The sequence below is a fragment of the Durio zibethinus genome, chromosome 10 (genome assembly GCF_047325235.1).
Source record: "Durio zibethinus cultivar Kanyao isolate XHJ-2024 chromosome 10, ASM4732523v1, whole genome shotgun sequence".
Lineage (NCBI taxonomy): Eukaryota > Viridiplantae > Streptophyta > Magnoliopsida > Malvales > Malvaceae > Durio > Durio zibethinus.
Window position 1 is genome coordinate 5,746,251 of NC_143171.1, and position 72,089 is coordinate 5,818,339.

The 72,089-nt window shown below is 30.7% G+C and overlaps 5 protein-coding genes and 1 pseudogene across 6 annotated transcripts; all 6 read left to right on the forward strand.

The window, feature by feature from the left end:
• Positions 1 to 714: 714 nt before the first annotated feature.
• On the forward strand, positions 715 to 6,202 carry LOC111292546 (glutamate receptor 3.5-like). 2 transcript variants are annotated; one of them, XM_022884980.2, is made up of 6 exons: positions 715 to 1,117; positions 1,257 to 1,622; positions 2,498 to 3,123; positions 3,473 to 3,785; positions 5,199 to 5,602; positions 5,716 to 6,202. In XM_022884980.2, the coding sequence occupies exons 2-6, from the start codon at positions 1,418 to 1,420 to the stop codon at positions 6,103 to 6,105; spliced, it is 1,938 nt and encodes a 645-aa protein (XP_022740715.1). In that variant the 5' UTR covers positions 715 to 1,117; positions 1,257 to 1,417; the 3' UTR covers positions 6,106 to 6,202. The 2 variants fall into 2 exon arrangements, with proteins under 2 accessions (XP_022740715.1, XP_089622690.1); XM_089766564.1 differs by having other exon boundaries at positions 715 to 1,622.
• A 21,724-nt stretch (positions 6,203 to 27,926) lies between these two features.
• Positions 27,927 to 29,076, forward strand: LOC111292288 (uncharacterized). The gene is made up of 2 exons (XM_022884585.2): positions 27,927 to 28,483; positions 28,569 to 29,076. The coding sequence occupies exons 1-2, from the start codon at positions 28,024 to 28,026 to the stop codon at positions 28,649 to 28,651; spliced, it is 543 nt and encodes a 180-aa protein (XP_022740320.1). The 5' UTR covers positions 27,927 to 28,023; the 3' UTR covers positions 28,652 to 29,076.
• Positions 29,077 to 42,065: 12,989 nt separating this feature from the next.
• Positions 42,066 to 44,517, forward strand: LOC111292445 (heat shock factor protein HSF24-like). Its single transcript, XM_022884843.2, has 2 exons — positions 42,066 to 43,134; positions 43,569 to 44,517. The coding sequence occupies exons 1-2, from the start codon at positions 42,931 to 42,933 to the stop codon at positions 44,262 to 44,264; spliced, it is 900 nt and encodes a 299-aa protein (XP_022740578.2). The 5' UTR covers positions 42,066 to 42,930; the 3' UTR covers positions 44,265 to 44,517.
• Positions 44,518 to 45,679: 1,162 nt separating this feature from the next.
• LOC111292562 (red chlorophyll catabolite reductase, chloroplastic-like) lies at positions 45,680 to 48,765 on the forward strand. Its single transcript, XM_022885003.2, has 2 exons — positions 45,680 to 46,232; positions 48,020 to 48,765. Exons 1-2 carry the CDS (start codon positions 45,792 to 45,794, stop codon positions 48,629 to 48,631), a joined length of 1,053 nt encoding a protein of 350 aa, XP_022740738.2. The 5' UTR covers positions 45,680 to 45,791; the 3' UTR covers positions 48,632 to 48,765.
• A 14,826-nt stretch (positions 48,766 to 63,591) lies between these two features.
• Positions 63,592 to 64,300, forward strand: LOC149516377 (red chlorophyll catabolite reductase pseudogene; annotated as a pseudogene).
• A 944-nt stretch (positions 64,301 to 65,244) lies between these two features.
• Positions 65,245 to 67,286, forward strand: LOC111292003 (caltractin). The gene is made up of 7 exons (XM_022884177.2): positions 65,245 to 65,445; positions 65,857 to 65,977; positions 66,070 to 66,106; positions 66,187 to 66,214; positions 66,339 to 66,491; positions 66,582 to 66,684; positions 67,039 to 67,286. Exons 1-7 carry the CDS (start codon positions 65,443 to 65,445, stop codon positions 67,101 to 67,103), a joined length of 510 nt encoding a protein of 169 aa, XP_022739912.1. The 5' UTR covers positions 65,245 to 65,442; the 3' UTR covers positions 67,104 to 67,286.
• Positions 67,287 to 72,089: the final 4,803 nt, after the last annotated feature.

Below are 72,089 nucleotides of genomic sequence, written 5' to 3' on the forward strand. Positions count from 1 at the left end.
CGATCTTTTTAAATTTAAAAATAACCAAATAATAAATAACTATTATGAAATCTCTAAAAATAAAAATTATATTTTCAAATTTCAAATTTCAAATGATATATATTTAAATTATTAAAAATCCGTTTCATATTTAAATTTTTAGATTTAAAAAGACGTATATTTATACTATTAGAAAACCTATTTTAAAAGATAATTTATCACTATATTTAAAATTTTAAATTAAAAAAATAAATTTTTAAAAAATAATATATTTAAATTAGATTTGTTGTTGACAATTTAAAAATAATTGAATTGATCTTTTAGTTAAATTTAAAACTTTTGAACAATTAAATAATTTTTAAATATATATTATTTTATAAATAATTTAAAATTAAAAAATATTTAATATGTTATTTGTAAAAAATTTTAAAATTTTTTTACGTATCAAAAAACTATCTACCTTGTAAATCTTCACATAAGCAATTTTGTCAAAATTTTATGTATATTTTAATATGATATTATATATGATATATAATGTATTTTCTTTATATCTATTTTTTTATTAAAGGATAAAAACAAAGTTAATGGATTTCAAATTCTTTATAACTATTTTTTTATTAAACTTTCTTAACCACTAAGCAAAAAATTGAAAACTTCTTTGTGCCTATCTTAAATGGGTAACGTGTTCAAGTCAAGTGTATATTAATAAATCAGTCTTAATATGCATGCACCCATCAGCAGCTCTTCTATGTTCCAGTGTCATTCTTTGACTTTTGAGTTCATAGGAAATTTCCGAGTGCGAGGCTACGGAATTATATATTTTTCGTTTTACTAAAAATAGTTTTTTAAAAATAATTTTTAAAAATTAGTTTATTTTTTAAAAAATTTGATTTTTATTTTTGTTGTGTGAATGTTCATCTTAAAAAAAAAATGTATATTTTGAAAATTAACGACGACCCAAAATGATTTCTACAAAAACCACAGTTTTAATGCCCTCCCCTTTGAGTTTCACATTTGCCACCAATAAAAATTAGACAAAAAAGGAGAAAATAATAGTAATTTTTAGCTAGCTAGTTAAGCGTTAATGGATAGTGATAGCAATATGGATTTTGTGAAGCTCGTTGGTGGCGTTGCGCTAGTAATTTTGTTTCCATCAATAAGAGATGCAGCAGTTCGATAAATTTTGTGCTTTCTCCATTTCTACTATATTTTTGCCGAATTTTCAATTTATTGATGCTATTGATCAATCTAATTTTTAAATACGATTACTTTGATAGGCTTTCGCTGCGAAAAGGTTAAGAAATAGCAACTTGGTGAAAGTCTTAACCTTTGACCCGAAGTAAAGAACACGCCAGCAAGAGGACCACTAAAACCAACGGAGATTCAATTACAGTTTTGAAGTACACAACATTCTGTACCAAGAGGCATCCAGGGGAAAATGAGTAGCATCTTTTCCAAGTTTTTAATTACCATTTTTTTGCTGTTGTTACTGTCATCAAATTGTAGTGGGATAAGAGATGGAGAAGATCAGAAAGCTGCCAACGATACATGTGTAATGCGTTGTAGCGCCGCCAAAGATACACACCAGATCCAATTAAGATTCAACCATTCGCATGGGAAAGTTGCCCCCATAAATCTGGATGGTAAGTATAGTTTTAGTAGTATTTCATTACTAGTTTGTTTATCATTCATCTTTGGATTTTATTCTATTCTAAGTAGCGTAAATGCCTAAACCCTAAAAAAAAAAAAAGGAAAGAAAGAGTGCAGTAATTCATAGCATTTTATTTGATCATCTGCCGGTCTTATTGAATTTTAATCAAGTTAGAATTTGATTTTACAGTTTAGTTGTTGATTTGCTTTTAATAATTTTAATTTTAGTTTTTTATCATTTATTATTGCTTTGTAATAATTTTTTTTGACGAGTATTAAAAGAGAAGTCACAAAAACAACATGTAACTACATCTTGTATTCTTACATGGATCATATATCTTTTATTCAAGAAATTATTACCAAAATGGATCAAGGTTTTCAAAGTGTTATGTGATTATATTATTATTATTTGAAGGTTTTTGTTCGATTTCCAATGAAGCCGGATATACCTGTTACAAGAGTACAAGCTGGAATTAATCCAGAAACAACAGTCAACTGATTTATTTTTTTTTAATTACCCTTCCATATAGAATGAACAAAAGCACAATAGTTTTGAATGCTAAAAAGTACTGATTGCACCAGCTGCAATCTTTTAGGACCCCAAATGTTAATTTTGTCTGCTATCTTCCGTATAAGGGGGTCACAATGTTTATCAGTTAGCCTACCAGCGATTAAGGGTACACCTAGGTAACTAACTTGCAGCTGGCCAAGCTTAAAACCTGTTGTCTGTTGAAATTTGAATGTCCTGCAGCTGGCATAAAAGAGCTCGGTTTTATTGCTATTGAGTATGAGCTTAATTTTGTTGCTGAATGAATGTGTGATTAATTCAAAAGATCTCACAAAATGAAGCTGCTGAACATTATTGCAGATCATTATCAAGGTTATGTGGCCATCAGAAATCTGAGTCCAAAAAATTTACCAATTCTTTGTACGGTCACAAATTATGAAACTGCATTTACTGCGGAAATCAATGAGCTTATCAGGAGAACCAATGCGACCGTAATTTGTGCTCTGCCTGCGAAAGATAAAACAACAATGGAAAACGAATCTTCAACGAGTTACGTGTCTCGCCATATGTATGACATCACTCACCAAATTGCTAGTCTACTTGGCAATTACCAGTGGTTAAAGCCTGGAACGTTTGATGGAGACGAGTTGGACAGAGTTAGTGACTTAGACATCGTTGCTTTCAACTTGAATAGCCGTCCAACGCAAAATGCAGGTGGGATTATTCAAATGGCTGCTACTTTATCCTTTTCCACATCCCGGCCACTTAAGTATTTTACAGAGTTAAGCATCGCCGTACTAGTAAGAGCGACTCCCAGGCAGTTTGCTAACACAAGTCTTGACGAAAACCACATGGAAACACATATTACTGGGTTCTGGGTTGATATTTTTAAAGCAGCTGCTGCGATGATGGACGTCGATATCACCTATAAACTGGTTCCGTTCAACGGATCTGATGATCAATTGCTGAAAAAAGTTGCTGATTCGGTCAGTTTGTTCTTTGTAGTCTGTTCTCTTTTCCAGCTCTGCTTGTTTTCAGTCCTAACTCTGCCATGATGTAAAATTTACAAAAAATTGTAGGTAAAATAAGGAATTAATAGAGATAAAGTTTATTAATTTTAAGTCTTTTCAACAGCTTCGAATATACGAATCTTAAATGGAATTATAAGAGAATCAACCACTTGATTAATTAACTAGCTTAGACTTGGTCTAATAGTGATTGTTATGATGTTACCTCTCTTAAAAAAAAAAAAAAGATTACAAAAATTTTCTATGTATTATCAATTAGCAGTTGACTGATTGAAATTTGAATTTTTTTTTTTTATGTACATTGAAGACTTACGATGCAGCCATTGGCTTATCAGTAATTACAGAAGAACGATCCCAGCTTGTAGGATTCTCATATCCCTATTTTGGAGTAGGACCGGTGCTAGTGATGAAGAAAAATCTTGAATTGAACCAAGTTTTTTCATTCATGATCCCTTTCACCATCGAGATGTGGCTTACCATGGCATCTATGACTGTTTTCACTTGTTTTGTTATTTGGTTAGTTGAATGTAGAGGTGGTAATGAATCTGGTGATTTGCCTTTTAGACAAGTTAGAGCTATCTTCTGGTTCCCTTTTGCGATTCTCTTCTACGGAGTACATAGTAAGATATAATCTATTGTGGTTAATTTTAAATTTACATATTTTCACCTTGTTCTTGAGTATTTTATATGGATAACATCACTTACAGTTACCACACTACATTGTAGAATACAAGCACCTAGAAATTTAACCCCGACACTAATAGTAGGGTCCTTAGCTGTCTTCTGCTTCTCTTTTGCAACTGGTCTTTACTCCTTACTTCCTATTTCTTACAAAGTTACAATCTGCCACAAAATACATTAGTCTAGTATCCTCCTCTCTACCCCATATATATATATATATATATATACACATACCTCCTTCAATTTTCAATCTTCCCTACCACTATCTCATTGCATTTACTTGTTTGCAAAGCTACTTTAACCTATACTTAGAACACCCTTCATATTAAAACATGCAAGTGCATTTTTATATGCTTTCTATATACTCATGCATATGCATTTGGAAGGCTCAAAGAGTCATATAAATTTGATTCAATTTTATAGCAAGTTAAAAATTCTAATTAGAATTTGGGGGTATAAGGCTATCAGCACCGAGTATTGTCAGCCCATTTAAAAGCACTAAACCCATATTTTTAAGCCTACTACTACATAAGGGGCTTTCTAATGGGTTTTTTCTAAGAAGAATCTCAATTGAAAGACTATTGGGAGTAATTGAGGTTGTTGAATTTCTGAGATTTGAGTGCATATATCTGTTAATGAACATTGGCTAATAGGTCTCAAACACCTTATCTGAAAAAACCTTATCTAAAAGCCAATTAGACAATATCAGGTGCACTTCTTCTACACCACTTATGTTTGTAGGACTGCAACAGATTTCCGTGGAAACTGAAAGTTCTGTCCAATAAGATTGAATTACTGATGGACAAAATAAGGATGTCCATGTTTGCCGTTAAAGTAGTATTATACCACATCTAATAAACATCCAATATCCTGTAATCTTATATTTAAGTTGGATCCCTACACTTATAACAGTTTTGAGTTGGATGTTTAATATGGTATCAGACCTATAGGTCCCTCCACTTGCAATCAATTAGTTTTAAGTTGGATGCTTATCATTTGTAACTTATTGGTTATGAACTTTCAAAGGTGTGTGTAAATACTAAATAGAACGTAAATAGGAACTTTTGGCATGGCTTGAGGAGTGTTCAATAATGGATGTTATAGGGAATGGCTTCTCTGTTGTGACTCTGTTTTTGAGTTTTTCTGGAACCGGTTTTAATTTGGAATGGGAAGGCAGATATGCACTTTGCTCTGTAATCAACTTGTTATGTCTAGTTTATCATTGCAATTGTGATTGAAAATTATATTGAAAAAGTTGCAAATTACAATTTTTATATTGCAATATCAGCAAAGAGAATAGTCCAAGAATGAAGTTATGCTAATCAGTTATTCATAAAATTTTCATATTGCAGGAGAATCACCCAGGAACAGCTTAACCTATTTTGTGCTTGCCCCATGGTTATTACTGATTCTGGTTGTGGCTTCAACCTATACAACGAGTTTTACTTCCATGATAACAAGCTCAGAGACTGAGACATCTTGCTTAGATATAGAAGATCTCAAGAAAACAAATGCTATTATCGGTTGTGATGAGGATTCTTTCATCTTCCAGTTTCTAGTGGAGTACCTTGGATTTCAACCAAAGAATATCAAGAACTTTACTCAATCTTCAATCGATGATTATGCGAAGGCTCTATCAAGAGGAAATATAAAGGCTGCCTTTTTTTTAACTCCTTATGCCGATATTTTCCTTGCAAAATACTGCAAAGGTTTCCAGTCATGGAAGCCAGCCCGTAACCTACGCGCTTCTGCAGTTGTAATATGAACAATGCTCTTCAGTTCTTTTACTGGTTTTAGTTAATTAACCTTGTTAATGTATTGTTCAAGCGTCCGGCCATGTCTTTTAACCATTTTAATATTGTATTACAGGTGTTTCCACGGGGTTCTGCTTTAGTTTCAGATATGTCAGAGGGGATGCTGCGATTAATGAGCAGCGGGAAATTCAAGCAAATGAAGGAAGAGATGCTATCTTTTGCGGATTGTTCGAGTTCAACGATTGATGGCACCATAAAACGAGGAATAGGACCGGGGCCTTTCTCAGGCTTGTTTATTTTATCAGGCGGGGCATCTGCAATCGCAATGTTAATCACTGTGGTTCGTCCGATGAAAAGACGTTGGGAGAGCTTCATTCAGGGAATGTTGATGGGTAGAGGACTTTGGGTGTGGCTGACAACTCTGTTTTTTCAAAGCCAGAGGAGAAATGAGCTTCAACTATCAAGCATAAGCTCCACTTCCCAGACACAACTCAGCAGCTCTTAGCATATATATTATCCTGTAAACTAAGTACTAGTAATTAGCTATCAAACATATATATATATATAAAAAAAAAAAAAAAGAATCCAGGGGTTAGATTTCATTTCCCTTCGCTTTGATTAGCATTATTACACGAGTTGCCACTGGTCCCTGGACCCATATGATAAAGGAGATGTGAAGTATATAGCTTGCATGTTTGTCAATATTAAGTTTGTGTATCTCCAGAATGTCTCTGATCTATGGGATGAATAACATCGTGAACTATATGAAGCAAAGAATAATTCCGGGGAAGAGGATATAGTTTCAGAACGAACTGCTGGCTAAGTGCCGGCTGTACGTCTGTCAGCAACCAATAAGAATAAAGTCAAACCATATAATTTTTCTTATTAAATAAAAGATCGAAACACCGAGAAAGGTTTAATGTTGACCCAAAATTGGTTCTTCCATACCACTTGGCTTACAAATTGGTTCCATTTTATGGCTTTTGTGACAATTGGTGGAGGAAGTTACCGGCAATGTCAGTATCAATTTTCTTTCGAGCACTCTATTTTTTTTAGTCCTGCAAAGAAGATTTCATAAAGAATCTATGCTACGATGGACCCACTGAGGCCTGGAAAGATTCTTATGGGATTTGATTATGATTTCGAAAAGTTTTTTTCTCAAAAACCATTTTTACAGTAACTCCTAGTCGAGCCAAATAAGCCTGTGGCAAGTCAATTTTATCAAGAACAAGCAATCACTCTACATTCTCTGTCCTAAAACCCTTTCTTTATTTCAATTCATCAATATTCTTTTACCAACAGAAAATTTAAAATAACCAATAACATCGAGAGTAAGACTGATAAGATTTTGTAATTGTAGTGAATGATAGGTTTAGGAAAAATCAAAACTTTTAGAGATGAATTAAGAAAGATATGAACAAATCAAAATTTCTAAAGATAAATCAATAAATATATGGATACAAATAATACGAAATAATATGAGATTTAAAAAAATAGATGAAATTATTATCTTTTTATAAAAATGAGTAATATAAAAAAATAAAAAGCTACTATCTAATATGATTTTTTATTTGATATTTTAGACAGTCAATTTAAAGGTGTCAAATGAGTTGTGTTGTGTAAGCTGATACAACTCATTTAAATATTAGTCTATATTTTAATAGATCATGTTGGCTCAGCATTATTTTTTTAACATATCATGCTAATATGACACATAACAGTTAAGAGTATGGTCTTACACAGCACATAGCCCGTAATCTTGGGTCGTATCTTGCCTAGTGCAACATTATTTTTCGTATCAAGCTAGGCCAAGCACGGGCCCATTAATAATTTTTAAAATTTTAATTACTTTTTAAAAAAATTTTCATCTATTATTATGAAAAATAACATGTAAGAGATAATAAATATAGAATGAAATAAAAATAATACATAATTTACATGGTTCAACAAAATATATACATTCACAAAGATGAATAACCGAATCCACTAAATAAATATATTGAAATTACAATTCTAATTTTTTTTAAAAAATACACATCATCTATTCAATGTCCAGTAATTTACATATAACTAATATTTTATCGACAAATCCAATATTAGAAGTAAGTGAAATTCTAGAAAAAATTTATGATAAACTAAATATTAAAATTTTTTTATAAGAAAAATATTTTAAAAGTATATGATCTAACAGTATTTCTTAAAATTGTTTTATAATTAGATAGTATATCATTTTCAATTAAATTATTAAAACATTCATCATCTACAAAAAACTAATGATTACTCAAACCACATTAAAAAGTTAGCTAATTAATTACGTCAATTATTTTGTGAAAAATCAAATGTACTTAAAGACCCATTAAAATGCTGACTAAGTGTAGTTTATGTGAGATCATTGGAAGCAATAAATGCAATCTCGTGTTTTTCTTATGTTTTTTAAGATGATCAATCCCTCTTGTTTTTTAACTAAAATCTTTTTTATATATATGTTATAAGTTTTAGGTTTTGTTCATATAATTTTGAAAAAAAAGTTAATTTATTTTTATATACATAAATTTAAACAAATAAAAATAATTCGTACATCGAATGGTTCGTAAACTATTTAGAAATAATTTATTTATTAATAATTTAAATATTTAATAAGTAAATTTATTTAATATAATTTTATTATATAAATTACCAAAAAATAAATATAATTTCATTAAAATATAAAAAATAATATGAATACACTTAAACGCCAAAACCCATTTATAATAGTTATGGGCTAATATAGCACGACATATTTAGGCTTGTATATCATGTCATGCTAGCCCATATGTCACGTGCTAGTACTGGTCTTTAATAGGCCGTGCTGTGTCAACTTATGGGTTTAAAAACTTTTAATCCAACGTGGTACACATATATTTATCATATTTGGCTTAATCCAATTATTTAATAGCAGATTGTGTTAAGCATAACTTGTATCAAACCTAATTATATCGTGTCATGAGTCATTTGATCTATTTGATAGCTCTAAGTTGATTATAAAACTATAGAATATAAAGCTTAATTTTTTGTTGTTGTTGTTACTGTGAAGGCTTTTGTTTCAGTTGCTGGCAGTATAGTGGTAAATTTTGGCCCCGTGCTAAATTATGGATGGTGGTTGGTAAAGAAAAAAAAAAGACAATGGATTGAATGGAATTTTTTGGTTCACGACCCCTGTACTAGAGAGATTTGGCTTATAATGGCGGCTATGACTTGTATACACCGAATTTTGTCTAGGTCTAAATCTTATTTTCAAGTTATGTTTATTAATATTAAAATTAATAATTAATTAAACATATTGATAAAAACTAATTTTAAAAAATAATTTTTTTTAAAAAGGGGGGGACAATGGTGCCGTAAACCCATACCTTACCCTTGGTAGCAACTACCCTAAGACCCTGAATCACCTACTCCTCTACAATCCCAAGCCATACCCTAAACCTTCACTAGCCACCACCTACTCTGCCCACTATCCCAAAAATTGGCCCCTTAAAGGAACTATTCCAAACACCAATCCCTCTCACCCCCAGCATTCTACACCTTCTTACCCAGTGCCCAGGCCTTCGTTCGTGTGAGACTAGACCCCCATTCGACCCTCACCAAGCTCCAAGCTCTCCTACGCCTAGAAACCCCAAGTCTCCCACACTCAAAAAGCCCAAATCTCTTGGACGCCCAAAAACAAACCTTGTACCCAAAAACACCCAGCACTTATCAGAAAGCAAACAAAAAAAATAAAAAAATTAAACAATCACAAACAGTCCTCCCCGTATGGAGGAACCATCAACACCAAGCCCCTAAAAAAAATTGAAACTTTAAATCTCGATCTATGCCGATCGGGGCTGTTCCTGGCATAAAGAATATTAGATCTAGAAAGAGCGTGTTAAGGAGAATTTTTGCAAGGTTTTAGCACTTTCTGACCACCTGTGGCGACACTAGATGGCAACTAGTGTGGCGGCACGGGGGCTGGACGCCAGACGTTGGCAAAACCTTTGGAGCTCTCTGGAGCTCTAAAATTTTTTTTAGTAGAAAAAAAGAAATGAAGTAAAAAAAATTTTAAGTTTTATATCGGGTTAAAGAAGCCTGAAATGATGCCATTTTAAGAGGAAAGGAATCGCGTATACCCGTGCACATGACCCAACCCAAGATCTATCGATCTAACCCAACAATCTGCTTCAACCAACCCTCAGCCAGTTCAATTGAACCGTTTATGAAACCGTCATTTTTTCAGTCCAGTTGAATCGGAGTTGACAGAACCATTGATCGGTCCGGTTTAGATAAATTTTTTTTATTTTTTTTATTTATTTTTTATATATTATTTTTAGTTAAGCATGCTTAATTTTTTTAGAATAAATGTTTATTTTTTTAATATTAATAATAATAGTAAATAACAATAATAATATTAAATAAAATCTAAATTTTGGCATTTTTAGATTTCATTAAAAAAAACTTAAAATAAAACCTAATAAAATAACTAAAAATAACAATAATAAGAGTGGAAAATCATTTCAATTTTTTTTAATTATAATAAATTATAATAAAACAATAATAAAATAAATTAATAAATAAAAGAGTGTAATAACCAAATATGTTAAAAAAAAATCTTTTAAAAAAATGATAATAAGAATAAAGTGATAAAATTTTTTTTCTTATCTAGATGATGGAGGGAATAAAAATCGTCTTTTAAAAAAATATAATTTCGCCTAGATGTTAGGGAATTATTAAATAATAATAATATATAATATATAATATATAAATTAATAATATTAATAATAATAATTTTTTATAAAAAATATATATATGAAAATTTTTTAATTAATTTCCAAAAATTATAAAAATTAAACTTACTTCAAAAATTTGTCTAAATGTTGAAGATTTTTAAAGATATTCGCATTTTCTTTAAACCCTAAAACCTTCCAAACTTTAAAACTAAAATTCTAAACCTTTTAAACCCTAAAATCAAAATCATAAAACCCTCTAAATCCTAAAATCAAAACCCCAAAATCAAAACCTTCAAACACTCCAACCCCTAAAACTAAAATCCTAAACTCTTTAAACCCTAAAATCAAAATCCTAAACTCCAAACCTTAAAATCTAAACCTAAACCCTCGGAACCTTAAATTTCAAAACCATAAAGTCGAAGTCCTAAAATCTAAACCCCAAAGACTTGAAACCTCAAACTTCCAAACCCTTAAAACCTTGAAATCCAAAACTCTAAAAACTTCTAAACCCTTACAACTCTCAAATTCAAAATCCTAAATCCTAAATCCTTTAAACATTAAAATTTGAAACCCTAAACTTTAAATTTTAAAACCCTAAAACATCGAAACCCTAAACCTCGAAACCCTAACCTTAAAATTAAAACCCTAAAACCATAGACCCTTAAAACCCTAAAATTCAAAACACAAAAATCATTCAAACACTAGAATATCAAAAACTTAAAAAACCTAGACCTTAAAACCCCAAAACCTTAAAACTCATAACCCTAAAAATCCACCAAGACCCTAAATTTAACCTAAACCTTAAATTAACATGTAACCCTAAATCATCATCAAACCTTAAAGCCCTTCACCCAAACTCATGCCCAAAACCATTCTAAAATTCTAAGGATATGTATGAAAATCTCATGTGAAGTAATTTATTCCCAAATGCCACATACAAGATGGGATATTTAAAAAAAAAAATTCATTAAGTTTTTCGTACAAATCCTTAACCCACGATAATAATGAGATTAAAATAAAAAATATGTACACTGAAATCTTAAATATAAATAGTCGTACCAAACTCTACCAAATACTAGGGAGTTAGGGTAGTTTCATTATATTTACGAACCTAATTTTAAGTTGCATTTCATCACCTTGCATAACATCTATTAGCATACATACGTCATCATGTTATTGTTGGCACTCATTTTACATTTCTCTATCGTTAATTTTTATTTGCAACCTGATAACATCATCATTTACTTTCTCATATAATTTTTTTTTACAAAAAAAGAAGGAAATATGTATTTTAAAATTGTTATAAAATAACATTATGAAGGAAATAATTCTTGATACTCTGCCTAGATATTGGAGAGTCACCAATAATTATCTTCGATAAAGAGTGTTATTTTCATTTTAAGAAATATTGTATTAAATCTCAAGCGAAAAATGTTACTTTAAATTTTACCTAGATGTTGGAGAATTTTAAAATAATTCTTTAACTTAAAGATTTCCTCAATATTCCTAAATAAAGAGTTTTAGCAAAAATTTATTTTTTTAAATAAAGGAAATTAGTATTAAATTTCAAAACAAAATCATTTCATCAAATACCGGATATAGTGCATGATTAATTGATACCAATTTATAGGCGTTGTGAGGGTGCTAATCATTTTCCACGCATAATCGACTCTCAAACTCAAAATCTATTTTTGTAGACCAAAAATTGTCTTTTAATAAACTTTAAACTCATTTTTATAGTTTATTTAAAAAGATAAATTTTAGGTGGCTAATCACACCTTCAAAAAGATTGTGACGACTCCTCCATTTTATCAATTTTAAAATTTTTTACGTCTAGTGATCTCAAAACTGTTACGACATGACTATCTTCAATAATCTTATTATCCGGTTCATTGAACTGATAACCGGTAATGAATCTACCGATTCACCTTCTACACTAGTTGGAACTGTATTCTGCTTCCCTTTTCCTTTCCTCTTCAATTTAGACACAGTAGGATGGCCATACCAACTTATCTGCATATACTTCATTCTGAGTTAATCGAGCATATGATTTATTGTACAATCAAATCTAAAGCTATTAAGAAGAAAAATAGTGGATTTGTAATCTAAGTGACTCTCTTTGGCAAATTTCCTATTTTCTCTGTGATTTGCATCTGTTCCTCGTACTTTTTTGGTGTGTGTGTGTCTCTTCATTGGCTTCAGACATGTCCGAGGTGATTCTTTAAGTTAAAAGGAGGCATGTGAAATGCAACAAATGGAGGAAGAAGGTTTTCCTCTTCAAACTGTTACGACTCCAGGAATTGGAGCAGGGCCTTTTACAGGTTTGTTCATTGTGTCAGGAGATGCTTCAGCAAGTGCATTAGTAATTACAGCCATTCCAGAGGACTTTGGAAGTGGCTGAAAACTCCATCTCTCATAACCACAGGAGAAATCACCACCTCCAACTTTCAGCAATAAGTTTCACTACTCAAATACAACTTACTGATCAACAACTCCTAGTATATTTCCCTGTGTAATTAATTATAGGTCAATTCCTTATGGGCTTAAGCCTTTGCTGTTGCCCTCCATGACAAAGAGTTTTGGGCGTTCCCGTCCAATGGGAATTATTAGTATTAATCAATGTATATATATGAAGAAAATTAAAAAGAAAAAAAATCTAGTAATGTGCTAAAGCATGATATCATTGAAACAAACAAATATATACTAGATTCGTTTTTTTTTTTTTTTTTTTAATTATTATCCTATTGGGTTCCACCTACCAAATATAAGAAATGGGGTTTTGGGCATTGATGACCACGTTTTGCATGTAATAATATCAACAAGATGACCATACAATGTTAACATTAGTCCAAAATCATGATATATATATATATATATATATATATATTTGGTGGCAACCAAGGGCACCCGCCCTAAATCATGTGGTTTGGCAAAACAATCTAAAATCATGACAAACAAGAATACAAGATAAGGCTTCCGGTGAAATTATTTTTTGTTGGGGACTTCTCTGGATACCTTAAAATTTTAAAAATTTTATCACAAACCATTTGCTTGGTACTAGTTAGATACCCTATCTTTTAAGATTGGGAACAGGTAATAATAAGTCTAGTAATTTTGCTTCACATTTTCTATGACTAATCACTAAAACATACCTATTTATGATCCATATAATGAATAATCAACACATTTTTCAATCTTTAATTTAATTTTTCAAATTCACTTTCACAATTTATCATTTATTAGGGTTTTAACAAGAATTAGACTTTGAATTTTCTTTCTACAAGTCATTCTGAATGTGAATTGTTCATTCATTGAATTTCTGATAAGAGCCACTTTCTACGATTATATATTTCTCTAGTTATATATTATTTTTTGTAGATAACATTAGTGGTATTGATATTAGACGAGATTAATATTTAATAGACCTATTCATAGATTGAAAGGTGGGTTTTGACATTCAAACTTAACTCAATCTGATTTAATTCATTATTTAATGAATAAATAATATTTTATCAATTTAATTTTAAAAGTATATAAAATTTTAATACTCAATAATTTTTTTAACAATAATAAGGTCTATTCCAGCTCCACCAACAGGGCTTTAAATAAAAAAATTTTAAAAGCCAACCGGGTAACTTGATTGGAACCGATTCATGAACGGATCGAGTTTTCAACCTAATTGTCAAACTAATATTTTTTTTTTATAATTTGGAGAAGATACATACCCCCTGAATTTAGGTTGTTTTCAATAAATCACTTACTTTTTTGGCCAAATCCATTAACGTACTCTGAAAATACCTTATTTTGTTTGTTTCATCCACGATTGAATTAAATAAATTTGAGTGCCGGCAATCACGATACAAGCAATCTAAGAACTCCAATCATTTTTTCACAATAAAAAGTTAAAAGAATTCATATTGCCAAGTTGCTACTAAACTATCTATTCGCCTGACCGAAACCCGCCACCAGAAACTCTTCTACCACATTCAAACAGGGTGTTTAATGTAAAAAAGATTGCTTTTTCAGTTATTTTATATAATCTATAATTAGTATGTGATAAGCAAGAACTTGAAGATATAGTCGACAATTTTTTATATTAATGTTGATAGGCCGAATAAAGCATTGGATAGTGGCATATGCTCGGAATTATTGAGAGTAGGGTTGGGGGGGGAAGGGAGCTTAGGGTTTAAGTCATAGCATAATAAGGCTTGTTGTGACCGGCAGCCAACTAATTAAAAGAAAAGAAAATTTGGGTCCCTTTTTTTTTCTTCTTCTTCTTGAAAATCATTTAAATGATGTCAATTTGATGTGATTTGTCAAAGCCATCGTTCTTGGAAATGCTTTAACTCAATTTGGTCACTCCTTCTGTCTAATTTAATTGATTATCTTGGTTTGTTCATCCAATTTTCAATCTTAATATTCACATTGGACTGTTAAAATACATGTATCATGCATGGGCTATCTTACTAAATTACTTATGTATGTCTCATTAAATAATTTGAAAAAATTGAAATTGTATAAAAATATTTTTTTTATCCTTAAAGCTGTAAGAAATTGAATTCTAGTCACTGAAATTAAATTTTTTTGTCACCAAAGTATTTTTTCAATTGTTTTTTGTTTTGTTTTACTTTGCTTAATTACATCTTAGCGCATAAGCAAGACTTCCATTCTTCATTATCATGGTGCAATTGTTTTTCACATAAATTTTGGGGAAATCTCCTAGTCTTTGATTACTTGAGTGGATTGACCCTTGCGAGATGGGTAATATTTAAATATTCAACATATAATTAGCACCATTGCCATGTGTTTGGACTTTGGATTAGACTTGGAGAAAAATAAAGAAAGAATAATGGTGAAGTCTATGAAACTTTGGATGGATTACGAGGAACCCTTTGAACTTTGCATTTTTTGTTGCAGAAAGTTCCATTCAAATGGCTGCTTAAACAATAAACAATAAACTTAGAAATTCCAAGTCAATATGAAACCTTAAGCAAACGCCATGCATGCCAGCCCTTCTCCAGAAAGCATGAGGAATGAAAACCTTCAAAACGCTATTTATAATGATTTGATGTCCCTTTTTTTTCCTTTTTATAGCTATTTCCTATTCTATTGACGATTGATTCTCGAAAAAAAAGGGGTAAATTTTGAAGTAATTAAGTTCCCTAATTAATCTGTTTAGGGAATAAAAGCTTTTACTTTTCCATATTACGAAGTTGAAGTCTCTTCATATAAGACACCATAACTGTCACATGGACTGCAAATTGGGTTATTGAAGGGAACTTCTCAGAGAAATTCAGCGAGAAATTTCGAAGGGCTGACCATCATATCATAAACCATATTATTTAATTCTATTAATGATTCATAAAATCAATGAAAATTTATTAATGTAAAGGGGCTGAAAGAAAAGTGGTGGGACCTCTAAGCCACCAGGGCAACAGAAATCCGAATTGTTTATTTTGAAAAAAAAAAAAAGAAAAATCACCCCAAATTTCCAGAAGCTTAAGGTGAAGGAAATCTTGCAAAGTCCTGCCATTACAGAGTAACGTGCGTGGGACTTGAAGTTTTTTCAATTCATTAAATTTTATTTCTGCATCAACCATACCACAATAAATGTCATTTGGATAGGGCGTGCTACCCACTCCAATAGATATTAATTTTATCAATTGCAAATTTGCGATATTACAAAAATTAGAACGATAGAAAAAAAAATTAAATCAACTTGAAATATAATACAATAATAAAAACAAAAATAAAAAATATAGTAATAGTACCCTCTGTCGTAACGATTTTATGTTCGTCCGATGAATTTGAAAAAAAAAAAATATTGCAACCAATATTTTTTGGCTAGGTACGATTAACCACTTATTAAAATTTATTCTTTTAATAAAATTTTAAAATTAATTAAAATTTATTAAAAAGATAATTTTATGGTCTGCGAAATAATCTGAGTTCGGGAGTCAGTTATGTGTGAGAAATGATTAGCACCCCCATAATGTCCGTTTAAAACGGTACCAACTAACTATATGTTATCTATTGATTTTAATAAAAAACATCTTATTTTCGGTGTTTGAAAAATAATTTTCTTGATTTCTTTTGTTTATTGAAATTTTGATTTTTTCTTATTTAATGTTCAAATTTTATTCGAGAAAAATAAATTAGAACTTTTTTATCGAAATAACTCTTAAAATATTCTAGTACGTTGGTAACATTAGAAGAACTTTTTCTCACATAGAGATTTTTTAGGCATCGCTTCTCAGAATATCTTAGAATCTCATCATTGTATATTCAAATTTACTTTTCACAAAACTTATTATGCATGCAATGCATAATGCTAATATGTTAATGCATGTATTTTATTTTTTTTTTAGAAATTTTATTGATTTTTATTTATTACATTATTATTATTATTTTGAAGAAAAGATGAACTTTTATTATATTAAAGATTTTTTATAAATATTTCAATACGTCAGTAATATTTAAAAAATATATCTTCTCACCTAGGGATTTCTTAAAGCATCTCTACTCGAAATACTTTTAGAATCTCGTCATCAGATAAAATTTCTTTTTTTCTCATTTTTTATTACTTATTCTTAATTTATTAGTTAATTTTTATTATTTAATTTTTTACCAAGAAAAAGAGAATTTTTATTGTATTAAAATTTTTTTTATAAATACTCCAATGCATTGGTAGTATTTAAAAAAAAAGTTCTCATCTAGATATTTCATAAGTATCACTACTCGAAATACGTACGAATCTCATCGTCAAATAAAAATTTCTTTTTCTAACACTTTTTATTAATTTATATTATTAGAAAGTTTGTTTTTATTATTTTTAATATTTTTTAAGTTTATTTTAAAATTAACAAAATTATAAAAAAAATTTTAACTACATATTTTATCATTTAATCTAACAAATATAAATATTTTAATATGCATAAATATTAATAAAATAATATATAAAAAATCAAAAAAAAAATTTTAACTGAACCGGATCGGTCAATGGTCCGGTCAACACGGGTCTAGTCAATTCGACGGTTCGACAGTTTTCACAGTTCGAACCTGTTCATTAGCGGTTTGATACCGATTCAACTAAACCGATCTTAGGCTGAGGCAGAAGCTGATCAGGTTGCGCGAATCTAGGGTGAGATCCAAGTCTATGCGTGGATCCTTCCTGATCCAAAATGGTGTTGTTTTGGGCTTTGACTTTTTATATAAAGTCAACTTCTTTTCAAATTCATTTCAACTTTCTTTCAAAAAAAAAATTCTCAACTAAAAAAAAAAATACTTTCTAGCGTTGCCAGAATCTGACCCCAAACTACCCCATTGGTCACTGCCAGTGGTCGTCGGTGATCGAAAAACGTAAAAAAACCCCCCTAAAAATTCTACTCAACCTCATCGCTCTAGATCCAGTCTCTTTTTTGTGAGAAATTGCCTCGATCGACGTAAATCAGGGTTTAAAGTTCCTGTGTTCTTTCTTTTTTTGTTGTAATTTTTGAAGACCCATAATGACTTTCATTTTTTTCTTTGGTGCAAGTGGCTTTTGGGGCTGAGGCTCTTCCCTATGGAGAGGATTGTGTTTTTTTATTTTCGTTTTTTTTGGCAAAAAAATTTTTTTTTTATTTTGGAAACTTTTTTTTTTGCAGGGTCTCATCCGTTTCAATGGCGTTTTTGCAGCTCTATTTATAGAGCAAAAGGAATATCAAAATCTTAAAAAATTTGAGATTTTGATCACCTACGATTAGGGCAGCCACAGGCTATCAGAATCGCTGTCGGTGGTTGTCAGGGCTGCTGGCAGTGCAACTGTAGGCAACTGTCATAATCGCTGCCAGAAAAAAAAGCAAAAAAAATGAAAAGAGAAAAAAAAATAATAAAATAAATAATAAAATGGTACCTACGGTTGCCTCTCTTTGCCTATATCTGAGAATTAGGAATAAGGCAAAGACAAACAAACAATCATTTTATTCGAAAAAAAGAAACATTGAGCATAAAACTTTTTTTTTTAATTTAAAAAGCTCATCTAATCAAAGGCTCAACAACTTTAAAATTTATCATCTTAGGAAAGCTCTTTTAAGTAGAGGCTCAACAACTTTAAAATTCATGTTGAAAAAGCTCCTCTAAACAAAGGCTTAATAACTTTAAAATCTATCTTGAAAAAACTCCTCTAAGCAAAGGCTCAATAACTTTAAAATTTTATCTTGAAAAAACTCCTCTAAGTAGAGGCTCAATAACTTTAAAATCCTCTAAGCAGAGGCTCAATAACTTTAAAATTTTCATCTTGGAAAAGCTTCTCTAAGTAAAGGCTCAATAACTTTAAAATTTTCATCTTGAAAAAGCTCCTCTAAGCAAAGGCTCAATAACATTAAAATTCTCATCTTAGAAAAGCTCATCTAAGTAGAGGCTCAATAATTTTAAAATTAAACTATTGAAAAATAACTTCGAATATTACTATAAAAAGGTGACTTAATCTCAGATATCACCACTAAGAAGATGTTAATGACTTTGGATATCACCACCGAAGAAAATGTAAATGATTTTTTAACACTTGGATATCACTATTGAGAATATGTGAATGACTTTGGATACCGTCACCAAAAGAAACTTGGATATCATCTTTAAGAAAATATAATTCAAGCTTTAACACTCGGATATCACCACCGAGAATATGCAAATGACTTTGGATATCGTCACTAAGAAAATGTAATTCAAAATTTGACACTCAGATATCACCACTAAGAATATGCAAACGATTTCGGATATCACCATCGAGAAAATGCAATTCAAACTTTGGCACTCGCATATCACCACCGAGAATATGTAAATGACTTTAGATATTGCCATCGAAAAAATGCAATTCAAACCTTGACACTCGGATATCACCACTAAAAAAAGGCAAATGACTTCGGATATCATCAATGAGAAAACATAATTCAAACCTTAACACTCAAATATCACCACCAAGAAAACGTAATTCAAACCTTGATACTCGGATATCACCACCAAGAATAGGCAAATGACTTTGGATATCACCACCGAAAAAATGCAATTCAAACCTTGACACTCGAATATCACCACCGAAAAAAGGTAAATGATTTCGGATATAGTCATCGAGAAAATGCAATTCAAATCTTGACACTCAGATATCACCACCGAAAAAAGGCAAATGACTTCGGATATTGCTACCGAGAAAATGCAATTCAAAACTTGACACTCGGATATCACCACTGAAAAAATATAATTCAAACCTTGATACTCGGATATCACCACTGAGAATATGTAAATAATACTTTGATACTCGGATATCACCACTAAGAAAATGTAATTCAAACCTTGACACTCGGATATCACAATCGAGAAAATACAAATGCAAATTCAAACTTTAAAGTTGGATATCACCACCGAAAAGTTTTAAAAATATCTTGAATATCACCATCAAGAAAATGAAATTCATACTTTAATACTCAGATATCACCACCAAGAATAATGAAAAAAAATTATTACAATATTTTTCTTTAATGTTGCCAATTTCACTAAGTTAATAACTTTTTTACCAGTTAGATTGGTCTTAAAACTCTCATTTTATGCCATCTCATTGAAATTCTTGAAAATTTTTTATCTCTTGAATATATTTTTGCCTCTTTTTTTTTCTTTTTCTTCTTTAATGTTTCCAAAATTGGTGAACACCATTACGAGGTAAATGAAATGCAAATGTCTTTTCCAAAAATACTAATGCACACATGCTTTATCCATGAAGGACAAGCTAATGATGCAAATGCAATGTCAAAAGGTTCAAATGCTCAAAATTTTCTTTTGTTAAAAAAAACCAAGTCGAGATACACAACTGCCCAAAATTTTTTTTTTTCAATTTCTTTCAAATCTTAATCTTTCATCTTAATTCCAAATCTTTCTTTGCTGCTCACTTTTCATCAATTGTGCTTTTTTTCTTCACAATTTAGATTTCTTGACTTTTTTTTTTCATTTTTCATCTTCAAATCAAACATGCATATAACCAATTCGAACTTGATGAAAGGAAATTGAAGAAAATAAGCCATCAAACTATGGTAAAACTTAACTGATTAAACATACTTTTGTATTAAAATGTGTTTCCCATAGTGCCCCTTATTTTTCTCAAAGTTTTTTTCTTTTTTCTTAAAAATATTTTATTTTAATAATAAAATTCTCACAAGAAACTGCCTTAGTCAACCTTTATGAAACAATGTGACTCTTAAGTCTCTAAAAGATGGTGATCATTATTATGCAGATATATGAACAGAATGGTAATTTTAACTTTTCAAATGGCTTGGATAATTAATTATCAAATTGAGGTCTGCAACTTGATATGAAAAATTGAATTTTTATCCAAGCTCAACAACAAATTCTTTTTGAAGGTACTTTTATGGTTAAATCAGATTTGATACCCTTTTAGTATCACAATATGGTATTTTTAATAGATGTCCAGACTAGCTGTGATAAATTCAAGGTCATATTAGTAAAGATCAATATTTTTTATCTCAATCATTGGTTGCAATGAGCTTTCATGTTACAATCTCATTCTTGCTCTAGACTACCCCTTTTTTTTTTTGTTTTCACCCTATAGCTTTACTTTTCATTTTTCTTTTTTTTTATTTTTTCTTTTTTTTAACGATTTTATTATGCACTCAAGTACTCTTATGAAAGAAAAAAATCTTGTAAAAAAAATAAACAAAAGTGAAGTTGGTCACAAGGATTCTACAAGGAATAAATTCTTCAGTTCAAATGACCATGTTTGATCAAAATAGACTTTTCAAGGTATGTAACATAAGCCAGGGTTTGAGGTTCTGAAGGAATGGATAAATAGGCCCAAAACATGTGTGTGAAGGTGATTAGACCAAGGATCATTTCATACCATGTAAAGGGTTTTCTTTTAGATATTCTTCCTTTTCATTTCTTCAGTCATAACATTCAATCATCTCATTCTTTTTTCTCTTTTTCTTTCTTCTTTTTGTTTGTTTTTGCTTCCACTTTGGCTTTTTCTTGCATATGTTCAAAACTCAATTTGTTTGACATCTGCCTCTACAACTTAAGGTATTCTTCCTTTGTTATCAAAAAATGACTTCATCAGATGAATTCTTCTTTGTATTTTTCTCTTAATGTGAAAGGTAATCCATGATCAAGGTTTATTTAGGAAGAATTCACTAGGCTCAAAAGGGTAGCAAATGGATAATTTTTGTTTATGAAAGGATGAAGAAAAATGACCTTTTGTCATATCAAACCTGATCACTTGTACTGATGAGTGATTTTTAAAATTTATTTTTATCACCTTTCTTTTCTTTTTTTTCTCTTTTTTTGAGATCGTTTAAAAATCCAGAATGCACGATGTAACCATCAATATCTTTTATTTTCATGTTATTTTTTTTACAACTCATATGACAACTAATCTTTGTCTTATATCAAGTTGAAATGGTCTATTTAGGTCCCAATTGTGTACATCATCACCAAATTAGATAGTGGCATGAACTTGATAATTTCAGAACAATCATTCTCTTTTTGTAAACATGCCCCCTAGATAAAAAGGTGCGTTATGTATTCGTGGCTATGACTTTTTGTTTGAAGCATAGTCTTGACACCTATCAACTCACCAATCATCTAGATAAAAAAAGCATCATATTAGTTTGATTTTTAAGAAACTCAAAAAGTTTTTCCAAATTAATCGTTTTAGTATTTGTTGCCTTAACGATAAGTATCACAAAGTTCAGACTTGTGTCTTTTGGGGCAGTAAGATTTTTTTCAAGTGATTTTTGGGACATGGAAATATTTTATTCAGATAGGTTCATAATAACGACCACTAATTTTTTTGAGACTTTTTATTATGACGAGAAAAAATTTTTTTTTATTTTTTTAAAAACTTAAGCCAAAAAGAAAAAAAGGATTCTCTCAATTAACATTCAAATTCAACTTTCATACAAGTCATGAAGTTCATATGTATGTCTAATACATAAGTGAAAAAGGAAACAAAAGGGGCACACTTTTTATTTTGAATCAATCCACCTCTTTGCAACACTAAATGAAGTATCCATCATTTTCCAAAAACAACCATAGAATCATTCTCCAATTCTTTATCTGTCCATCGCATCAATGCTTTAACACCTTTGGTATACCTCTTTTCCAATATATCAAGGTAGAGAGTTTTTAGCAACACGATGATCACTGTCAGTTTTAAATTTTATTTTTTCATCTTTAATGAGATCTCTAATCTTGTATTTTAATACGAAATAGTTCTCTATTGAGTGACCCTAATTTCTATTATGGTAATCACATTTTGCATTAGGATCATACCATTTTGGGTAAGGGGGTTGAAGGGGCTCTAGATGCATAAGTTTTAAAAGTTGATTTTGGATAAGTTGGGGTAATAATTCTGTTTAAGATATGAGAATAAGATCCAAAGTGATTCTTTTTTTGATATTTTTTGGGGCTCTCGGACCACTACTTGGATTGGATTTTTGTTTTGATATGAAAGGTACAGTAAAATGGTTGTATGGATAGTTGAGAGTCTAAAAAGATGATTAAAAATAGGGTGGATAAACTGATTGTTGTAGTGGTTGATACGGTTGACAAGAATAAGGGATGGATGTAACATTGTTTATGGGAAGATAATGGGTTTGGTACATAAATGTAGGATGGAGTGAAACTTTCGAACTGTTACCCCATATAGTTCACTGCTTGAGCTTCATTCTCTTTCTTTCTGAGGGCTTCATCTTTTTTTGCTCTGTTTGTCTCTCATGCATCGAGCTTGTCATTTTTTATGGCGTTCTCAATAATCTCACTTGATATCACCATATTTGTAAAGTTTTTGATTACATTGCCTATCAATCTCTCATAGTATAGTGCTTTTAAAGTATTTAAAAAAAAAACAGTTATTTTTTTCTCAATGAGAGAAGGTTGTACTTATGCGACTATATCCATCCATCTCTATGCATATTCTTTGAAGCTCTCAGTTGCTTTTTTTTCCATACTCTGTAAAGATAAATGATCTGGAGCTAGATCCATGACATGCTGATATTATGTAAGAAATGCCATTGTGAGCTCTTGTCAGGAATGAACGAGTCTTATCTAGTTAAACATATCATCTGACTATAGATCTTGTAAGGTTATCTTGAAATACGTATCTTAACAACTTTTCATCACGAGCATATGCCGTCATTTTACGACAATACATAATGACATGAGTCATTAGGTATTTTGTGTCATCGTATTTTTCAAATTCAGAGACTTTAAATTTAGGTGGAATGACCGTGTCAGGGATCAAACAAAGCTCGATTACATCCATAGAGCCATAAAAATTCATTTTCTTCATGGTTGTAAGTCTTTTTTCTAATAATTTCATCTTTTGTTGGGCACCGATATCTTCTACTTTTTTGAGTGTCTTTATCTCTATCTTTTTTTTCTCCTTAAGATCATCCAAATCAGGAACCAAGATTAGCTCGGGTGGTTTTTTCATCATAACAGGATTGATAAAATTTTACAATTATCCTGAAACAGGTGTGTATGTCATTTCTGGATAAAGACTGAAATATCCATCGAGAGTATATATTTATACTCTAGTTCCTTGAGAATGTTGGGTTTGTCATGGCTTAAACCTTGGTGGGTAAACAGGATCCACCATGTCTGGCTATTGCTCTTGAAAGTTGAGATTTTCTTCCATTGCTTTGCCCTTGTCAAGTTTCTTAAGCATGTCCATTATCTTATCAATATCCCCTTTTAGTTTTTCTTGAGCCTTCTTTATCCTCTCAAATCGACTAACTTGTTTTTATTTCATGATTTTTCTTTGAGCTCTAGTGTTGTATGAATGACAGGTAGGTTGAGTCAAAATTTTTTATGGACGAGTTGTTTTTGAACCTTTATTATCATAAATTTTTAAAATCAAAATGCCATGCATTGAAAATTTTATTTTTTTTATTTTTGATTTTTTGAAAAAATAGTGCACATGATGCATGAATGCAAGTGAGAGATATTTGCTCTTGGATAAATTTCAATACTAGAAACTTTCATTGATTCATGAGATTTGAGCAAATCTATAGTTCTATGAGATCTATGAATAACTTCTCAAGAGAAAGATATCCTAGAACAAATACCTCGATGCAGAACTGTATGATATGATTTATGTAAAAAAGAAAAAGAAAGGAAAATAAAATTGAGTTAGTGTGAGGATGCGGTTTGAGATTGAAAAAAATTTTGAGATTTTTTTTGTTTTGTTTGTGTTTTTTCTTACACATAACTTTTATTCCTACATGTGTTAGACTTAGGTATTTTCTACAAGAGGGTGGGCAAGGCTCTACCTAAGGTTAGCTTCCTACAGTTTATTACATGCTTGGTTTAGGTTAACATGTGTCTAAAGGTTCTCAAATTGTTCTTTATTTTCATCCATGTTGGGCTAGTAAGGTACCCTAATCCTCACCCATCACAGGCTACGAATGAAAAGGGTTCAATTTGAGTGAAAGTATTTTGCTTACTATTATGGAGGTTATCACTTCACGAGAGTATAGGTACTTTACTTCCTTTTATAAGGGACGGAGCCCGGGTATAGAGCTCATGTTTCCTAATTTATTGAGAATAATACATACGAAAAAATAAAGTATATGAGGCATAGTAAAAGAAACGTGTGTGCATTTTTTTTATTTTAATTTATTTTTTTATTTTTTTTCTTATTGAAAGTGAAAAATTAAAAATTAAAAAATCGATTAGGATTGTTTAAATCAAAATTTGAGGATAACACGTAGTTAATTTTGGCAACAAATGACATCCCCAATGGAGTCGCCAAGCTGTCATAATGGTTTTGTGTCCACCTGATGAATTTGGAAAAAAAACAAAAGAAAGGAGTCGTCACCAATCTTTTTTAGCTAGGTGCGATTGGCTACCTATTAAAATCTATCCTTTTAATAAAATTTTAAAATTAATTAAAATTTATTAAAAAGATAATTTTATGATCTGCGAAATAGTCTGGGTTCGAGAGTCGATTACGCGTGGGGAAGGATTAGCACCCCCACAATGTCCGTTTAAAATTATACAAATTAACTATGTGTTATCCAGTGATTTTAATAAAAAACAGTCTTATTTTCAGTGTTTGAAAAATAATTTTCTTGATTTCTTTTGTTTATTGAAATTTGGATTTTTTTTCTTATTTAGTGTTCAAATTTTATTTGAGAAAAATAAATTAAAACCTTTTTATCAAAATAATTCTTAAAATGTTCCAGTACGTTGGTAACATTAAAAGAATATTTTCTCACCTAAAGATTTCTTAGGTATCGTTTCTCGGAACACCTTAGAATCTCATCCTCGGATATTCGAATTTACTTTTCACAAAAACTTTATTATGCATGCAATGCATAATGCTAATATGTTAATGCATGTATTTTATTTTCTTTTTCAGAAATTTTATTAATTTTTATTTATTACATTATTATTATTATTTTGAAGAAAATAGGAACCTTTATTATATTAAAGATTTTTTATAAAAATTCCAATACGCTGGTAATATTTAAAAAATATATCTTCTCACTTAGAAATTTCTTAAAGCATCTCTACTCGAAATACTTTTAGAATCCCGTCATCGGATAAAATTTCTTTTTTTCTCATTTTTTATTTATTATTCTTAATTTATTAGTTAATTTTTATTACTTACTTTTTTACCAAGAAAAAGAGAATTTTTATTGTATTGAAAATTTTTTTATAAGTACTCTAATATACTAATAGTATTTAAAAAAAATTTTTTACCTAGAGATTTTATAGATATTACTACACGAAATACTTATGACTCTCATCTTCGAATAAAAATTCCCTTTTCTAACACTTTTTATTAATTTATATTATTAGAAAGTTCATTTTTATTATTTTAAATATTTTTTAAAGTTTATTTTAAAATTAATAAAATTATAAAAAAATTAACTAAATATTTCATTATTTAATCTAACAAATATAAATATTTTAATATGTATAAATATTAATAAAATAATATATAAAAATTCAAAAAAAAAAATTTTACCTGAACCGAACCGGTCAACGCGAGTCCAGTCGGTTAGATGGTTCTAACCGATCCGAACCGGTTCACTAGCGGTTCGATACAGGTTCAACTGGACGGATCTTAGGCTGAGGCAAAAGTGAGTTGGGTTGTGTGAATCCCAAGTGGGATCCGGGTCCACGTGCGGATCCTTTTTGGTCCAAAACGGTGTCGTTTTGGGCTTTGACTTTTTATATTAAAGTCAACTTTTTTTAATTCATTTCAACCTTCTTCCCAAAAAAAATTCTCAACTAAAAAAAAAAACACTCTTTGGCTTTGCCAAAATCTAGCGCCAGACTACCCCATTGGCAACCGTCTGTGGTCACCACTAGTGGTCACTACTGATGGTCGTTAGTGACCAAAAAACATAAAAAAAACCCTAAAAATTTTACTCAACCTCTTTATTCTAGATCCGGTCTCCCTTTTGTGAGAAAGCGCCTCGATCGATGTAGATCAGGCTTTAAAATTCCTGAGTTCTCTTTCTTTTTTTGTAATTTTTGAAAACCTACAATGACTATCTTTTTTTTCTTTGGTGCAGGTGGCTTTTGGCGCTGAGGTTCCTCCCCATGAGGAGGATTATGTTTTTTATTTTGGTTTTTTTTTGTAGAAAGAAAATTTTTTTTATTCTGGAAACTGTTTTTTTTGCAGGGTCTCCTCCTTTTTGATGGTGTTTTTACAGTTCTATTTATAAAGCAAAAAGAAAATCAAAATCTCAAAAATTTTGAGATTTTGATCACCTATGATTAGGGCAATCACTGGTTGTCAGAACGATTGTCGGTAACTGTCAAGGCTACTGGCAGCGTAACTATAGGCAACTGTCAAAGTCACTGCCAGAAAAAAATAAATAAATAAAAATAAAAATAATAAAATGGTGTCTACACCCTCTTAATTCATTGGTAAAATTTAAAATTTAATAAATCATAATGAATGTCGTAAGCTAATAATATTAAAGTTTTTTATAAAAAATTATAATTTGAAAATAAATTAATAAGTTATAAGTGTTCATTTTAAAATTTAAAATTATTGAATGTCAATTTTTTTTTACAAATACTTATAAAAACTAAATGAATTAAATTTTATATTAAATTATTTTTTTAATTGTTTCTTTTTACATATTTAATGTGCATAATAATTCGAACTGAATCATATATGCACTTGAGACAGGCAGTAAAAAGAATTACTATTTGTAGGTCAAATCGTGAAATAATGCATATGCATCTTATTAATTTGGAGCTGGCTTCGATGTTATATTATATCAACAAGTAAAGAAAAATTACTATTGTTCTCACCTCTTATTCTAATGATTAAAAAAATTTTAATTCCGAATCAAAATGATGTTCCTTTCCGTTTATAAAAGGCTGTACCCTAGCTTAAAAATAAAAAAGTACAATTATAAATCTTCGAAGAAACACTTAACCTTTGTTTAAAAGCAAATAAATGAGGAAAAGACAGGTCATCCTGACTCAGACCAACCAATCCCAAGGCCCTCAGGTTCAGGCCTGACCCACACTCCCACCACCTCACCACCTTATATCTCATCTCACGTTAACCTCCCCCTCTTCACTTCTAAAATATCCCAAAAACGACACCAGCCAGAGAGCTCCCCACCCCCGCGGGCGAGGTCCCCCCGGACCTCCTCGGGGCAGCTGAATCCATGTCCTATCCTGATCAAGCGCCACCACCACCACTCCCACCTCCTCCCCTGCCACCACCCCGAGAAAAAGTACTACAAGTACTAGAATCATCACAACCGCCGCCGTTGATGATGATGCCACCTCTGCTTCCGCTTTATAAGCAGCGATCGTGGTCACCAGACATTTTCCGTGATGAGGCATGGCTTAGAAGGAAACAAAACAGCAAGAACAGGAGAAGCAAGAGCGTGACAGACGAAGACCTTGATGAACTCAAGGCTTGTATTGAGTTGGGGTTTGGGTTTGACTCCCCTGAGGTGGATCAACGTTTGTCTGATACTTTGCCTGCTCTTGGTCTTTATTATGCTGTTAACAAGAATTATAACGACACCGTTTCCAAGTCCGCGTCATCTCCTTCAGCCGCATCGGATTGTGATAGTATTCCCTCCCCTATAGGCAGCCCCCACGCGATCTTTGGCCCTGGTAAGTAATAAATTCAACTCAGATGATCCTAATTTTGTTGGAACTTCTTTTTCTTCTGATTTTGTCTTTTTGGTGATTGGTGAAGGTGATAATCCACAGACGGTGAAGACAAGGCTGAGGCAATGGGCGCAGGTGGTTGCTTGCTCCTTGAGGCAAAGCTCACGATGAGGATAATGGTCGATGGATGTGTCCTGTAACTTGATATGATTATGATCAGGGTTTTCAGGCTTAACTACTGGGAAATCATCAAAAAAAAAAAAAAAACAGAGTTGTTATCAATATAACCAAACATCAACAAACAACAACGACAACTTGTTTGATATGATCGATCCCCTCACCCACCGACTTTTGTTTGGTTAGAAATTAAAGAAAAAGCACCGTGAAAATTCCCGCGTTAAATGTAAAAAGAAAAAAACAAAACAAAAACAGTCGCTTCTAGATTGACTTTTCTTACTTCAATCAGGCAATTTTGCAATGCTGTCAAGGATTTTTTTTTTTTTTTTAACTTTACCCACTTTTACATTGTTTAAGGTATGTAGTTTCTGTTTGAACTTCGAACTATGCTGTGAAAAGGTCAAAAAAATGTTTGCAACTAGTTTTTTTTTTTTTTTTTTTACATATTTCTTCTACTTTAAAGGGCTTTCTTTATCTTAATAACGGGAATGAGGGTTTTGTCTCAAAGAAGAATCCTTCTTGACGGAATAAAGCTTGGTTTCACTCATAGGCAGACAAAATAATAATTTTCCTTGGTGAAAGGAAAGGGAATTTGGAGTGAAAAAGTTTTATGCTTATTCCTCAATGCCAGACAGAATTAAGACTTTTTTGACAGTGAATTTGCACTTTGCATGTTCTCATCATCACCTACACTATTTGAGGCTTCGAGAGATATTGATTCCCCCGCCCCCCCCCCCCCCCCCCCCTATACTCTGATTCAAAAATTTTACAAAATTGAGGAAATTTTTCATTACAATTTCAATAGTTGCTCTACTGGTAGCCTCGCTCTGGATAAAATTCTATCAAAATTCCCTAGTGTTTGATATGGACTTTATCATCATATCAATTTAGAAATGGGCTATTTCAAACTCTCTTCAAAGTTGGTTACAGCTAGTGGTTGATGGATGGCAGTTACAAGATCATAAGGCAGTGTAGATGAATAGTGGATTTAAGATTTTTTTTTAAAGATATTCATTTATAATATATATATATATATTATTGACAGATTTGTTATTTTTATCAATAAAAAAATCCAAAATATTTTTTTGAGGTACGAAAATTTTTTTTTTTAATTTTTTCGATCTTTAAGGGTACTCATAAATACTCTACTTCAACATATGAATCAACTTTTAGGACAACAAAACTTCTTGAGATGAATGCAAAAATTATAATGAATTACTACTTTTCTGATAATACTTAAAAATCATTACACTTGAGTGTTTGACTCAAATGGTTAATACATTATCTCCTGATCAAACAATAGAGTTCGAATTTTTCTTTCCCAAGTAAAAAAAAAAAAATCATTTTGATTTTGAAATGGTTTTGTATTATACAAAATAGTTTTTGAAGATTTAAACTAATGAGAGCCAAACGAGTTGTTGGTACTATATATGAAAATAGAATTTTCAAACAATCACTAATATCTAAGACGCTTTTGGATGATCAGTTTTGACCCTAACTTTGGATGGTATATCATACCTCATTTGTACTAAAATCATGGGTGAGATTGCTTGCATTAATCCCCCTCATATATGCCCCACTCCAAAATTACAAATCACCATAAGTGCGATTTAGCAGGGAAAGGGTGCAATATAGGCAGGCAAAGGAGCACCCACCGACACAGGTCTGCATCGACGTGAGAAAAAGTTGTGCTTCAGGACAAAACATGATATTAGTGCTCACAGCTCAATCCAACATAACAGCAATTAAGTGCCTCACACTATTAACTTAATTATTGGTCATGGTTCACGTTGTAGGAAGAAAAGTTTCAGACAGATTGGTCCATTTGGGAAATTGGGACATCAAGGAATGGGCTTTCTGGACTAAATAATTCTGTCCACAATTATGAAATCCAATAAAAAGTGGGTTCAACAGTACTGGCTTTGATAACACTCATGCATACAGGTAACATATTAGTATGCTCATCTTTGGTTCAAGAACCATTCAATCCAATTTGCCAATTTGGAGTTACTATGCTTTACGCATCGAGTTTAACTTTTTGATCATCATTTGCCTCTCTTCTTATTAATATAAGAAGCGGGTTAAAAAAAAGGATAAATTTTGGTGAGTTTTGATTGAATACTTTCTAACTTTATGACATGTTTGGATTATAGGGATGAGTTTATACGGTTTTAACATAAAAGAAATTTTTTTTTTTTTTAATTATCCATGCTTGTTTTTAATTAAAATTAGATTGATGCCCTCGCTTCGCGAGGGGTTTTTTTAAAATATTTATAATTATTTTATTTAATTAATTTTAAAATATGATTTTAAATTATATTATATCAAATAAAAATTATTTAATGATTTTTATTTATATATATATTTAAATATATGTATTGATATTGATATAATTATATTTTATCAATTATGAAAATTAAATACATAAAAATTAATTATTATAAATTACATAATAAAAATGCATTTGAAAATTTAATTTATATGTGTTTTAAAAATATAGTTATATTTTGTTTATATCTTAACATATATTTTTATTTATGGTATAAAAATATATTAAATTTTATGTTATCAAATTCTTTTAACAAAAAAGAGTTTTCCTAGATAGTTTTTTATCATTTAATTTATTTAATAAATTGTTATATTTAGTTTTTATTCTTACCCATTTATTTAAAAAATAATTGATAAATTTAATTCATGTAAAAAAATTAAATAACAAAAAAAAGGGCTTGTAGTTATTCGCTTTTGAGTTTATTCTAAATTTTTTAAATACAAATAATAAATGTAAAAAAGTTAGGGCATTACTCATAAATAGATCAATCCATTTTTAAAAACTTTGGTGTTAAATCTTCACCCCATTAATCCTCTTCAAATGGATGAATTTTATGAACTTTTTCAAAACTTTAATCCAAAATTTATACTCAAAAACTTTTATTTTGAAATTTTTATGATAAAATGATTATTTTATAATATTAAACAACTATTAACTATTTATACTTTTGGAGTTGCTCGGCTTCTTGACCTTATTTCGTCTTTCAAGATTTGGTGATTTCTCAAATGGTCTCCTGTATTGTAGTTGATTGCATCAGTTAGTTTATTTCTTCCTCAACGTTCATCGATAGGTGGTGTGGAAAAGGGATATTTGATTATGGGCAAAGATGTCGATACAATTTAATATGCAAGTTATGAATTCAAAGGAAATGAGTTGTATATTTCATTAGTCTTTTCTCCGTTCCAATTTTAGATTGATTCCAATGATTTCTTTCACAATGTTTACATATTCTCCCTTTATCGATAACATGGCTCAAAGTTAAAAATACCTAAAGTCTTAAACATCCAATAATTATAAATTTAGTGGGATTTGAGATCAAATAAAAATAAGGAAGAAGATAAATTTCATTTAAATGAATAGTAAAATTAACAATCTGACAGCAAATCGAAGCAAATTGAAGTTTAAGAATAATTTTTTTAATTTTATTGATATTTTTTAGGCTTTTAATTTGAGGTGTAATAAGTACTTGGATGTAGAAAATAATTTTTGGAAAATTAATAGAAACTCCCAAAATGAAAAAATATCAATTAATTATTATAAAGACATCTTTATCCTAAAATGCCATCATTTCATTCAAAATTACCTTTCAAATATTATTTAATACTAAAGCTAAGGTAGCTTTCAATGGAAAATAGCTAAGGTGGCTTTATGGTTGGTCAACTTCTTGAAAATGGGCAAATTACTATGATCACTCTGGAAAGGTCTAACCTAAAGCTTACACTTATTAATTAATTAAGAATTATGAAGGTCCCTTTCGAGTATTTAATTATTGAGAGCCCCTAATCATAAAAAAAAAAAAAAATGAGGTCCTTTCTTGACTTCTTTCTGCTAATGAAAATCACAGGTTTAATTATATATGGCTGTATGATCACGGATTGGACCTTAGCTAGGGAAATAATAATGATGATATGAATTGAAAACAAACTTTGGCCCTCTCTTGTTTTCACAACGTGATTCGTTGATAATAATTTCAATGATTAAAATTTAATTTTTAAGATATATATCTATATCATTTGACAAAATTATAAGTTTGTTTCAAATTTATATTCAATGAATATAACCATAATTCATTTAATAACAAAAGTTGCTCTACAGGTAGCCTCGCTATGGATAAAATTCTATCCAAATTCCCTAGTGTTTGATATGGACTTCATCATCATATCAATTTAGAAATGGGCTATTTCAAACTCTCTTCAAAGTTAGTTACAGCTAGCGGTTGATGGATGGTAGTTACAAGATCATAAGGCAGTGTAGATGAATAGCTGATTTAAGATTTTTTTTAAGATATTCATTTATAATATATATATATATATAATTATTGACAGATTTGTTTTTTTTATTGATAAAAAAATTCAAAAAAAAATTTGGGGTATGGGAAAAAAATAATTTCAAAAATTTTTAGTTTTTTCAATCTTTAAGGGTATTCATAAGAACTCGACTTCAACATATAAATCTATATTAGGATAATAAAATTTCTAGAGATGAATGCAAAAACTGTAATGAATTACTATTTTTCTGATAATACTTAAAAATCATTACTCTTGAGTAGTTGACTTAAATGGTTAGAATTTTTCTTTCCCAAGTCAAAAAAAAAAAAAAAATTTGATTTTGAAATGGTTTGTATTATACAAAATAGTTTTTGAAGATTTAAACTAATAAGAGCCAAACGAGTTGTTGGTTCTATGTATGAAAATAGAATTTTCAAACAATCACTGATATCTAAGACCCTTTGGATGATCAATTTTTGACCCTAACTTTGGATGGTATACCATACCTCATTTGTACTAAAATCATGGGTGAGATTGCTTGCAATAATCCCCTCATATATGCTCCCACCCCAAAATTACAAATCACCATAAGTGCGATTTAGCTGGGAAAGGGTGCAATATAGGCAGGCAAAGGAGCACCCACTGACACAGGTCTACATCGATGTGAGACAAAGTTGTGCTTCAGGACAAAACATGATATTAGTGCTCACAGCTCAATCCAACATAACCGCAATTAAGTGCCTGTTATTAACTTAACTATTGGTCATGGTTCACGTCGAATGAAGAAAAGTTTCAGACACATTGGTCCATTTGGGAAATTGGAACATGATGGAATGGGCTTTCTGGCTTAATAATTCTGTCCACAATTATGAAACCCAATAAAAAGTGGGTTCTACAGTCTGGCTTTGATAACATTCATGTATGCAGGTAACATATTAGTATGCTCATCTTTGGTTCGAGAACCATTCGATCCAATTTGCCATATTAGTATGCTCATCTTTGGTTCGAGAACCATTCAATCCAATTTGCCAATTTGGAGTTGCTATGCTTTATGCATCGAGTTTAACTTTTTGATCATCATTTGCCACTCTTCTTATTAATATAAGAAGCGGGCTAAAAAAAAGGATAAATTTTGGTGAGTTTTGATTGAATACTTTCTGACTTTATGACATGTTTGGATTATAGTTATGAGTTTATATGGTTTCAACATAAAGAAATTATCATAACGGTTTTGTATCCGCTCGACGAATTTCAAAACGAAATAAAAACATAACGAAGTCGTCACCAATCTTTTTTTGATTAAGTGCAATTGGTCACCTATTAAAATTTATTTTTTTAATAAAATATTAAAATTTATTAAAAAGATAATTTTATGGTTTGCGAAATAGTCTAAGTTCGAGAGTCGATTATGCGTGAAGAATGATTAGCATCCTCACAACACCCGTTTAAAACGGTACCGATTAACTATGTGTTATCTATTAATTTTGATAAAACAGTCTTATTTTTTGTGTTTAAAAATAATTTTTTTTTATTTTTTTCATTTGTTGGAAAAAAAATTTTTAGTGCTCAAATTTTTTTGAGAAAACTAAATTAGAATCCTTTTATTGAAATAATTCTTAAAATGTTTCAGTACGTTAGTAACATTAAAAGAATCTTTTCTCACTTAGAGATTTTTTAGGCATCATTTTTCAGAATACCTTAGAATCCCATCTTTGGAGGCTCAAATTTACTTTTCGTAAAAAAAAACTATGTCATGTGCGCAATGCAAAATATTACCGTATTGATGCGCACATTTTATTTTCCTTTGTTAGAAATTTTATTAATTGTTTTATTTGATTTTTATTTAATTTAAATTTGAAGAAAAAAAAGAATTTTTTATTATATTGAAGTTTTTTTTATAAATATTATAATACACTAGTAATATTTTAAAAAATCTTCTCACCTAAGAATTTCGTAAAGCATTGTTACTCGGAATACTTTTAAAATCTCATTATTGGATAAAATTTCCTTTTTCTTATTTTTTTATCACTTTATTTTAGCTTTTTTATAAATTAGTTAATTTTATTTTACTAGTTTTTATAAAAAGAAAATTTTTATTGTATCTAAAATTTTTTATAAATACTCCAATACACTGATAGTATTTAAAAAAATCTTTTCACCTAGAGATTTCGTAGGTATCAATATTCAAAGTACATTTGAATCTCATAATCGGATAAAAATTTTCTTTTTTCCTTACATTTTTTTATTAATTTATAAGGTTTATTTTAAAATTAATAAAATTATAAAAAAAAACTTTATTATATATATATTTTATCATTTATTTGTTTTAACAAAAATTTATTCTAACAGATATAAATATTTTAATATGCATGAATATTAATAATAACATTTAAAATAATATATAAAAAAATTTCAAAAAAAAAAATTACCTGAATCGGATTAGTCAACGATCTGGTCAACGCGGGTCTGGATCGATTTAACGGTTTGATCTGATCTAATCCTTTTGATTCGGGTTCAATGGTTCGACGTCGATTTGGTCTGGTCTGAGCCGATTCATTGGACCGGTTGGGAGGCAAAGGGAGAATGAGTTGTCGGGTGAGGTGCGCGAATCTCGAGTCGATTACGAGTCAAAGCGCGGATCCTCTATGGGTGAAACGGCGTCGTTTTTCTTATTTCCTAAAAGGCGTCGTTTTGAAGACCTATTTAAAGGCCAAATCAACTATTTTTCTTGTTTTCTTCTTTCTCTTTCTCTCTCTTCCTCTTAGACTCTCTCCTTCTCTCTCTAGCAACCCAGAATCTGACGACTGCTCCGTCGTGCCAACTACTGTCGATGGTCGTCGACTGTCATCTGTCAATCGTCAAAAAAATCCAAAATCTCCTAGAATCTTCTTTTCATCCCTTAAACATGAATCAAAGCTTAGTTTTGCAAAAATGGGCCTTGAACTGCGTAAATTTGGCTTGGAAGATTCAGCCAAAGGGTTTTTTTTGGTGTTTTTTTTTTGTTTTGTAGACTGGAGCTGTGGTTTCCATTCCATGGAATGTTTTTTTTTTTTTTTTTGGTGTTTGAAATTTTTTTTTTCACAGGAAACTTTTCCTTTTTTGAATATAGCAATGAGTGCCTTTTGATTTTTTTTTTTTTGTTTTTTGGCAGAGCTTCTAGGCTTCTTTTTTTGCAAGTATTTTTGCAGCTTTATTTATAGAGCAAAATGAAGATCAAAATCTCAAAAAATCTGAGATTTTGATTGCCTATGATTATAATGGTCACCGGCTGTCAGAACGGCTGTTGGTGGCTGTTAGAGCCACTGGCAGCTACAGGCGGCTGTCAGAGCCGGTAGCAATGCTACTGCCGGTGGTCGACAAAAAAAACTGTCAAAAAGAGGAAAAAAGGAAAAGAAAAGAAAGAAAAAAAAAAGAAAAAATTAATTAATTAATTAAATGGTATATAGAGAAATGGAACAAAAACCACTTCATGTATAGTAATTCTGCAATAAAAGAAAAACTTCATTTGGTATATGAAATAACAGGTTATTGCCATAGCTGATGACTACTCTTGCAAATTAAGTGGAAAATCTTATTTGACACGATTGAGAACTATATTACCAATGATCTGTTAGTTCAATGATATTGTAATCAACTCCAAAACTGAAGATCTGAAGTTCAATCTTAATTGTAGCTCAAATTAATAAAAAATTATATTATACATTACCCAGATAAGACGCTTTTGCCTTTTGATTCAAATGCCAAGACTTGAAATAAAAAAAGGTTAACAGGCTATCTATACATCGAATCTAAGGATCATTTTACTGAGTATGTTCAATATTATTCAATTGTAAGAATATAATTATTGGGTTAAAGAAATTTCAAATTAACCAGACAAAATGTAAGTTGTGTACAAGAAGAAAAGAATAGTCGCAATTTAAATGTAGATGACATTTAGAATTAACTGAAATTAATGTTTGACCAGAGAGAATATATCCTTCATTAATCATCTGTTTCTAGAAAAATAAAGTTGTTTATAATTGAGTTCTAATACTGACTAGTTCATCACTTGCAGACACACTTCTGTTCGTTCTCAATGTTGGTTTTCATTTAGAATATATAAAGCAAAGAAAAACCAATTCCAATGGATAAAAGCAGGACGCCATGCATGTGGGGATCAATTTCCGTCCAGTTTTTTATGCTGAAACTTGGAAATTTTCTACATATTTATGCTTTAAAATTATGTCTTGGACAACAACATTACTTTTAGTGAGAAAATTTTATTAAACCAACAGTGGCTGTCAATTGCCAACACTCTCCAAAAAGCTAAAGATGTTCTATTTCTATCGTTCAAAGGCGTGTCTATGGCTAAGTCTAGTTTTAACTTTCCTAGAAAACTCCTATATGATGGCCGGCTTCAACTTGGTCGAAAGAAGACAAAGGAAATGAATGTGTGAAAGAGAAACAAAAACACAACAGAAATTCTACATTTTTTGCAGTCACGTTGGTCCACATGCAGACTTTATAAGAACAACGCCTTTGTTTATTTCAGCGTGGAACAGCCGAAAACACCCTCTTTTTTTATTATTATTATTTTGTTGAAAGAAAACAGCCTTTGAAAGAGTGAAGCAAAATGGTTTAAAGTCAAGCCCCTAGATTTCTAACGAAATCCTAATTAATTACTCATAAATCTATTTTCCTCTCCCTTTTACTGTAAAAAATATTTATCATAAGCAAAATTAGAGTAAAATTCACTGTTAATTCATTATTTTTCTACATTTATTATTTTTATCCATAACCTAAAAATTTTAAATTTACCATTGGCGACATTTTAAAAGGTTTCACAATCATCCATTCTTTTGTCAATCAATAATCAATCAATTAACAAAAATTTCTATGCAAGTTTCACCTCTCATCTCTCGAGTTTTGAACTTGTGACATGGTTCATTAAGAAGTGCGTGCAAGAGAAATATCACCCATTAATAAATTTAAAACATGTGACCCATGCCACTTGTTTGTATCAGGTCACATAGATTAGCCAATGATCTTGCATTGACTTTTTTCTTAACTATTTTGATTGTTACCTATGGATATTATTTGTGAAAAATATCGCGGATTATAAATCTAAATCTTTTAATTCATGAAAGAAAATGACACATTTATAAAAACAAGAAAGTAGATTACGTACCAATGAATTTTACTCGCAAAATTGTTATTTATGTTTTAAATTAAGTTCTAATTATGGTTGACTCAAAAACAGAAGAGGTCCAAGAATATGAATAAGGTTTATTCTATTTTCATTATGTTTAAATATGTTAGACAACTGATCATTAGCCATTCGTTGTTTATGTTACTGACTAATGGCTAATATTATTCCCTGTGTGAATAGGTTGATTTTATCAACGGGGTTTATTGGAAGTTTAATTTGGACTTAGAGAATTTCATGCCATTGGTTTATTTATTATGCTTACGTCTTTGACAATTATCAATTTATTAAAAGCGAAGAGAAACCAAAAAAAAAAAAAAAGTGACATTACTTTAAAAATAAGGTTGTTTATGCCAGTCATGATTATGCTGATGCTTGCTTGAGTAATGGGCAGGGTTGTTAATGGCGAAAATTGAAAATGACTGCCATTAATATTAACTTTGGTTTAGAGAATTCCCCAAAGGAAGAAGACTAGAAACATGGATTTATCCATTTTTTCCAAATAAGGATGCTGATGTTTGTCCACATGTAAAAGTGATCATTTTGGAACGTTACTCCACATTGTGGAAATTTAGTACAAGAAGTTAAGAAAATATTGAATTAATTTAATTAAGCCTTCATCCAACCTTTAAATTTATATAAACTTAGACCTTGAATGTAAAGGATATTAAAATTTATTTTAATTGATTAATATAATTTTTTAAAATTAAAATTTAATAAGAATGACATTTAAATTTTAATATTTATAATTTTTTTAATTGTGGGTTCTGATTTTTTTGTAAAAAAAGATGAGAAAAAAAATCCTTATAAAATATCGGACGTAGTAGCATTTCTCAAACTTCTTGGGCATGGCTTAGGCCTGAATTGGTTAATAATTTCTTTAATTTTTTTTTGGGGTAATATTTGGATATGAAATTCCACAGATCTCTCTCTCTCTAGCGCAATTTTTAAAACGTTTCGACCTTATTAGCCGAAGTTTGACTAAGAAAAAGAACCAACAGTAGAGAAAGACAAAGAGAAGTGGATGAGAAAGTCAGAATGATCGGTGATCAAATTCCAACGTTTGTGCTATCACGTTATTTGGAGAGGACTTGATCGTCCACACCACGCAATCCAACAGAACTTGTCAAAGTAAAAAATATATAGTGACGAAAACAAAAGCCAATGTTTTTTATTATTTAATTTTTGGCCTGTGAACAAGTCATACTACAGCCGTGGCCATGATCATGTTTTGAAAACGGACTCGAGATGGCCAATGAACTTCTTCCAGCTGACATCCCCACAATCAAATTTCACGTCTTCGAGGATAGTTTGTATAGTACTATCTTTTACTTGTGTTTATATTGCAATGAAATAAGATGCATCAATCATATGCAATTTTGATGTAATATTTTTTTTTGTCATAATTTTAAAAATTTTATATTTCAATCAACATTCTTTTAAAAATATTTCAAATTAATTTATTTCATTATCAATCTTTCAAATTTTAATGAAATATATCACGTCCGTACCTCGAGAATGTTCATGTGTATAAATTTCAATTAAAAAATAAACCGAATTCATTTGTTTTTTGGCCACGTAAGATTGAGATGGTAAATTTTGTAATATAATTAATATTAATTGACGAAATTAATGAATATAAAATATTTTTAAAAATTTTCATATTTAAAAATTAAAATTTGAAATTATTAATAATAAAAAATTACACAAAAAATCAAGAATGCCTACGCAATCCTGGTAGAATACCGAGATTAATTAACCTTTTTAAGTTTCTTATTTTCTTTTTAGTTATTTCTTTTGATAAGTACAATTGAGTATGGTCAAAATGAAAAAACGGAGATTCACATTTTGGAGTTTAATTTTTCGGTGCTAGAAAGAAAATAATTATTTGTTAATTGAACTTTTTATGCTAAATTCAAAAAAAAAAAAAAAAAAAACTTGGAAGTCTATATGAACTGTAATAAATATTAAAACTAATTTACTCTTAACTCTTAAGTAAAACCCTTTCTAATAAAAATATCTTCACTAGAAACCTCAAATTCATGACGTAGTATTATGTGGGAATATTTATGGCTTAGGCCTGCTGATAATGAAGCAACACGAAGTCAATAACATATCCTTTGAGAAAAAAAAAAGTACGGCTGACGTAAATTATCAGGAAAGGAGGCACGATTTAGACAGCAGATTAAGTACTAAAAGGGTTGGCGAGATCATTCTTAATTTCTTACATAATTTCACTGTTTTTTTTACCCCTAAGGTTTCTGTTTGACCAAATAATTATTGGCTTAAATGTTTTTTTTGCTTTTTTTTTGGAGAACGACGAAATGGAGCAGAAGAGAAGAAAACGCAAAATGTTTGGTCTCTGCCTTACCTAACCTAAGCTGGGTGGTCAGCCGCCTACAGTGACACACGCGTTTGTTCGGTGGAAAAACTAGATCAAGAAGAATATTCTCGACTGGTAGATTTGCATCATTTTGTCAGAAATATATATATATATATGTACGTGTTAAAACCAAATATTTTTATGATTTTATCTATATTTTTGGGTGAAAAGATTCATAAAAAAAAAATCAATTGAATACAAAATCAAAGGAACCGGATAAAATCCTTTGTTTTCTGTATTTAATTTATTATAATAATTTTTTTAATAAAAACAAGATTTTTCAAATATATCATATATATACTTACAATGTATTTAAAATTTAACATGCTTAATTATACTTATCATGTCATCTGCTTTTTTTATATATAAAAAAAGTTAAAATTTAATAAAATTAAATAAAATTACAAGTATTAAAAGTCAAATTTTAACGTACCAGCCAATAATTCACTTTTTTAAAAATATGAATGAATTATTTGAATTAAATCTCAAATTCATCATGTCATTTACTTAATTAAATAAGATTATGTGTAGACGAAAACGGGATTAACCAGCTACAAGGTTTTAACTAGGGGGATTAATTAGGAACCTTATGATTGTGACTCTTGTTTATCCCGTCATTTACTACTACTTTAAGTAGAGTATAATTTTAGAATGTTTAATTAGTTTGGAGGTAGATTAAACTTATGTTCTTTCGCCAATTGCCTTTTGTTTTAAAGCAAATATCTAATTATGGTCTCTATTATCAAAAAGAAAAATTCATCGAGGCCATATTTTTTTTTTCTTTGAAAAAAAAATCAAGAAAAAAATGAAAAAAGATTTTTTTTTTTTCAAAAATTCAGTTCTCTTGTGGTGAGAAGAAACAAAATAACACCTAATTGTCATAATTTAATTTACTTGTAAAATATGGGAATTAGCTCATTACTAATTATTGGAAAACAGATTAAGTTATTTTCTCTAGTCAAATTTGAATGATATGTTGATATTGTTTTCACTTTAAAAAAAAAGGACAATAAAGAATTACAATGCAGGTTTCTAGTTAACTCAATCTAGATCTTTTAAATTAACTTTTTCCCTTGAGAAAAACATGTATGAAGTTCATCAATTTTTTTTGTTAAAAAGCATTTCAGGTTTATTAATTTTATCAAAATTTTAGTCAAATTAAGATAATTCTTTCTTAAAATTTTTAAAGTGTTTTGAATTTCCATATAAATTCACTAATTAACTCTTGTTTGAACCAACACCTATTGCAATTCTAATATATTTCCACAAAAGAAGAAAATAATTAACTCATTATAAATTTGTCATTGTCGAATTCGGTATTCCTTTGTCATTTTTCCCGATCATTTTCTTCATACAAATTTTTTTCTCCAATTCTTGCTCCAATTTTACGTAATTATTTCATTTATGAAATTAAGCAGAATAGTACTTCTGCTTTTTCCCTAAATTACTTTAAAAATAAATTACAAAAAGGAATAGTAGTTCTGCGAATGATATGAACGGCGATGGAAGGAGGCAATCAGAAAATATAAAATTGGAGGGTGTTAGGTGGGAGCTGAGGGGAAAAAATGTACTTGTTGAATAAAGCATCGCCAAGCATCTTCTTCGGCTTGGAAAAATTAAAAACGGTGAAATGCACGCGTTCATATGAAATCCCTCTCTTCCCTTCCTAAATCAACTCTATGGAAATGTAGTAGAAGCTTCCTTCCAAGAAACGACCAAGAAAAACACTCCCCACCATCCCCATTAGAAAAGTCTTTCTCTCTCTCATGATTTCTTATTCTTCGCTCTCTCTCTCTTATCTCTTTGAAAGAAAGGACTGAATCTAGTGGAAGCCTCCTTTGATTTTCTTTATTTTAACCCTGAGGGCGCCTCCTCTGTTTCTCAAAATTTCTAGAACCCAATATCCGTTTCTTTTGGCTTTCAACATCTTCGTCCCCCTCCTCCTCCCTTTATAAGAAGTCACGTACAAGAATTCACAAAAAAAAAAAAGAAGAAACAAAAAGAAAAGGAAGTAGTCTGTGTCTTTGTTTTTTCTTATTTCAGAAGCTCTGGTTAAAAAAGTTATGGTCTTGTTTAGATTCCAAAAACCAGAGAGTTCGTTTTGTTAACTCATGGAAACTGATACAAGTAAACGTTGTGACAACCTCGTTCACTCTCGCTTCTTCCTCTCTGGGTTCTATTGCTGGGGTTGGGAATTCTTGACCGCTCTTCTTCTCTTTAGTTGTTCTGCCTAAAACCAAACCCAATCATCTTTAACCAGGTTTATTTGTTCTACTTTTGTTTCTGATCTTGTAATAATATATAACTCTTTGTTAGAAATATTTTATTTCTTTCTTTCTTTCTTTTTACGTATTTGGGGGAGGGGGAATCGGAGAGAAAAGGATTGAAATGGCGCAAAGGTCAGTTCCGGCGCCGTTCTTGACCAAAACGTACCAGCTGGTGGATGATCCGATCACCGACGACGTAATTTCATGGAATGAAAACGGAACATCATTTGTCGTTTGGAAAACTGCTGATTTTGCTAAGGATTTGCTTCCCAAATACTTCAAGCACAACAACTTTTCTAGCTTCGTCCGTCAGCTCAATACTTACGTAAGTTCCCAAAATTTTGTAATTTTCTAAATACAGAGTAATTGCATAGTTAATATGGTACACTTATTTTTTCCTAACTTTTTTTGGTGAGCGAAAAAGATGGGTAAGTAATTATATGTCTTTATATTTTTTTTCTGTTGGAAGAAAGAAAATTTATTGGACAGTTTAAAAAATTATCTATTGATTGAATAATAGTTTGGGATTATGGTGGGGATTGGTGAACTAATTAAAGAGATTAATTCATTAATCATTCAATTACTGAAATTTTTTTATCTAAAAAAACTAAAATTTTTAACAAATTTTCTTTTCAAGATAAAAAAGTTTTAGCAATTGGTTTCTAACAACAAATTTTGGTGAGGGCCATGATCGTCTTTTGCCTTTTCTAGTAATTGTACGAAAGTATTTTTCTTAAAAATTTGTTGTTTTTTTTAAAGGGATTTCGAAAGGTTGTTCCAGACAAATGGGAGTTCGCGAACGAGAACTTCAAGCGAGGGCAAAAAGAGCTCTTGTCGGAAATCCGTCGTCGGAAGATGGTGACATCATCGCCGGCTAATACTCCGGCGAACAGGAAAACCTCTGGTGCTGGACCTTCCTCCCCTAGTAACTCTGGAGAGGACCTAGGTTCCACTTCCACGTCGACATCACCGGACTCGAAGAATCCGGGATCGGTGGAAACGACGCCGGTTGGCATGAATCAATTTGCTGATTTGTCAGATGAGAATGAGAAATTGAAAAAGGATAACGAGATGTTGAGCTCGGAGCTGGCGCAGGCGAAGAAGCAATGCGACGAGCTGATCGCGTTTTTAACTGAATGCGTGGAGGTGGGGCCCGAGCAGATCAATCGCATCATGCGGCAAGGAAGCTGTGGGTCCACCCATGATTGCGATGATCGTGTCCGTGGCTATGGTGCTGATGATCTTGATGATCATGATAATGATGATGATGAAGAGAAAGGCAGCGAAGAAGGTAATGGAAGTTTGAAACTGTTTGGGGTTTGGTTGAAAGGCGCGGAAAAAAAGAGGGCCCGCGAGGAGAAAATCATGTACGGTGGGCCACGCGCTAAGGAGATGAAGACCGTAGATTTTCGCCACGTGCCTTTGGTGATGAAGAGCGGCAAAGTTTGCATTTAACTAATCAACGGTCGACAGGATATCAAGAAACTTCATGCTGGTTGTTGTATTTTAGAAAACAATAATAAGGATCGATTTGTATTTTTATGATTTCTTTTTCGTTGTACAATTAGGTGGGTGACGTTAGTCAGCAATTGCGGGAGGCCAAGATCGAAGGCAAATGGGTCTTTGCTATTCTCTCAAGTCTCATCAAGAACTTTACAAACATGTGGTTGTTTTAATATTATTATTGTTGTTGATTTTGGGGTTTTAATTTCTTCAGTCATATTATTATATTATTATAACATGAAGAAAGTAGCAAAAGTAAAATGTTAGGCCAAGTTGGACTTATTGGTTTGCACATTATCCACTATTTTGTTAACGACGCACAAATGTTCACTTTAGTTCCCAATCAATAATTTGGAATCATTTTTGGTATATCAATCATATATAAATACCATAAAATAAGAAAAATGTTGTAAGTTTAATAATATTTTTATTATCTAATTATTTTATATTTTATGTATGTATAATCCTAATCTTAAGATATAGTTTATATTCTTAATTTCGCTTTTCTTTATATCAATTTATTGTAACTTTGGACATAATAAAATTTACTTATATATGACTTCTTGAATATTCAATCAAAAACTAAATGGTTATTGATAAAATATTTAATTTAAATATAATATCACAAAAAATTTAAAATTTAAAGGATGAGGATAACACGACTTCACTTAAGTGGTATTGTTCCCATTTAAATGAAACTATCACCTAATAAATTAAAAAAAAAAAGATAAAAGTAACATAGTAAATTTGAGCTCTTATAATATCAAACTTGAAATAGAAGGTTATAAAAATTCAAAATACCAAGCTTATATAACTAAACACCATGAATAAAATAAGCCTAGTAAATAGTACCGGTAATAAGAAAATATTAACAGTATAATTAAGCAGGAAATTGAAAAAGAAAAAAAAAGTAACCGACCATGGAATAGAAATTTAGAAAGGTTGGAAGCTTTTGTCACAGCATTCTTCTGATGCAAAGCAGCTCAAAAACATGGCAGCTTATATTTTCCATTAGTAGCTCTTAATTTTTTAGCATTCTATAACTAAAAAAATCCAAAAAAAAATTATTGCACTAGATATTTAAAAATTTTCAAACTTTGGTTGCGTACAGATTTCAAAGGTCGGTATAATACATTTGACTGAAGTGATTAAAAAAGCTAATGAGATGAAAGCATTTTTACACGTTCATTTTTTTTTTGTCAAATACAAATTTTGGTTGTTTATAGATTCGAAATGCAGAACCATGATGTTGATGGTCTCCTAATGAATAGGACTGGATCAAAAGGACTTTCTTGCATAACTTATCTTTTTTGTCATCGAATCTCTCTCCCTCTCTCTGAAATTTTATTCTTTTTATTCTTTTTTTTTAGTTTTTATTCAAGAAAGTTACATGCTTTAAGAGATCAGATGAATCGTATTATGCTTGGATATTGATTGAGAAGAAACATGCATGGCTACCCATGTAAATAAGAAGAACTTATGTGGTCCACGACAACTTTAAAAAAAGAAAATCTAACAAATATTTCTACTGCCAGCAAGTTTTACTTTGATGAACTGATGGCTGTCCTCTTCCGACACTTTCTGAACTCCCCACCTCCTTCATTTTGGTCTTCTTCTTCTTCTTCTTGCCTTCTCCCTGCTTTCAGTCCGCCTTCACCCAGACCTCAAAATTTTGCATCTCTAGCGTCCTCTTCACCAGCATCATCTCCCATGGACAACACCCCCAAAAAGTTCATGGATTTTCCATTTGTCACTGCCCCACATAGAAACTTGATGATTGATCTCGTATCAACGGTGGAGAATCGTCTAGGGTCTCAGCTCAAACCATGCACTCTACCTCTTGATGTACAACATTACTACAATCAAAGTGGGACCTCCCAGGGCTCACTTCATATCAGATCAGGCCATAGCTCTTCCCAGGTATAGCTTCCTGTCTTTAACTTTTTTTATTTCATTTTTTTTAATTATTTGGTTATTTAATTTATTGTTTAATGCATGGAACCTACTATACTGTAGAAGCAAGGAAAGTTGGTCAATTGAGTTATCTCTGGAATTGGTAATAAAAAAGTTAGATAATTAAGACTTAGTATCTGGGGTAGTCTTGAATTTCTGACTTTTTTAATTTTATTAAGCTCACCTGAGTTGAAAACTTCTCAATTAAACTCTGTTTTAGCAGAAAAAGAATTCTGTATAAGAGTACTGAGCTCACATTGACATGCAATTGAGTGGAAAGTGTATCTCTTTAATGATTAACCACTGCTCAAGTTGTTATTGTAAAGGTAGCATGTTGAATTGTTGATTAATTTAGGTTCCATGCCTAAATCTTTTAGGCCCAAGTGGCCGAGTTTCTGCAACTTGAACTTCAACATGCTGAAACTTCTTATATAGAAAATTTTAAATTATTTTATGTCAAAATTTTGAACCCCAGAAACTGAAAGCAACAATTTTTTTACTTCTAACGTAAAATGGTTTATCGGTCATAAGAGGTGTTCAAAGCTTTAGTCAAGTCAGGAGAACGACAAAGAATACGTAAAATCGTTTATGTTATATACATTATTACACACTATTATAGTGAAGTTGAAGTGATATTGTTTTGGATGCAAATGTTGTTGCATAATGGTTTGTGGTTGTATATTGGGCTTTTGTGTTTTTAGTCCATTCAGACTAGCCTGTGTTTAGCTTTTAGGGTTACCGGAAGCATCTAATCTTAGACTTGAGAACTAATGTTTCAAAGGGCCTGAGCTAACAGCCATTTCACTCAACCTTGCAAAATTTTCTCATATAATTCGATGATGGTTGTTAGCTTGCCTATTTCATTTTATGAAGATCCTATTCCCTGATGCACACACATACATGTGTGCCAATATTAATATATAAAATGAATTTGGAAGTGCTTTTGTGTGTTTTTATGCTCTTCCTACTTCCTAGTTGTGTGTATGCTGCGTCCTGCTCGTCTTCGGGTTGAAATTTTAGATGGTTCTTTTCTCCCGGAATGCTGCAGGCAATACCCCCAGGCACCAAACACCTCTTTTTAGAGGCTTAAATTTCCCCAAGCTGTTCGTTGATGCAGAAAGTTAGAGGTTGATTAAGGATATCCTTTATGGTTTATAAATCGAATCGTGGAATCAAAACAGCAATCTTTGCTGTTTCCTATTTGAACTGTTGGCTCTCTCGGCAAGGGCCTAGGTATCTCTTCTAAATGCCGGGCTGGAGGCTGTGAAAATACTTTCTAATGACGTTCTAATCTGGAGTTTGGACTAGCAATGTGTTTGAACATTGAACTTTTCCTCTTAAATTGTGAAGGTGCATAAGTTCTTCCTCGTCAGTGACACTGCAATGTCACTGCCGTTACAGAAAATATTCAGCACCACAACACTTCTGTTTTCATTTTTCTAATACTATATATATTGCTTCATTTATCAGCAAATTGGTCATCTGATATCTCTTTTGCTAACTTGAAGGACTGGTGTTGTGCTTCTCAGTGTTGTCTCTTTGGGAACTAATATTGTTTTACTTTAGATGAAATTAGCTGTGAATAAATGTTGCAAACAACAAACTGGAATCTGATAAAGTTGTACCGCACAGGATATTAATTGGGTAGTTACATTTTTGGTTTGATTGGATTTTGACAATGAGCCTGATTTAGAACTTATTGTTTAATATCGCCTTTTCTAGATTCTGAATATTTGGAATTTCTGGTGTTTCAGGTTGATTTTATTCTAGGAAGTTGGTTACACTGTGAGCTGCCAACAGGTGGAGCTCTGAACATAACAAGCCTTTCAGCATATCTCAAGGCTTCCACAGATGCACCAAATTTCCTTATTGAGCTCATACAGAGTAGCCCTACATCGCTTGTTCTCATTCTGGATTTGCCCCCTCGAAAGGACTTAGTCCTACATCCAGAATACCTTCAAACTTTCTACGAGAACACCCAATTGGACTCACTTAGGCAAACGCTGGATAAACTCCCGGAAGTTCGACCCTACTACTCTTCAGCTCTTTACATTCGATGTCTCACCTCTCCCACATCAATTATGATCTGTGTTGATACAGAGGGCGCCAGACCAGGACGCATAGAGGAGATCATAAAGGATCATGTGGATCCTGTGGCAAAAGAAGCAATAGGGATATGGTTGGATCAATGTGCTTGTGGACAGAGAAATGTGGATGAGGCAGAAAAGTCATATTTGGAAAAGAGGGATGGTTTGATTAAGAACAAGACCATTGAGATTGATATCGGCTCAAGCTTTCCAAGATTGTTTGGGCCTGACATAGCAGAACGTATTTTAGGGGTGATAAGGGAGGCATATAATGGATGAGTGCTGAATGTCTGCTTATTGTTGTACTTTACCTTTATTCATTGGTATATATGACCATGAAATTTCCTTCCTATTTGCTATTTGTCTCTGTTCTATCGGATGGTCTAATTTAATATGAGATTGCTTTTTTTTTTTTTTTTGGAAATACTCCTTGAGATCACTTTTATATATATACATATGTAACAAGAATATATATATATATATATATCTGTAACCAAAATGACGAATTCAGCATTAAGGCTGGCAGACATCAGTGGCAAAAGATGAAGTTGCTTTCAAACCTTCACCTTATTTCTAATTCACTCTATAACTGTTAAATTTTTTTTTTGCTTAGGCTGGAAAACATACATACGCCAGCCCACTCGCGTCCATAGAAGGGTCCGACTCGGACAATAATGCCACAATTAGGAGTGGCTAAGGGCCAAACGGATCATCTTGTTTTGAGTTCGATTTGATTTGTAGTTTGAAATGTCTTAAATTCGGATTAGTTTTAGGTAACTTTAAATTTTATGTTATAAGTAAATCATTTTAATATGATTTTTGCTTTGAATTGGAATTATAGTTAGAACTTGGTGTTTAGAAAATCATGAAAAATTAAGAAAAGATTTCAAGACATGTAATAGTGCCATTTTTCTTAAGATTTTATTTGTCCCACAAATTAATTAATTGGTTGTAAAGGAGTTACTGATGAGAAATTTAAAAAATATAGTAAAACCCAATGATTGATTGTGTTTTGTATTAAAAATACAAGGAAACTTAATGATTGACTGCGTTTTGAATTGATGAAATCAATCTGTTGAGTATTCTCAGCATAAGAATAGAATTATTTGATTTGGCTATAAAAAAACTTTTGAGGTTTTTTCTGGCTTTTGTTTCATGTGCAAAATATTCAATGTAAATGATATTTTTGATCTTATATCTTCCAAAAACTAAAAAAGTTTTATTTATAATTAAGTAGAAGTCTCTTTGTACATATATAACTATCCATGAATATGCTTATTTGTATAAACATTACTATAGAGGTTTAGGTTTTTAGTGATATTTTTTTCAATGTTTAGCGGTGTTTATAAACGCCATTAAAAGATTTGCGGTATTTACAAAAAACATTAGTCAGAGTGTCGACTATAAATGCGTCACAAAAAATAGTGACGTTTTCTATAAAATGCTACTATATTGTGGCGTTTGTATATTTGAAATGCCACTAATTTAGTGTCATTTGTATCAGAAAAACATCGCTAATATGAAAATTATTGGAGGTGTTTTTTTTTCAAAAAACACCTACACTTATAATTTTTATATTCATTCCCTTGTCTTGAACATCGGAATCACAAATTGCTAGTACAGAGAACGATTAAAAGCTACATTAATCAACCAAATCAAACCAAACCCATAAACATATTTCTATCAGACTTTTGGTTTTTTTTATCTCTATCATCACCACCGACCTTCAACTACTCAACGGCGTACACCTCTCTATTTAATAGTATATCCTTATTTTTTTGTTTACTGTATTATTTATATTATTCGATAGAGGTTTTTTTTTTGTTCCTTACTATTTACATATGCTTGTATATTTTATTCATTTCATCGTAACCATAGTCATCCAAGCACCTTTCATTGCATGTACGCTGTTTCTATGAAGTTTTCTTTAAATATTGTGGTTTACTAAATGATATTATATGATATTATTTTGTTGAATGTTATTGTATGATATTGGTATGTTGAATGGTTTGCTGAATAGTTTGCTAAATGGTGTTTCTAAATGGTTTGCTGAATTGTGTTTCTGAACACATTGCTGATTGGTTTGCTAAATGGTGTTTTTGTACGTAATATGGTATTAGTTGTATTTAATTACGTACAATGTTAAATTTAAATAGTTATTTTGGTATATTTCGTATAATTATGATCAAAATTACAGATATTATGAACTCCGAATAACATAATTCTCCTTCTACTGAACATGTATACGACACACTTATAGGCCAAAGAAGAAAAAGAAATGGACGAAATAAACAAATTAAAGTGAGTGACACAAAAATTGATGTTGACTTCAATCAAAGTAGACAACCTGTGTCTAAAAAAATTGTCAAGTTGGCTACTCATATTGGTACCGTAGTTCGTATTAACATTTCAATTACGTACACCAATTGGCGACGAGTTCTTGATGATCTAAACAATGGTATATAGCAGTCGGTTGTGATATGTTTATTCAACTATTTCGTAAAATTTGTTCAATGATCATTTAATTGAAATTCAATGTGTTCATACTAATTGTGTTAAATTATTTATGAATGATTCAACGTCTCAGTTGACTATAAAAAGATTGTGTTGTAATCTGCTGAAAAAATATTTAGAGACTTTAAAAGCAGATTGACAATTCAATATATTTTATCGCAAGCTAATCAAGGTGATGTATTGATTGTTCCACCTATGTCATATGCAGATGTAATAAGTATTGAAGATTGAAAAAATTTTGATTGAGATCGACTATCAGAAGATTTTTTAGTACGTAAACCCATTACTAAAAAAATTGTTTATAATATTTTATGCAATATATTTAATATCTTCATATGTGATTGATGTAATTTTTTTCTTTTGTAGAAAATCAAAGAAAACCAATGGAACATACGAGTCAAACAAATATATCACCATCGGCCCCAGAAGCAATAGAACTTTTGGATAAACTATCTAAAATGAAAGATCTGGATCATCCAACTGATCTCCTATATCAGTATCAGGAAGGATGGCAGCTGTGGAACAAATCACATTCAGATTCTCCACACTCACCCTAGTCCCTTAACGAACTGGATGAAAAATTCCATAACCTAACCAATGCTATGGAAGGATAAACTGTGTAAATTCTAACCCAGAATAAGCCAGAACAAACAGCTGACACAAAAGGATAAAACTTCATTCGGCGCTAACGACTAGCAGACAGAAACACTGTAGCAGTCACTGTATCAAAAGATAAAACATCACTGTAGCAGTCACTGTAACAGAAAAAGACAGAGACCTATTACGAAAGACATTGTAGCAGTCACTGTAGCGGTACTATAGATAAAAATTTTACTGTACACTGTAGCGGGCAACTGTACAGATTACTGTTCATAAGATATAATTTTTCTATTTAAGGAGGTTCATTGTAAAGTTTTAGGTAGAACTTTCAGTCGTCTAATTCCACACACCCTCTCTCTTATACTTTCTCTCTCTCTAATCCTTTGTCTTTCAATATATATATAGATATAGCTTTTGTAATCCTTTATATATAGATTCTGATTCTTATATTACGGTAATTTAATAAGAATCAGTAAGCTCTGACATTGAAGTTTCTAGATAAGATGTCTAAAAATAAGGACATCTGTAAAATGATGATCCTTTACTGATGAAATAACTAAAAAAATGGCTAAAAAGATTATATGTATAACTGTTTGTTTAAAATCATGTATGATTGACATTGTGGTTGTAAGCATGATTTTATACTAGCTTGTATAGATTTGTTGTTACAATTCATCTTATTATTATCTTTCAAGATGATTATCTTACCAAAGTTAAATCCGATGAGCTACCCAGTATGACGAAGATCCACTGTCTTTAGCATTAGAAGCTATAAAAAAGGCCTTGTCGAGTTCGTGAGATTGATAAATTTTTGTTACCATCAAAGTTTTTTACTAATCAACCTAAAACCTCGTGAATGATAAATGCACAATAAGAAGTAATCATTGAGCAACAGTAGCAATGACTTGATGACTAGGAGCAATGCCTCAATGAGCAACAGGAAAGACTCGCTGCTTTGGAGGTCATGTTGGCAGCAATACAGTATAGCATGCCTGTAGGCCAATCAGATAGCATCGTCTACGTAAGACAAACTTTCGTTGCAAGTCAGGCAGAGAACCCAACCTTCGTTACTAGCCATGAAGTATGATTTTGTTTATAAGTTTACTATTAATTTGTTTATTATATTTATTGATTTAGTTTTAATACTTATATTTCATTATGTATTATAGCAGGATGTTGGGACTCAAAGTATGACCCTTGCTCAGGCTACCATGGATGAGTTATTTAATTATTCACTTGATCGGTTATCTGATAAACTATCATTTTCTTACATTGGTGTGGATGACGTTAAAGAATTTTATGAACTAGATGAAATATCAGCTGTAGATATTATTATTTATATGAGGTTAGTTTATAAATACAAATATGCACACTCAATATGTATTAATTAATCTATATTATAAGGTAATACTAACTAGTATTATTGATTGTTATTGTGCAGCTTCCTATATAGAGAGGTCAAGGCGAGATAGTTGACTCACAGATTTAAATTCGTTGACCCCAACTTCATTAGTGAGTAGAGTGACATAGTTATTTTTCATGCTAATCATGTGATTGAATGCATGAAAAAATTGACTAATTATTATTTGTTCTCGTATAATGTGCAGTAAGTTATATTCATACAAATAATTATTCCAACATTATCTGAATCTAATATGATGCCTAATCTGAGTATATTATTTTTATTATTTTATAGTCATCATTGGGTGCTTATTGTGATTGATACCAAATCCTTAACGCTATATTTACTTAATTCAGCTTAACCAACGATGATGCCTAACTATGAAATTCAAACTTTTATAAAAGAGGTATTATTTATTATTATATTATATATCTTTTGTTTCTTCATAAGTAATTTTTTTTCAATTTAGGGTAATATCTGCATTCGATAAGAAGGCAAAAAAAATTGGTGTCATTACCTGTAAATGTGAAATTTATTCTTTTATGTTGAGTTTGGGTAGATAAATATTTCCTAAACCCACTCAATTTAATTTTCAAGTATCTCGTCAACTTGAAAATACTGAATATGGATATTATGTCCTTCGTTTTATTTGAGAGATAATTTTATATGATTTTATAACCACATCATTCAATGTTAGTATAAATTTCATAAAGTCATTATATCTTAAAAAAAAATAAAAAGCTAAATTATATTCTTGTTTATTAACATTTATTTTTGATTTTTTTTTTAGTGAGAAAGTAAAGAAAGCTTCACGATAGAGGAACTTACTGAAGTCCGTAAAGAATGATGTGAGTATGTATTATCATTTATTGATAAACTTTAAGGTTGGATATTATTAGTTGAATGTAAATATATGAGGATCATTTGTTATAATGTTTTTAACATGCCTTGTTGAACGGATAATTTAAGTTTGTAGATTGGGTTATTAGTTTAATATTATTGGTATATATTTGTTTTATATGAATATACATCTATTGAGTATGATTATTTAAGAAAAATATATTAATATGCCAACGTTATCAGTTTAAATTCAGATGTGTGGTCAATTTATTGAAATACAATAATATTCATAATGCAAATTCTAAAATGTAATTCGTAGTATCCCATATATAAATCAAATATTTTTTGGGCATAAACCTACAACTGACTTCAAATATTTTGTGGATATAGATTTACAATTGACTTCACATATATAATTAAACCAAAGTATTTTTTATGGGATTACTGAATGCGTTTTTAGCAAGAAAATACTTTGAATAATCTCTAACAAAATGTTATTGAAGTTATTTTTTTTTATCAAAATTACCTCCAATAATTCCACCTAAAAATTTATTGTGTGGATTATTAAAGACATTTTGGTCTAAAAATAGCTTCAAGAATCTGTTTCAATTTTTTCATATGGATTATTGAAGGTATTTTTGATCCAAATTGCCTTCAATAATCGCTTATGAAAATTTATTGATTGGATTATTGAAGACACTTTCGACCAAAAACGCCTTTAAGAATCCGTTCCATATTTTTCTTATGGATTATGAAGGGTTTTTTTACCAAAAAAGCATTCAATATTCCTTTTCCAAAACTTTTTAAGCTGATTGGTGAATGCATTTTTGCCCAAAAAATGCCTAGAATAATCTATTACAAATAATCCCTTTAAAAACTTAAGAAAAGCTAAAAGAAATGATCAAACTTACCACTTTATGATTCACAACCATATGATCCTTAAATTTTGATAGGATATTTATTGAAAGCATTTTTTTTACTAAAAACACTTTAAATAATCCTGTGAAATTTTTTCATACAATTATTAAAGGCGTTTCTTGTAGAAAAGGCCTTCAATAATCACATACATTTTTTTATGAGGAGATTATTCAAGGCATTGTCTACCAAAAATACCTTTAGTAATCCCTTATCAATTTTTTTAATTGGATTATTCAAGCCATTTTCTACCAAAAATAGCTTTAGTATTCACTCAAATTTTTAAGACAGAATTATTCAAGGCCTTTTATTTGATAAACGCAGCTAATATCAAGTATTGAGTGGTGTTTATAAATAAAAATACTACTATTTGAATATTTAATGGTGTTTTGATAATAAACGCCTTAAGTATTTATAAAAACACAGAAACTAGCAGTATTTGTAAGTGAAATACCACTACAAAATTGTCGCTAATCTTTCATTTTCTTGTAGTGCATTATTCCTTGTAAGATAACTTTTTTTTTAAATAATTATATCTTTAAAGAGATATAACTATTCATCATCATATGTAATTCATATGACTTATTATTTTGAAAATGTTTCAATAATCCCCTACCATTTCTAAAACAAACCAAATCTTTGATAATTTTGGAAATATTTTGCATAAATGAAGATATCTTTTGATTTGAACCTTCACTTAGTGAAAACAAGTTAAAGTTAACAAAAATTGCATGATAGACTATGTTTTGAACCAACTATTCATTTGGTTGATCGAACTTATCTCACATAAAAAACTTCTACACCTAATAAATGCTCGGTATTTGGGGATACTATTTTGATCATGTGTTTGCATTATCTTTTTATAAGTGTTGTTAGAGCTAAGCCCTTGAACTCCTAGAAACAACCACACTTCACACTTACATAGGTAACTCATATCAATAGTGTTTTCATAACTATAACACTCTAAAATATTTATTTTATGGATCTATTAATAGTATAACTTCATTTTTCTATCACCATTACAGGTACCAAGTACTTAGGATAAAAATATAAGATTATAATTGCAATCACATAAGATGATGTGCTTTGACTCATAAAACTTAAAACTTGATGTTGTACTATGTGTTGAGTTGAGTTTTTATCATGAGTGACTTCATATTATAGGCTTGAACCTTATCCTTAAATTTCCAACATGACTATGTTAATTTTTCATACCACACGGTGAAATTTTAATTTATTCATTTTTATATCTTCTAGGTTAATATGACTAACACCCTTACCATGTATGTATATTCATTCTTGAATGAATGCTTTTTCCATAGTAATTCAACTGCAATGGATATCTTTTGTGCAATAAATTCTTTTTAGTTCATGGTGATTACTTTATCTTTATTCTTGTCATCATGGTTTTATATTTGTCCATTTTATATATTTTTTGATATCCCAAGAAATCAATATCATTGCCATCAAATTGTGAACCATACATCATATTGTTTTTTCACTAAATAAATTATTATAAGGAGCCTCAAATCCTTTGGTAAAATAAAATAATTTTTTTGCTATTTTTTGTAGCTTCTTATTATATCAATTTTAAGACTTAAAACTTATTGTGTATATATACTCAAATGACATACATACACAAGGGTGTTTTACATATTTTTTTAGAACATAGTCATATTAGAAGACCATTAATGGACTTATCAAATGACTATCAAAATATCATACATGTACACAATATTTATCATGGACATTATTAGCTATTTTATGACTTTAATCAAAACCAGGTCCACTACCCAAATGGGTCAAATAGCATTCATGGCATCAATTTTGGCTTATGACTATTCTAAGAAATTATAATAATCCATGCAAAAACCCTTTATACTTTTAAGGTTATTATTCATGCAAAAACTCATAGCAAATTCACAATGGTGTAAGTTTTGGAGTTTCATCCTTTCTACAGCTAATAGTCGTATAAGCAATTATATAATTATTGAACCTTGAAAATAACATGCAATAATTTTATCATAATTAATCATTTAAATGGTTTCTTTGTAAATAAATCATCTTGATATAGTTTTTCTATATAGAATTAATTAACCGACAAGTAATTTAGCAAGCATTAACAAAATGTTGGGAAACTCCATTTGTATCATACTTCCATTTACTTTCATTCTGAACAAAGGCCAATCTATGGGTTCCACTATCATTAACCTATTTCCTTTTTTAGTATCTCATTAACATTGAATATATTCAACTGACTTGAAATCATTGTCCATCAATAATAGCCATAGTTTGACATGAGTTGTAGAATTCTAATTATGACCTTTCCAATGTTTAGAGATTATTTGGCCATCGATGTGTATAGTGTTACGCATTTTACAAAATATTTTAAAAAGATATTTTTTTTTAATTGAAAGCATACCTTGTTACAATAATTTGGCTATCCCAAATGAATTCAAGTAAATGCATGATAAAACAAGTTTGGAATTTTGTTTTATCATGAAATCTATTGTCATTATCTACCATTGTCACCTTCGATCAAAATTTTTTATCAAATTATGAAATAAAACCTTAAGATTGTTAAAACTTCATGTTTAGAAAATTATGAGAAATTAAAAAAAATGCTTCAAAATATGTAACGATGCCACTTTCCTTAAAATTTTAGTCACCCCAATTACTTGATTAATTGGTATGCAAATGAGTTACTAATGATAAATTTCGAAGATACAATGAAGCCCAATGATTAATAGAATACCTTGCTTCAGAAAAGGTTAACAGAATGCCATGCTTCACTTTTTAATCGAGAAAACTTTCACAGATTGCCCTCTTGTGCCTAGTTTATAACAAGAATGGGATACATTCCAAAATCTTCTAATTTTAGATTCAAAGGCATTCATGGAACTAAAATTTTTCTTTTTAAATGACATTTAATGGAATATTTTTCAATAACATTTTGTTTGGCAATAATGCTGACCTATATCATCTAGAAGGTAGAATGAAATTGCCAGCTTATAATATCTCTTTATTTTAGATGTTTACAACACTTATGATATTTAAATCCCATATAATTCATTATGTACTTTATGGGCAGATTCCACATTGTCAATTTTAGAAGGAAGCTATTTAGAAATATGTCATAATGGGAATTAATCATGTATTTCAACATTAGTCATTTTTGAAATGTGCTCATGGAAACCATTTACCTTATCTATCATGGTAATGGTGAATACTACATATCGTTTAATATTTTAATCTTATAGAACTTTTCAAATTGACTTTTCATTGGTATCCTTAATTATCAGTGTGCAAAATGCTCTATTTGATGCATTTTTTTATGGTATGCCTATACACCATCAGATAGTTCCAATTAGAGTATCTTTAAGAAGAACATTATCCTTTTGTCCTCAATTAAACTTAGTAACATGGGCTTATCACCCGAATGGGTATTGAAGGTGATCAACTCTTTAGGTTATTTCTAAATTTATTATGCCCAAAATCGTAAAGAGTGATTCATATAATTTATCTGAATGATTCTGTTAAATAATAGTTACAGAGATGAAATTGGACTGAAGGTTTTATAAAATAACCCAAAATAGTATTATGCATGTAAGCAAAATCATGCTGGAATAGTTATTCCATTAAATTTTAGAATCTAAAATTTTCTCGGAGCATACAATAAAAGATAATACAAAACTGGCTGGATATAACCTTTAAATGACTTACTACCGATAAAGTAGTTAAATCACATTATATCCTAATTAGAATTCTTTTCTTCCCAAGCATCTTTGAAGATAATAATCAATTCGACAAGAAAGTATTATCACCTTAAGAGACCTCAGTAAGTATAGCAATTATCATAAATGATTTACCTTATTATTATTAGAAATAAATTACCAAAAAAGTCTTGAAAATCTTCATGATCACTCCCATAATAGGCAGGATTTAATAAATTCGATTAGTGATTTGTGTAATTTAAAAATATTCACCAAAATTGTCAAACTAACATTTAACTAAAACAAAAATATGCAATACCTGAAGCATATACTAAAAATTAGGTTTGACAAAATCAAGTAATTTGATTTACTTGAATATTCAAATAATAAGGTAATTTTATTAATTAAATAGGCTTTTACAGAATTAAATAAATTATTAATAGAATGAATTAATTTTAATTACCAAAACTGGACTAATCAAAATACCTAAATAATTCATTTGTTACCCATTTAATTAGGTCAAATATTTTACAGAATGAAGCCATTAATTTTGGACCCAAAATATTTTATCAAAATAATTAACCAAAATGGCTTCAAGCAAATAGCCAAAATCAATTAAATTAGGGTTAGTATTTTACTTTCAACAAAATTGGTCTAAAACAAAATGACCAAAATTTTAATTCCAAAAAAATAGCCTGGACTTGAATGGCCCTAAATGCTTAGTTGTTAATTTCGTTTCAATACCGACCTTTCTAAGTGGTACATTCCAGTTATACCAAAACATGGTACACTTAAAGATAATTTTTCGTACCAGATTTGATACTAAGTAATATTGGTTGTTTTTCATTAGTTTCGACTAGTTTTGATAAATTTTAGTAGATTAACTTGTTTCGATCGGTATGCGAATGTGAAACATATTTTATAATTTTTAATTAATTTTTTATTGTTTGACTATTTTAACCTAATAAAAATAAAATTAATTAATAAAATAACCCTTAAAAATTGAGTTTCTTTATTTTTTATTGTAACTTGTTTTCTTTTATACTTTATTTATTTAAATCAAAGTTCATAAGTATTTCAATCTCTTTCAAGAAAACAATTGTGCTTTTTCCCTAAAGTTTAAAAATCATAAAGCTAAGGTTAATTTTTTATAGCTCTTTTTTTTCTTAATATTTGCATAAAAAAATTTATTTAAATATTATATAATCAGATTAAGTGTTTAAAAATATCATAAAAAATTTACAATATTATTTTTTATATTTTTAAACTTATTTATTTGATTTTCGAAAAATATTACATTCTTATTTTGAAAATTATTAATAGTATTATTATGTACAAGTTCATGTATATTTATAAATATATTTATACTAAATTGAAAAATCTAAACTAATATGCCCAAATAATTGGTATCGAGATATACCATATTTAAAAAAGAATAAAAACATTATTTGATATGATATTAATAACTTTACTTTAATGAAATTAAAATTAAAATTGGTATTAATTTAATTTAATATGGTCCAAAATCCAACAAATTTATTTAGCCCAAATTAATTAATCAAATGGCCAAAATTAATTAAATTAACAACCCCTAAAAATTTAAGCATTAAATTTGACCTAAACAAAATAACTCAACAGTAACAAAAAACTCTTGATTTCCACCAAATTGCCTAACCTTAAATGCTCCAAAAGAAAACCGCTTGAAAAGGGAAAAATAACCTAACATGGTAGGCAAAATCAAATTAGTCCAAAACTAATGAAAAATCCCTTACTTTTATGCAAAATGGCCAAAGCCCAATGCCCAAAAGGAAATTATCTTAAAAAGGAAAAAATAAGACCTAATATGAAAAAAGAAAAAATTAAATTGGCCTAAATCGAGATAGCCTAAAACTCCATGGGGCAAAAGTGTAATTTTATCAAATTTCCCCTTTCCAGCCTTTTTGTTTTTCTAACTGTGTAGCACAAGCGCCAAAAGGGCTATCTGTGGCTCATGTAACACGCATCACGTGCGAGTCTAAAGTACGGTCACATATAAAAGTATAAATGATATATTAATATTTATAAGTTAATCAAGTTTGATTTGAATAAAATTTAAATTCGAATTGATTATTATCAAATCGAACTCGAATTCAAATAGTTTGATTTATCGATCGAATCGAGTTTAAATATTCTTATATCTAACTCGAGTAGCTCACAGTTTAATCGAATTTTTATATTTAAATATATTTTTATTATTTTAATTAATAAAATATCTTAAATTCGAATTTGAGTTCAAACGTAATAATTCAACTCTTGTAAATATACGAATCGACCTTATTTTTTATATTAATCGAGCGAGTTCAAATAGTTCAATTTTGATCATGAATCGAACTCAAATTAAAAAAATAAAATTCGATTGAATTAGAATTGAGTATTAATTTATGAATTAAAAGTCAAACTCAAATTCAAATTTTTCACTGTACCGATTCAATTCCACTAGACTATAGGCACATGTTACACACGCTTAGCAGAAAGGTACAGGCGCATGCACACGTACAGCGTCCGGCGCGTGTAATCCACGCACCCTAATTCTTTTCACCCGTTTCATTGTTTTTAAGTTTTTTTGACCCAACTCAATCCGTTTTCGTCCAAAACTAGTTATTTTCACACTGTTTTATACCTAGAAAATCAGATTTCAACCTCTTTTAAGCTCTACAAGAAAAAAAAAGGGAATTTAGAGCCCAAAAATGCCAAAAGCAGGACGGGTATAAAAACCCAAAAAATCAAAAGCTTTGTTTGAAGCTTTAATGGCGGCATTCACTCGATCAATAGTGGTTAGTGACCTCTAAAGTAAATTTAGCTTTGATACCAACCGTTGGATTCAACCAAAAAGCTCATATGGTGACTAACACATTTTAACAGAGTCTAAAATTGATCTGGATACAGGTAAGAGCTCAATCTCGCTGGATCCACGACCCACGGAATGATACCAGCCTCATAAGCTTTTCGATGTCTGCCTTCTTACTTGATCAAAGACCTACATAGTAAAAGAAAAGAGAACGGCTTTTTGCCTCTGAAAGCTGAATTATGAAACTTAATGGGCTTGCCTCATATATATATATATATATATATATATATATATATAAAGAGAGAGAGAGAGAGAGAGAGGTGAGAGTAGGGACCTCTCCTAATATGTCAAAATTTACTTATTTTATTATGAATCTAAATATAGAATTAAATCGGGATTCATTTAACAATAATCATATTATTATTTGTGTATATTACACCATGATATCATAGTAATTAATTTTTAATTGACATTAATTAATATAATCTTGTATCTATTGACTTTATTAGTCCACTGACATGAGATAGATACAACAAAATGGACTAATATGGATAGATTCGATGTCGGGGAACTTTACAGTAAAATCAGTTAACCATGTAGCTAGAGATTTGCTGGGAAAGGATGAAGCTGATAGAGAGCTATGTTCGCTTGTGTGGAAAATTCTTTGGACAGCAAAAGTAATGCCAAAGACGAAGCTTTTCATTTGGAAGCTAATGTTGGGTACATTTCCAGCAAGGCAGCAAAGGCAACCCTGAAAGCTAGAGGTATGGAGCTAGACAATTGTTGTTGTGTCTGTGGTGAGAATAATGAAAATCTATATCACATTTCTCCGAGTGCGCTCATAGCAAAGTTGTTTGGGAGAGGGAATGTAGCTAGATGACTGATTTTCAAGAAGGATGGTCATGTTTACGGATTTTTGGCTACTTTTTATGATAAAGGCTCAGCAAATGAATTCAATGGAGCTTTGTTTGTATGCTCTATGGTTGATCTGGACGGATCAAAATAAATGCTATCACTATGCTACTTGTAATTCTGCATTGGCAATAGCCAGCAAAGCAAAGAGATTGATTGATGAAATGGTTATAGCTAGTAGTACAACTGTGGGAGGAGAAAAATCTCAACTTCTATAATTTTGGACTCCACCTAGAGAACATGAAGTGAAGATCAATGTAGATGCTGCAGTTGATTTTAAGAATGGCAGGGCAGGTTTGGGAATGATAGTTGGGAACGAAAGAGGAAACTGCTGCTAGGTGCTGTTATGAAAGTGTCCAACATAGAGTCCACCGCATGCTAAAATGAAAGCTATATTGTTTGGGTTACATTTGGCAAGGGAGAAAGATTTTGAATTGTCAAAGAGATCAGAAAGACAGGAGACTCATATTGGGAGGGAGTTGATGTAGTTTTTCACGTTCTAGATGTTGCTTCACAATTCAGAGTATGTGATTTTGTTCATGTTGGAAGGTCTGCAGAACTCTTTAGCTCATAATATTGATAGGATAGAATGTGCACTTTGATATGACCGTGTTTGGGAAGGGTCTTTAAATGCATTTTGGTGGAGTAGAGGTGGCAATAGCATATAGCCATCTACCTAATTGTAGCTATTTATTTTTCTTAAAACAATAATGGAAGACTATTTAAAATTTAGTTACTTTATAATTAACTGCAACTTAATCAAAGATTTTTTAGAACATAATTTCTTTTTCTATTTATAACTTTAAAGATATTTTTGTTAAGCAGTGGACTTTTTTAATATGTGTGGTTATTTGGATAATCATTTATTATTTAAATTATTAAAATTAATTATTTTAAAAAATTTATATACATTCATCTATCACACTCTTAACTCTTTTCATTATTGAATTTTTAGGCAAGGCTTTGCCACTCTACAGACAATGCCATGAGAAGCTAGTTTGAATCAATGGGGGAATGGCTAAGCTGTCCTAGAATGTTAATTGTAGGATCAGACTTAGAATAATTGGTGCTACCAGGCACCAGTAGAAGCAATAGTTCGAACTTTGAAGTCTGAACCATGGCTGCCTTTTCGGGTCAATTGCCAAGCCCAAAAAGTTTATGGACTTTCCATACGTCTCAACCCCACATAAGAAACTGAGGATCGATCTCGTAACATCGGCCGAGAATCGTCTTGACCCAGAGCTCCAGCCATGCATCCTCCCTTCCGACGTACAATATTACCACAATCAAAGCGGGACCTCCCGGGGCTCACTTCACATCAGATCAGGAAATAGCTCTTCCCAGGCATATACCTTCCTTTCTAGTAAATTAAACTTTATTTATTTTTCTCTTTAATTGAATTGGTTCAGTTCCCCACTTTTCCAAGCTGAATGACTGCAATTTCTATTGAAAAGAATTGGTATAAGTCTGGAGGTAGTCTTGAAAGTTGAAATCTTTGGAGTTCCTCCTTGTTCATTTGTTGCTTTATTTAACTAGTTTAGAGGAATATTTGCTGGAATTCCTATTGAAAATAGAAATATAACTAGTTGAAATCGGATGTCTCGGGTTGATTTCATTCTAGGAAATTGTTTATACTGTGAGGTGCCAACAGGGGGAGCAATGAACATAACAACCCTTCAGGAATGTATGAAAGTTCCAACGGATGCACCAAATTCCGTTATGGACTTCATACAAAGTAGCCCTACATCACTTGTTCTCCTTCTCGATTTGCTTCCTCGAAAAGACCTAGTCCTTCATCCAGAGTTCTTTCAAACTTTCTATGTCGACAACCCGCTGGACTCACTGAGGCAAATACTGTTCGAGAAACTCCCCGAAGTTCGATCCTACTCTTCATCCTTCACACCCGATGCGTCACCTCTCCTACATCGATCTTGATCCGTATTGACACTGAGGAAGCTGGTCCGGAACGAAGGGAGGAGATTGTAAAAGATCATGAGGATCCTGTTGCAAAACAAGTGTTAAGGATACGGTTGGATCGATGTGCTTGTGGAGGGAAAATCGTACAGGAGGCAGAAAAAGAATTTTTGGCGAAAAGAGATAGACCGATTAAGAGCATGGACATAAATTATCTGTGCCCAAGCATTCAAGCTTGTTCGGGCTTGATGTAGGAAACCGCATGGTAAGGGTGACACGGGATCTTTATAATGCTTAAGATATTGTTGTCTGATTTGGTATTTCCTGATAATATCCTTGTTAATTTCAGTAAGAATATGGTACTGGACATTATTGCTATATACATCCAATAATTTTTCTGCGTATAAAATTTAAAAAGAAATGATGCGAGAAAATTAAGATGGTCAATGTTTTGATGCAAAAAGTTTGAAATATAACTCCCTTGCTACTTCCATCTGCTCCAATCGTCTTCTTATAATAGAATCAAAACCATCTGTCATTGTTGTTTTTCAATGTTCTTAACTGAAGAGAAGACAGATAATTATATGATCATGTTAAAGACGCAACGAAAACACATCTTTCCTTGCCTCCAACAATTTTAGCTGTGACTCGATGATGAAAACCATAAAAAATAAAAATAATTTGGTTTAAAATTAATAAAAGTCGTGTATAAATTTTGTAAAATAAAAAAAATACATTTAATATTTAATATATTCATATAAATTATAATACGAATAATTTTTATATTATATATTTAATACAAAATAAATAGATATAAATATACGAATGAACATCTCTACTTAACTTTTCTTATGTTGTCAACTTTTAACTTCTACAAGTCCAATTCTTTTTGTTCAGTCCACTTACTAGTTGAGCCACTTCAGCCCATAACAACCCAGAACACCTTATCATAATGGGCCTTAATAGGCCCAACAATGGCTTCTTTTAAAATATAAACAGGCCACCTAAGCCTATAATTAGCCTACAACAGATCGTTTTTTTAAGTAATATTTTTTAATTAAATTGTGATTAAAATAATAAAAATTTTTAATTTTATAATTTTATGTAGATAAATTTTATATTTTTATTATATTTAAATAAAATTTTAATTTTTAATTTATATTAAAATAAATTTTCAAAAATTTAATTTATATTAAAATAAATTTTCAAAAATTTAATTTATATTTAAATAAATCTTATCATATATTATTCTCTTACTTGAAATAAAATTGAAATAAAATTTCGATACGAAAGTTTATTTAAAATGATAAAAATATAAAAATTTATTTTGAAAAAATCATTTAAGAATTTTTTAATATTTTGGCCTTAAATCTTGAAATCCGCCTTTTCAATTCCTTTTCTCTGAGGTTGGGGGACTTTTCTCGAACGCGTTTCGATCTGATCTGAATTAACAATGGTATGTTCTTCGTATTAAGCTTCAATTTACTTTGTTTTAGTTGATAATTGTAATTTTCTTTCTAATTTTTATCATTAAAGATTAGGTTTTTGATACTTTCTGAATCTTCGTGCTCCTTATTACTTCGAAAAGGATTCGCGATTTAGTTTACTGCCTACTGTTATTAGATTTAATTTGGGATTAAATGTGAAATTTTGGGTTTAGAATGAAATAAAATGTATGAGATATGTGGTGAAATTAGTATGAAATGGAAATAATTTGTTTGAGTGATGCCTCAGGAAATCGATGCAATTATGGAAAACCCAGTAATTTAAAGAATTGGAAATATAAGTGGTATAGTTTTTTAGATCTTTTATAGAACTAGAACTGTGTTGATTATTAGTTCTGATGAACGTTTGATCTCTCCATCAGGCTAGTCTTTATAGAGGGACATCGAGGAAAGACAAGCCTAGGGGACGTCACCATGGATTAAGCCAACAGAAGAGGCAAGAGATTAAGGAAGCGTTTGAACTATTTGACACCGATGGCTCAGGTATGGAATGACTTGTTTTTACGGGAAATATATTTGAATATGATACATGCGGTCGGCATTTTACTAAATTATAGTTTTTTTTTGCTGCCCAGGTACCATTGATGCCAAAGAGCTGAATGTTGCCATGAGGTATGAATATTTGTGTCTGATGTTTCACGTTTGTAAATGTTGATATCAACACATTGGAACTAAAAGCTTTAGCTTTTCAGGGCTCTTGGTTTTGAGATGACTGAAGAGGTAATTTTTGTAAAAGATGATACTTGTTGAATTGTTTGTTATCCATTTTTTTACCCTGTAATAGATTGCATATTTAGTTGATTTTCTTGGAATCCCAATGTTTTGATCTGCTGTGTCACAACAGCAAATCAATCAAATGATTGCAGATGTAGACAAGGATGGCAGTGGTGCCATTGATTTTGATGAATTTGTGCATATGATGACTGCCAAGATTGGGGAGAGGGACACAACAGAAGAGCTTATGAAAGCATTCAAAATCATTGATCAAGATAACAATGTAAAGATCTTTTTTTTTTTTTTTCGTTTATTTAGAATTGATGTTGTTGGCTGTTTGTGGATGATTGATTCTTCCTTCATTTGAATTCAGGGAAAGATATCTGTCCAAGACATAAATCGGATTGCAAAGGAGCTTGGTGAACACTTCTCGGAAAAAGACATTCAAGACATGATTGAAGAAGCAGACCGAGATCGTAAGCTAACCTTTCTTCTTGTATCTTGATACAGCACTCTATGATGTTTTACTTGCAATTTTGTTCCAGGTGATATTATATTTTGATGTAATTCACTTTTACTTTCTTCAACCTTACTTGGATATCCACTGATAATTTTGAGCTTTCAAAATCGTGTTAGAATTATTGTGTTTTGATGTTAGTGCATAGGCCTCTTCAACAAGGGTATTTTTGTACTACATGAAAACAACATAATTTCATTGTGGCAGTTGAACATATATTATGCCAGCCTTCTTTTCTTTACTTAATTTGTTGAATACTCTTTCTCATCTATGTTCAAGCAAACATATTGATCATTGGCAATTCTGAATGCAGATGATGGTGAGGTAAGTATTGATGAGTTCATAAGGATGATGAAGAGAACTACTTATGGCTACTAGAAGTTCCACTTAATGCTGAAGGGAGTGTTTGATAGCAGTCATACTGTAGCTGTAGGAAAGTTGTATAAATAAACTAAAAAAATGTTTTGGATGATCTATATACTGGATTGAATGTTTTCCCATGACGTTTAAACATCTAGCTGATCTCTATTATGTTAAGTAATTTAAATTATTATTGTGTTATCTGTGTCTGGTCAGTGATGATGCTATGATAGTCTATATCTGCCATATCTGATCGAATGGCACTATCTATACTGGTTACTGCACTAGATCTGCCTTAATATGCTTCAATGGTATCATTAAATGGCAGGAAATTGAGATTGCGGAGTCAAATTTATGGAAACTTATGCTGATTCATCTCTGCAAATATTTAGTCAGAAAAGCATCCTCAATCCAGGATAGATTGGTTTTTTGTTATTGGAATGGTATACATGTTAGATTGGTTTTTTGTAATTGGAATGGTATACATGTTTAGGATGAAAATCTTTTAGCTACCAGGTTATCTTCTTCGAAGTTAATGTAAAAGATGATGTTGGCAGTCGAAATAAAATTGACTAAAATGAGCGATGATCAACTTTGCTATGTTGAGGAAAAATGAGACCATCAGACCACCCTTTTTCTTGTCTGAATTCGTAACTCCAGAGGATAAACAATTACTAATGGCCGGAAGCCCATAGCTTCAAACACAAATTATTAGCGACCACCGTGGTCTTAGTTGTTACATCTTTTAAAACACTATCAAAGCATCAAAGGCTTAAAGCCTCTTAAATCTCTTCTCATCGTACACGGTCTCATTAGAAACAACTTATTGCTAGAACAATTTCTCAAATCGTGCTTTAATCTGGTTGCTACAAATTTAGCTCTCTCCACATTTTACAAAATCCAAAACCCAAATTTATTTTTTCAAAACTTAATTCTGAAGGGTCTTCCTAACCATGGTCTATATGAAGATATTTTATCTGTTTATCTAAAATGCCCCGTCTTGAATTTCTCATATGATGATTTTACATTTACTTTCGTGTTTAAGGCTTGTTCAGCTCTAGGTGCTTCTTATTGGAAAACAGATTCTTTGCATTATTTTGAGAAAAGGGTATGAAAGCAATGTTATAATGACTTCTTTTATCGATATCTATAACAAAAATGCCAATATAAGTGTTTATGTCGAGTTCCAAGCTAGAGGCAAATTTAAAATCATAAAGGAAAGAAAATAGCAGTAAGAAGTCAAGGCAGGGAATTTTTTTCTATGTTCCAAGCTAGAGGCAAATTTAAAATCATAAAGGAAAGAAAATAGCAGTAAGAAGTTAAGGCGGGGAATTTTTTCTATGTTTGTATTCCGATGAGTAAATCAAATATTGGTGTGAAATAGGTCAGAATGAGAGAAAAGTAGGATGTTGAGAATAATTTATGTTTTTATTATAGTACCTAAATGTCCATATTTATAAGTAGGAAGAGGGAGACACTTAGGAGACAAAAGTGATGTGATTGAGTTGACGTGTCTCTGAACATTTTAGGTTGGTTTGACATGTCAGATTGATTCAAATGTCTAAAACACTCCTAGCTATCTTCTAGCAAACTTTGATGAAAGAAAAAGGCTTGGTTGCCCTTTTAATCACTAAATGCCTTTAACATTCTGTCCCCTCACCGAATAGTCTGAGTACTAGACTATTGGGTGCGTGATTAATTTATTTTATGTATTTTTATAGACTTGGCCTGCCTTAGTCTTTGCAGATGTGAGCTTTAAAGGATCGTCAATGATCCAACCTTTTATGGTTGAGGTAGGATGTTTATGGTGCTGATGTGATGGGTAGGTGTGAGGAACCTATGTTTGTTGTTAAACTTAATCTAGACTATCATGGCTTGTGCTGACCTGCCCTAAGTTCAATTTTACGCATGTGCTTTAAGTTAAGTATGTGACCTATTTAGGGTTTATTGAAGTAGCTTTGATTTGACTGACCCAAGGTGAAAACGATAAGGGTTATGTGAGTTGGCAAGGTTTGTTTGGTCGATATGGGACTCAACCTTTTCTTAAAATTTGTTTTTTATGTATGCCCTATGGGTGACCTGATAGTTGGTTCATCAAACTGGTTTAGATTGGGATTTTGGTCCAATTTGGCAGGTTTGATCGGTTTAGGTGGGTGAAATCGTATTTAATAAGGAGACAGGTTTTTTAGTAGTAAAATTTAGAGTGAGAAAGGTGAAAAGATGCTTTCTAGTAGTATTTTAACACATGACACAATTTGGGTGATTCATCTAATCTAAGATGTTGCTATATAAAGGGTTATTGAGGCTTTCATTTTTTATCTCTATACTTTTTGGCTTCTAATTCAACCTAAACTTTTCAACCTAAAAGCTTTTAAGTTCTTCTCGTCTTCTATTTTGTTTTCTTTCCAATAGCTTTTTATTCTTTTAGCTCAATACGTATTCTTTTTATCATGTTTTCTAGCGTAAGCTTCAATGGTGCAGGGAGTTTCAAGGTAAAGCTTAGGGGGGCACCTCAAGGATGAAGATGATGACCTATTCCTACCAATCATCATTGGTTGGGACTACAACAAAATGGTTTACTGGCTCAACCCGATGTCAAAAGAAGAGCAACAGAAGGTTAAGGACAATGCTCGAGCTAAAAAAGAATGGGTTTTAAACTTAAACGAGCTGTGTGCCCAAATTAACTTTGACTTAGAGAACCCTTTTATTTTTTTAGTCTTTTAGGTCAGATAATTTTTTGATTAACTTTTTTTCTTTTTTGATTGTTCCTTCTTCTAAAGTTTAGCCTCCTCATTCTTTTGTCTCTTCGTTCTTCTACCTCATTTGCTCCCTTACCTATTAATTTTCTTATTATTTCTTTTCTTCCTTTTTCGTTGGCAACTATTGATGTCATCTCTTCTTTTTTTTTTCAAAAAGTCTCTCATCCCTTTTCTTCCCTTAAAGTTGTAGTGCTCTTCATCATTGTTTCAACTCAAAATCTTGCTTTTGTTTAGGAGTCTGAGTCTTCTGACAGTGAAGACTTCATTGATGAGAAAGGTTTTGAGAATGAGTAGGTGAAGAAGAATACCCTAGCCAAGAAAGACGATAGTGAGGAGGAGACCTTTTTGAAACCAGATGAGCTTGTTGAGGTTTTTATTTATACCTCATGCTTCTTAGGTATGATCTTCAAAGATGTGATAAAGAACTTAAAAGGCATAACTAATCTTAAAAACTACTTTAACATGTGTTTTGCTCATCACATTTATTTTCTGAAAGTAAATTTTTGCTTTTCAAATGAGGGGTATAGTATTTTTATGCCAAGTACCTCAAATTGGGTTACTAATAAACTAGAGCCTCATCGGCTTTAAGTGTATTAGGACTCTATAGTAATTGATTTAAGGTTTAATTTACATTTTTTTTTTGTTAAAATTTTTCATGCTTATAATTTAATAATAACTTAGCTCACCCCTAATTTATTTTGATACATATTAGCATTTATAATTGTTTGTCAATACTTAGGGTATTCATCCTTTCCTCCATCTATCAAAGAATTCTTTTATGTTAAAAAAATATCCTAGTGAAAAGAGTTGGTTCTACATAACAGCTCATCCAAATAAAAAAGCTATTCATAGACTGTCTGAGCTCAATAAAAAGCTGGAAGTTACTTTTCTTTTGCATTCAAAATGATGAGAAAAATAAGAATGATGAGTTCGAGGCATGTGAGATTTTGAATGAGTCCAAGAATTTTGAAGATGTGCTTGTCACTCTCTCTGTATTCAACCTCATAGATTAGAACAAAATAATGGACTACAGTTGAAGAGGGGAGTTGGTTATTGAAGCTTATGAGTTGATCTCCCTCGATGTGGTAAACAAGTCCAAGTACTAGAATATGTGTAAGGTAATCTCATAGGGTTTTTAACTTATTTGATTTTTTTTTAACTTTCAACTCGTTTTTGCAGAGATGTCTTTCTGACTGTCTAAAGACTTCGACTTCCTCCTCTACTCTTATGAGCTGAAGCTCAAGAAAGGTTAAAATAAAAAGATCTAGCTCAGTGCTTCTTTTCAAGAGGGAAATAAACCAATAAATCCCACATAAACTAAGCAATTGAGCTTTTTAGCCTAGTCTTTTGCTACCTTCAAGGGCAAAACTAAGACAACAGCACATAGAGAGCTCTTTTTGATAGCCTATTCTCTAGTAAAAAAGTCGAAGATCGAGGTCATTTCATCTTTTTTAAAGAATCTCAAGTCTTAGGTCATAAGACCCAACTGGAAAAAGGTCTACACCAGCTTGATATACACTTTCAGCAAGAATCTGCTACAAAGTATTGATATAGTTAAGAGATTTCGCAAGGTTACGATCCCTTAAAGTAGTAAATATCATTTTAGCTTGGTTTTTTAATTATTATTGTTAGCTTTGTTATTATTTTTTTCTAAGTCTGAGCTCTGCCTTTATAGTCTATCAGAAGCTTCTACCTCAACCCCTTATCTATGTTAGCTAGGCCTTACACCATGCCTATATGGCAATGGCTCACATGCTCAAGGCAATGACTTGACTATTTATGGTGAAAAGCACTAGAATAACATTAAGTTTCTAGTTCGTTTACGGTCCAGCTTTAACATTTTTCACAAAAAAAAAAGCCAAGTAAAAAAAGTGGATGAGCTAACAACCAAGCCAAAAGCATGTAGATAGAAAAAGCCTCAGTAAAATCAATGAGAGATCAAGCCAAGCTAAAGCTCAGGCTAAAATTGCTAAGATGAGGTTTCAGCTAGATGTTGAGGTGAAAGAGAATGAAGAAATTAAGCAAAAGGCTAAGAAAGTTTGTAGGGATGAGGTCGTTTAAGAATTTAAGGCCATTAAAGAATTCACTCAGCTTTAATTGGAGTTCTCAATGAAAAACGTCCTTAGTGTCTTTAAGCTTATGAAAGACAGCATGTTATTCAAGTATGCTAACTTCAACCTTGATTTCTCTTATATGAGCTTGAACAATATCAAGTCAAGGTCTTTTCTGTACCATTTTGAAGGGA

What these genes read in the sequence shown, in the direction of transcription:
- LOC111292562 (XM_022885003.2), top strand. Translation starts at nt 45,792, where the DNA reads ATGTGGTCCACGACAACTTTAAAAAAAGAAAATCTAACAAATATTTCT. An exon ending in CAGGCCATAGCTCTTCCCAG is followed by an intron (nt 46,233 to 48,019) that starts GTATAGCTTCCT and finishes CTGGTGTTTCAG; the next exon opens with GTTGATTTTATTCTAGGAAG.
- LOC111292288 (XM_022884585.2), top strand. Translation starts at nt 28,024, where the DNA reads ATGTCCTATCCTGATCAAGCGCCACCACCACCACTCCCACCTCCTCCC. An exon ending in CCACGCGATCTTTGGCCCTG is followed by an intron (nt 28,484 to 28,568) that starts GTAAGTAATAAA and finishes TGATTGGTGAAG; the next exon opens with GTGATAATCCACAGACGGTG.
- LOC111292546 (XM_089766564.1), top strand. Translation starts at nt 1,418, where the DNA reads ATGAGTAGCATCTTTTCCAAGTTTTTAATTACCATTTTTTTGCTGTTG. An exon ending in TGAAAAAAGTTGCTGATTCG is followed by an intron (nt 3,124 to 3,472) that starts GTCAGTTTGTTC and finishes TGTACATTGAAG; the next exon opens with ACTTACGATGCAGCCATTGG. An exon ending in TCTCTTCTACGGAGTACATA is followed by an intron (nt 3,786 to 5,198) that starts GTAAGATATAAT and finishes TTCATATTGCAG; the next exon opens with GAGAATCACCCAGGAACAGC.
- LOC111292003 (XM_022884177.2), top strand. An exon ending in ATTTGACACCGATGGCTCAG is followed by an intron (nt 65,978 to 66,069) that starts GTATGGAATGAC and finishes TTTGCTGCCCAG; the next exon opens with GTACCATTGATGCCAAAGAG. An exon ending in TCATTGATCAAGATAACAAT is followed by an intron (nt 66,492 to 66,581) that starts GTAAAGATCTTT and finishes ATTTGAATTCAG; the next exon opens with GGAAAGATATCTGTCCAAGA.
- LOC111292445 (XM_022884843.2), top strand. Translation starts at nt 42,931, where the DNA reads ATGGCGCAAAGGTCAGTTCCGGCGCCGTTCTTGACCAAAACGTACCAG. An exon ending in TCCGTCAGCTCAATACTTAC is followed by an intron (nt 43,135 to 43,568) that starts GTAAGTTCCCAA and finishes TTTTTTTTAAAG; the next exon opens with GGATTTCGAAAGGTTGTTCC.